This window comes from Topomyia yanbarensis, chromosome 3 (genome assembly GCF_030247195.1).
Source record: "Topomyia yanbarensis strain Yona2022 chromosome 3, ASM3024719v1, whole genome shotgun sequence".
NCBI lineage: Eukaryota > Metazoa > Arthropoda > Insecta > Diptera > Culicidae > Topomyia > Topomyia yanbarensis.
In genome coordinates, this window is record NC_080672.1 from 278198313 (window position 1) to 278270401 (window position 72089).

Here is a 72089-nt window from a genome sequence, read left to right on the forward strand (position 1 = left end):
CCTCCGGGCCTCGGTTAAAAAGTCGATTTTTACAGTGATTGCATAGCCTTTCTTTATATGAGAAAGGCAAAAAGATGGGTGGGTAATTTCAGAGACATAACCGGAGTGAAGTAGAATACACTTTAGACTGGTTATACAAATGCTACAATTTTGACTATCTTCTGATAGGTTGTATTAAAAGCATATATTTCGTTATTTCTAATGGAAATACCGAAATATCGATACACGTACATCGAAATCTAAAATATTCGAACATATTTATCTATATGATAATCCTAAAAAGAGCATTTAATGAATGTTATTGTAAATTGCAGTGAAGCCAATTTTCATCAAAATTGACACTCATCACCAAATCAAAACTGATAGTAATCCATGGTTTCGATGCATGAATATGTATACAGACGAAAACCTTCCATGGTAACCTATTTTCAAGTTGCAAACAAATCAGCATCGATGGAATGCGTAACCAAGTACGCTTGTTTGCATTCCCTCCATTCATTCATTCCGCTTGACCATTTTTCAATCTGAGTATGCTTCACTATGTTCGATTCTTATCAATTCAGAAGTGAGGCACGAGATCCATAATATTTTTCGAATTCAATCGAAGTGATTGAGACTGTTTTGGCGCTCTAATGCATAAAAAGGGCATTTGAAACCTATAGTTACTGGCCTTTATGGTACTAGAGCCTCGGATTGCCTATTGATGCCAAAACATCCTCCTTTTCATGCCCAAAAAAATTACAACGAATGCTATTTGATTCATTCATCAAGCATCGAAAATTATCGATTGCCATGAGAAAATATCCATATTGGCCCGATCTTCACTCAATGCTGAGTTGCCTCTGACAACACGTAGTACAGCATTTATTGACGAATGAAAAGTTCTATTTGGCGCGTTATGTATTTGGATTTGATCGCCTACTACAAATAGCCTGATAAGCAAGGACAATTGGTTCAGTATACAACATTCAACGTTGATATGCATCATTTTAGATCAACAATATTTTCATCAATCACCATCACTGGTAAATTGAGTCAATTCACGAAACTGTTAACAAATCACACAAATGATAACTTTTTATTTCGTGCCATTCTACAACAAATTTCGACGATATTGTTCACAAGGGGCTCACTTACTATCCAACGCTCTTTGGCAAGCCACTTTCTGATGCTTGTAATAACAAAACTTCAATTAAATTCTTTGTTGATAAATGATGGCCCTGAAAAGGGTCTTTTGTTTTGGCAGTATTCGGAATTTAGTTGCAGCTAGTGTTTTGTACCATCTGAGACGGCGTGCTTGGTGAACTTTTCTGACAGCTACAAACGGACGGCCGCTTCTTCTTGTATACTTTAACAATGTTCGGAAACATTTGGATCGACGTATATGGTACGACGATACAAACAAACTGATATTGAGCAGCAGCATGCTAAGTTTTTATACCTGACTACAGCACAATGTAAGCTCGTCCTTTTTTGTGTTGTCCTCAATATGTGTTCTTCGTAGCTCCTCCCCTTCGTTGGTCGATACATAAGCAAATTGCGTTGAACACGTCGGAGTGCCGTTTACTTAGTAGCTGCAATGGAACACCTTGCTGTTAGTGTTGAAATTGGAAGGAAATGCTGCCCGTGACAACAAAAAGACGAATTATCCCACGTCTTCGACAGCTGGCGATTCGTAACATCGAAAAGTTGAACAAACAAGTGACCATTGCTCAAGGTGGTGTGTTGCACAACATCCAATCAGTAGCGCTTCCCAAGAAGACCGAAAAGAAAGCATAAATCGAACGCTGAAACTCGCAAATGAAATGCATATTGCTGTAAAAACTGTCCTTTTCAGGACGATCACACATTTTTGATTATGTACAAAACTGAAATTGCGAATCTGAATGGGCCAATCGACGAACTGCATTTCTATCGAGTAAATTTACCCGCCAAAAAACCATTTCCCGACAGGAAATTCTGTGCTGGAACAGCAATTTCTTTGCGATTTTGTCGTCTTTTGCACATACATAGTTTATTTGGAGTATTTTTGAAATTAGTTGTCAATTTGCAACATTCTTTGAAAATATTGTTGAACTTTTATAAATGAAGCACGAAAACGAGCGTTTGACCGTCGTCCTACTACCAGCATCAGAGAAGTAGCAGATCAGCATTTTTCGCTACATGGCCCGTTCCAAACAAACCGCTCGTAAGTCCACCGGAGGAAAGCCTCCCCGCAAGCAGTAAGCAACGAAGGCCGTGCAAAAGTGCCCCAGTCACGGTTGGCGTTAAGAAGCCGCCCTGCGAGAAATTCACAGCTATCAGAAATCGAGCGGGCCTAAATTGTGACCCAAAATAAACCACAACCCAACAAGTTCTTTTCAGGACCGGCCAATTATATTCCAGTAAGATATAAATGAAATTTTCGTTTTTCATTGCCTTACAACCTCCCTCCCCTTTCTTCCCGGCTTGAATTACTATCAATCTTGACGATGCTGTGCGGGGGGGTACTAGTTTTAGGCACAGAGAACAGACATCCATGATCGAACAAAAATATTAAAAAAACGTGTGTAAACATTTGAATCAATATACGATAAACACTGGCGCCGCCGCACCAACCTATCCCAACTATCCGTCAAATCCATTCCGGAACCGGTTCGAAATTCTGAATGGATTCAGTATGGAATCTTGCTCAAAGAAAACAACCGATTCCGACTGTATCAGTTGATGCATTTGAGCTGGAATTCATGCCGAAAGTCCGAACCGGTTCCGGATTAGTTTGACTGGGTAGAGGAATAACCGCCGTCAATTCTGTCGAACATAGCCACAAAAAAACATGACGACAGTAGCGCATCTGGTTTGGATATCCCAACCTCCTTGGAAACCGTTAGAGATTTTACACAAGTTGAATGCTGAAGATGGACGTCTGTTCTCTGTGATTTAGGTTTGCGCGTTTTTCCCAAAAGTTTTTTAGCTGTGCTGTTTTCAAGGAAGTTGTAGTTGAATTCAAAATAAAATACTTTACTTCTATTGTCAGAGGTGGACCTTCCAACGAAAACTAGTCTGGCTCGCTTCACTCAAAAAAAGTAAACGTTATGCCTATTGATTTTACACATAGATTTTTGCAATTAACGGAGGCATATAGACACTATTTGCTGGCACATAAACCTAATGTGTGTATTTACAAGAAATATTAATCTTACATTCACATTTCATAACTATTGGGCACATAAAACCCCATTCTATAACAATATGCACATATAACTTATGTGTGTTCATACATACACTGAAAAAAATCCAAACGTTAATTCTATTTGCTTCAAACCGCTTAAAATTCATATGAAGAAGAAATGCTATTGTTATCTCGCGCACACATATCTTCTATGTGTCAACTGTATAAACTATGTATGAACACACATAAGTTATATGTGCATATTGTTATAGAATGAGGTTTTATGTGCCCAATAGTTATGAAATGTGAATGTAAGATTAATATTTCTTGTAAATACACACATTAGGTTTATGTGCCAGCAAATAGTGTCTATATGCCTCCGTTAATTGCAAAAATCTATGTGTAAAATCAATAGGCATAACGTTTACTTTTTTTTGAGTGTAGTTTATTGTCGCGCTTATAATAAAATCTCACATTGCGGGCGTCTGAAAGGTGCACCAAATATAGCCGCAGTTGCTCCGTAAACAGATTTCAGTGGAGCTTTATTTTTCTGCCAGCTGTGTGCTTTTCGAAAGCTTCAAGGAAAAAGCTGCCTATAAATTTATATAGACGGCTGTCACGCGCCTATCTCAATTGAGCTTTCATATAATCGCATATCGAGCGATTATCCTGCAAGGCACAATATACAGTTAACACATAGAAGATATGTGTGCGCGAAATAACAATAGCATTTCTTCTTCATATGAATTTTAAGCGGTTTGAAGCAAATAGAATTAACGTTTGGATTTTTTTCAGTGTTGGAATCGAATTGTACGGACCAACCACTGCTTTCACAAAATCCGTTATTTTCAGTAATTGTACATTCTACAGAATTAGTCACAACTATTTCCAATCAGCGCAAAAATCGAAGGTTTTCATTCAGTACAACAGCAGATTTTCACGTTTAAAAAAACAGGCAGCATTCTGGCCGAAAATTTTGAAACGGAGCACCTATATCGAAACGCTAGAAAACGTTCGATTTTTGTAAATTGAATCATTACACTAAACTGTCTACAAATCCCAAAAACCTTATGATTTTGTACCATTCTACGTGAAAGCGACGGTATTGTTCACAAGATGCTCTCTTACCATCCAACGCTCTTGACAAGCCACTTTCTGATGCTTCTAATAACAAAACACGATATTCCGATCAGATAGTGCAAAAATATTGCGATTTCGATCAGTAGAACGGAAGATATTCGCATTTCAAGCCTGGGAAAATTTCCCAACTGAAATTTTAGAAACGGGACCCCATATTGAAACGTTAGAAGTATTCTACTTCAAAAGGAAAGTAAAGTAAGAGAAACCCAGAAAATCTGAACTTAGAAAGAATGAGAAGAATTTAAAATTATTATTTAGTACAAGAAGATTCCTGATGAACTTTGAACCTTAATTTATCATCCACTTGAGGATGTTACTCCATAATACCACAGAGAACAGACATATAAGCTAGAACAAACTTTCCCGAAAAACCTGTGTAAAAATTTAAATGAATATACGTTGAAAATCACCACCGCATACAGGTTTGCATCTCCATTGTATCCAAGTTTGCACGCAAGTCTCGCATAGCAAGCTAATTTCTCACACAAGATGAACACTTTACTTGTATGTCAGTTCTCAGTAATAATACTGTTATAAATAAATTTTTACGCGAAATATATCCAGCTTTTTACGTGCCATAATGGCGGTCTAAATTGTTCAGTTCGTAATACGTTTAATGACATGTAATGTATAACGTAACGTAATTTTACTTCCTCCAGGGGACCAACAATGGTTGGTTACCTAGGGTAACCATACGTCCTGTTTTCCCAGGACATGTCCTGGTCTTTCGCTGATTGTCTTGGTGTCCTGGGAAGTCGAAGAAAACGCTTGATTTGTCCTGATTGTTAACCTTCTAAATCCCAATGGCCGGCAATGTTATTAGGGACCATCCATAAATGACGTAGCATTTTTTGAGTGATTTTTAACGCCCCCCTCCCCCATCGTAGCATTTCGTCACAAACCTCGTTTTTTTTGGTCAAGTCTCCCCACTTCGAAAAATCAGAACAAAAAATAATGGCATAAAGTATACTGTAATCCTTTTTTGACGTATTGTCGAGATCCTTAGGTTGCATTAAAAAATATAAAAGGGTTGCATTTCATAAACTTCGACTGTTTTTAATAATTTTGAGGATAAGCTGTACTGCTTACACTGCATGTTCACAAGTTACGAAATCAGCCATATTTCTGCTAACTTTGCTTACTAGTACTAAAAGATATAGACTTATGTTTGATGTGGGATTTTTTTGTGGCGTGATTAACATTAATAGTGGGTATCACATCATAGTAAATATCTGACAATTTTATCTTTCTTCAGCTTATTGCCACCTGGCCAAATCTCCCCATAAAATATTGGTCAAGTCTCCCTTACATTAGTTATTGCATTCAATGTCTTGCAAATTTTAGTAATAACTATTTCAAGGTTCTAATTTATGTAAAATCATTTTACTAACGAATAAAATAATGTATGAGTGCTTTAAAAGTAATTATTCGTCGAGTAGATATGTTCATACAAAGTTTGATAAAAAAAATCACTTAACGCAAATTTATTAATTACAGATTATTTCCTACAAGGAAAGAATTTTTCATTCCAAATTTTCAAATTTACCCTAAGGGATCAAAACAAGTATAAACATATTTTTGAAAAAAAATAAGAACCTAACAGAACACGTCATACCAATCAATAGAATTCTGCGCTTGGTCCAATCTCCCCATTTTCCCCTAACATGGAACAAAAAGCAATACATCCTATGTTCCAATCCAATTCCATCCGGGTAAGGGAATTCGGGAGGGACCATCAGAGTACACTTTTGAAGCGATTTGGACAGGGAGAGCCGAGAAGACAGCTCCCTGTTGTCAACATTTCGTGGAGATCGGGCGGAGCCTCCTAGTCAAAAAAGGGAAGTTGCTGGCTAACGGGGGGCAATTTGCTAACTCGAATGCGCTAATTGCCTTACAATTTACCAGCAATTTGCTGGCAATTAGGGAGCTATTTTAAATGCAACATTTGAGCGATTTGCCGCCGTCATTTTTTTGCCGCTCTACTCGCTCTGAAATCGTCCATAGAACACGCGATTTAATCACTCTTTATTGCCTGATATGAAAATCAAAAATAATAATAATTTTCGGATTCATTATCTACTCACATAAACTTATCAGTACACTAGGTAATCACCACCAAACTATAGGAAAAATCGATGGTGAAATTTGTATTGCACACAAAAACTTACCACAATCTGGCTTTCATTTAGACTTTAAGTCAGAGATCTTGTTCCACTATACTTACACACGATTCCACAATTTCCCACATTCGTTGGATAAATTAACTTTAAACTTAAGCCAAACATGAACTGCCATGTTTGAAAAGCGCAAAAAAAATAACTAAGTCCATTTCAGCCGCCAGAAAATTTCTCTAAGTGTTGAAATTGCCTTTAAATCTCATTCGCAAATTGCATTTGTTCCTATGGGCAATTAGCACAAACGAGTTGAGTCAAACGTCAAACTGTTTAAATCGCCTGACGATGTTCGTCCGCATTTTTTTGACCGGAACGCATTTTTTTAACCGGGCACCAACACAATGACGTAAATTAAAAGGTCTGGCAGATAAAGAGATTTGCCTGCGCTAGTTACGCAAAAAAACTAAAAGGTGAACAATCCCGAAGCAACCAGTGAAAACGTCATTGAGTTCCAAAATGGCAGCAGGCGAACATTAAGTAAAACACACGGAGTAACATCAGCACCTTCCATTTTTGGTATCGGTTGATGTTAACAAACGGAAAAATTACATACACTATTAAACATTTCTTCTGCGTATTCGTGATAGCTACAATCATCTGCCAGATCTTTTGCTTTTGGACATGGCTACCAACATATACTCTATAGAGTACTTGACAATCTGTAACTGTATTAGTGTGTTCAACGGTTTGTTTTCCTCCACCTGTCATAGATGGAGGAAAACAAATCGAAAATAACTTTTCGGTCATTTTCATGATGGAATATGGCCAACCGGACGTGTACGTCCCACGAATAAGTTTTACAGCGACATAGAGCGTTTCAACACCATTATAAATACTTTAGGAGAGCTAATTCAAATGTTTAAATTGGCTGACAGTTTCATATATGACAGCTGGAGGAAAATAAACCCCCAAGTAGTGTGAGTGAAATCATTTACATAGAACTATATAGGCTTTTCTACACTCAAAAAAAAGTAAACGTTATGCCTATTGATTTTACACATAGATTTCTGCAATTAACGGAGGCATATAGACACTATTTGCTGGCACATAAACCTAATGTGTGTATTTACAAGAAATATTAATCTTACATTCACATTTCATAACTATTAGACACATAAAACCCCATTCTATAACAATATGCACATATAACTTATGTGTGTGCATACATAGCTTATACAGTTGACACATAGAAGGTATGTGTGCGCGTGATAACAATAGCATTTTTTCTTCATATTAATTTTAAGCGGTTTGAAGCAAATAGAATTAACGTTTGGATTTTTTTCAGTGTACGGCTCATGTACGTACACGTGACATGTCACAAATACTACATCACTAGCTGGTGGAAAATAATAAACAAAGCCGGCAAAAGCAAATGGGATTGTTTTCAACCAAGAACCTGCATTAGTGTTCCCGAGACCGGCCGACAAGAACTCAATCGTAACTTTATTTTTCTTCATAACGTTCTTACTCTTTTTAATGTCTTGAACGAGAAATTCTCGTTTCATTCAATGAAAAGTTACCCTTGGTGCGCATTTTGTGTGAATCATGTGAAAATCGGCATGGTTTTTAAAGATTCAAATAAATTTTTTTAAACATTTCAAACAAAACTTCGAGAATGATAACACCTTTTCCTCTGTTTACGCCAATTGAGAGTTTCGCTGTTTTTAAAAATTATGCTTGAATTATTGTCAATTTTAAATGCCAGAAGAAAAGACAGCGAGAATCAATGTGTATATACAGGTATGACGAAGATGGTACTTTGGTATTCGTAAGATGAATCTTACATGAGTGGTGTGAGTGATCACAAAATACATCGACTTGCTTTCGTCATAAGCGGACCCTACACGAGACAGGAATATTGTCAATAAAATTATTGACAAGACTGCTTCAATACATCAATCCCATTTGAATTCTACAGAATCAATATTTTCAAAATGTGCTTACACGATCAATATATTGATCAATAATTGGTTTATTGTCAATATGTCTGCTCGTGTAGGGTCCGCTATACCATTCGTTCCGCTCCAGGTAACTGGCGCCGACTAGCGGCAAGTATCTACTTGCTGCTGTCATTTGAAAACGACAGTTATTTTTCTTACACACATTGAAAATTTGACTTGTATGTCAGTTATCAGTGCTTTAACTGATTTGATGTAAACTAAAGTGCTCCTCGTTCGTATTTAAAATTAATTTCGTTCATTTTGTTACAACCAAAGTTCTTATGTTGGCTACGAAAATATGACGTCACGTCACCCTCTTGTTCGCTCTCAATGAATCGTGTGAACGCTATGACAACGACACGACCTGAAACTTAATAAAATATTGTGAAGAAAAAGTGTTCAAGTCATTTACCGCCAGTTACCGGTATATTGAGTGACCCCTTGATTCGAACAAAAAAATATTTTTTCAGCAACACTTCTTTGTTTATTGAATTTTAGTTGCTATATAGCAACCATGTTATGTGTACAAAATCAACTGCCTAGTTACTGGAAAAAAAGTTGTCGGTATCGTAAGCGCTCTCGTTCTTCTTCGTACGAGGAACCTGCAACGACGATAATTGAGGTACACAATGGAGGAATTGTTCGAAGAAACCAAGTACCGGTTGGTAGGTTCAATCGGTCGAACCGTGGACGTCTGGCAGTCGTGCAATCTACAGACGAAGACTAATCTGAGATCCGCCAGGAAGAAGTTTGATACGTTTGGACTGGACTTGAAGCCGCTGGTAACCGCCGATACATGGCTGAACCCGATCTAAGCGATGGTTAATTTGTGTCGGCATTTTTTCACTACGACCGAAAGCTGAGCTTATATGGCGAAGAATGAGTCTCTTAAGCTGGACGTGAAAATTATGCTGAAGGAACTGTTCCTTACACAACATGGAATTAAACCGCAGCGAGTTATTGGTATTGATGTGAGTGTGAGATCAAGTATTTTCCTATTGTTTTAATAACATAATTTTTCAACTTGGCAGCTCAACTTGGTCACCAAAAACAAAGTCCACATAAGTGGCACTTCTCGCAATAGCGATTGCTCAATTAAAAAAAATCGCTGGCAAAACTGGATGTTCTATTGGAACTACAAAGACTGCTCAAGCCAAAGCCGCACAGAGTTTACGAAACGGATGTTCTCTAAAACGACGATAATCCTACAGTCTCCGTTATTCAATGTTGAGCGCAAGAAGGCAATGAGATGAAAGTTCTATATTGTATGCAAAAATTTAACAAATATAATTCTGATTCCATCTAAAGCAACAAAAGGAAGAAAGATACACATCGCTCACGCTCCACTGTGGAACAGTCCTGGTGCTTAGAGATCGTACTCCGGAAATCGGTGAGAGAGGTGGTTCTTCGTATCCAACGGTATTTAACGATGTGGCGTTATCAGGATCGGAGTTGGAATCTCAAAGGGCGGGTTGCCTGCCGCAACTGAACGAACAGTTGGACAAGAGACGGTCAACTTTCTCTCAGCGTGTCGCAGAAAACAGTGTCAAGTGCGAAATTGTGTCTACGAAGCACAGATGCGAAATATAAGCGCTTTAGGAACAGTGGATGTTGTGCCTAACATATTTTTTAAAATTTCGCAGTGTAAGCACTATTATTCTGATACGTAATATTTTTCGTGATTGGGACTTATTGGGAGTCCTAACCAGGAAACAATTTTCTTCCTCAATATCAGTTTCCCACCCTGTTCGCAAGGCGTTTATCTTTCTGTCGTTCTAAAATGGAAGACCATAATTAACATTGAATGCTCCAAGCTTGTATTTTACCGGAATTATGAAAACAAATTCAAGTTGAAAGGATAGAAAATATACCAAATTTAGCTTGAGCGGCAAGGTCTACCTCAATGGGTGCTGGGTTCACGGGGATATCTTCGCGGAACTTTTCCGACTTATACTTCTTTAGCGGTTCCGGAACCTGTAGAAATAAACAAATATCAGTTTCGGTGTGATACGTTTCGAGTATTGCTCTGAGACGAGGGAAAACGGGCAGAAACTAGTGAACTTCGACCATTGCAATGCTCACACATTGTTTCGTAATTTTTATTCTTCGTTCGGCGAAACTAAGATTTTTATGGAATTTAAACTGGAAGGTTACGGACTGAAATACCGCCGCTTCAAAAAAAAACCCCCTACGCAGTACTTGAAGTAAGAGATCCTCGTACTAAATGCGAAGGATCGTCGAATATGCAGAACGTTGTGAAATTTTTCATCGTGGGAATTCGTAAAAAGCAAAGAGCCTAGTAAAATTGCAGCTAGCTAGCCTTTGCCGTACTGAGTCAGAATTAGAGAACGATATTCTTGATCATACACACATCAGCATGGAAGGCCAGATTCAATTCAAGAAGAGAACGCATCATACATTCTGCACAAAATTTCGTTTAAGCCTCTTTTTTTCTTTTGTTTGATTTTAAGAAATTGAATTTTCATATCAATTATTATTTATTGTTCGTTTACAGTGCCATCTTATCGGTAGCGGTGCGTTTGTGTGTCATGGTCCACTACATTCACCACCACCTCCGGAGCGATCAGAGTGTTCTCTGAATCCAAATAGCTAGACTTATGTGTAGACTAGATCGACACATTGATCAAGGCTTCCACGGTAATCACCAACAATGTCGACACTACTGGTTGGGATAGCAACTATCTATCGACACCACCTCCGTAAACGCTAGTGAACAGTTCGGTAAATGTGGTACAGGATTTGCACCTCTATGTATTTTAAACAGAACCCGGGATTTCAAGTCCCGTAGCAGGAAACGAGTCTGTACAAAAACGACAGTTTTCCTGAAGTGTGAACCTAACCGCAGAAAACGTTATAGCTTTCTAAAACTCTTCACACTTCTGCAGGGAACAATTAACAACATTAACTGTTCCCGACGGGAAAAAGGGTGTTTTAATAGGTTTATAATTCGGTGCTATTTTGATATCGTAGGTAGTTTTAGTAGCACCAGCGCTTTTGTTTCGACAGTTTAAAGAGACTTCAGCGGAAAATTTTCCCCGGATCAAATCCCGGCGGTGGCTCACTGAACAAACAGCCGCTGGTCCCTTATGGCGATTTCGCCAAATTTCCAGAGTGGCGTGCATTCAGTTATGGAAGATTAAAATCTCAGGCTCCTTTCAAAATACACAGGGGCTCAAATTCCATGACAGGTTTCTCGACCTGTTAACTAGACTTTATGCTTAGAATTGTCCGCTCAGGATAAAATCGCTAACCGATCATTGTGTGTATTCGGCGGGCACTTAAAGACTTTTCGTTTCGAGGTGTACTCGTCACTTTTCGCTTGTGGATGGCAATCGGAGTTTATTTCTTGATGGACAGGCTCAGCGGCTGGAATAATACATTACGGCAAAATGCAATTGATTGAAGCAATAGATAAGTAAAGAATATTGCTTACCCAGAAGCTTAAATTGACGGTGGTGATCCGTCTGATGTTGTGTCCTTTACGAGTGCAATAGTCACGCAAATGTATATTATTATAAACGATGATCCGTTTGTTTTGTTAATCTTATATTTTTCTTTGAGTAACCAAGGGTTGCACCGGTAACTACATAAACATTGTTAGAAAAAAATAACAGACCTATCGGTGCTGCTAGTTTGATGATTTTTTTTACCCAAATACCAAATTTGACAGTTCCAGTTACCGAGTCACTGAGGGGTAGTTAGATTTGTGATACACTTTCGGAATGCAAGTGTCTAGTCGTGTCGTTGGCTATGACGTCGACCCGTTGTGCTTCTGGATTGTTTACATATTTTTGGTTACCAACACTAGCAAACCGTGTGTTCTGCCGCAGCTATATATACGGCATTGATCGAGAATGACAGCTTCAGTGACAGACGAAAAGTAAGACGACAGCAAAAAGTGAAGGCGATCGCCAGTGTCAGGACAGACTAGAAACGAAGCAGAAGTGTGAGATGTGAGAGTGCGAGTGTGTGGAAAGTAAAAAAATGTCTTGAAAAATAACTTTTTTGCTTGCGCCGATTAGGAAATGTGTAATGTTTTTTAAAATTGCTGTTCAAGGTGAAAAAAGTGCCTTATTTAATGTGCTCAATGATCAAGTGCTTGATGGAAAATATTAGCCTGCTGCAGGGTGGTTGGTATGGTTGGAAAAAATGTCTCAGATGATGAAAATCTTGCCTTGCTGACTACTTCAGCGAAAGGCCACAGGTGAAGGAGAAGAAAGAGCACCAAAAAGAGCAAAAAATTAATCAGGAAGAAGAAAAATCGTGAATGGTGCGTGTGTATGAAGAAAAAGTGAATCATGACTTCCGAAATCCGGGTGGAAAGTTGGCAGATTGACAAAGCAAGAATTTCCACTAAGGGAACAAAAAATTCCTGGAACAGTTGGTGATTGTGCCACCATCGACGGAAACAATGGAATTTTCAACAACCGAATCGTAATTGCATCTATGCAATGTACGAATGGTTGAAATATAAAAAAAATACTTGCCTAGCCGTCTCCTACAGAACTATGAATTTGAATAGTGCCCCCACAAAATAGTATAGCAAATGCAAGAAGGGAACGACTGAAAAAGGCGAGCTGACACGGTCATAGTAGTCGCCTTGCAGTGCTGTAAGATTGGCTGGTCTGGTTTACACGTATACAATTCTGTGGGGCAGGAAAATCTGACTGCGGACAACTTTGGACACAAAATTTGATTTAATCACATTGTCACTGTGGCACATCAATATGGGATACAAATGAAGGAGTTGGAACTGCGAAAATCTTGCACATTCCTTCGCGCACACGAAACAGCTAGTGTCAGCTAAATTTGAGCTACGTTGCTACGCAATACTAAACATATGCAATTCGGTCTTACAATCCGCAGTTATGGTGCAAATTTGGCTTGGCAGATTTTTGTAGATCAATTTACACAATAAGCACACCAAGTAGTACAAAAGCTGCTTTTTGAAACTTGCTCAAACACTGCCGTATGACCTTTTTTGCTATGAAACTTCATCGAACTAATATCGTTTTCCTTTTTACTTGGTGCTATAGCGGTAATGTGCAATTTCAAAAATGTCATCGCAGACTTATTGCTGTGAATTTTGGTTGCAAATGGAACTAAAACGTTTCTAACCCAATTTTGTTGCTATAAAATTGAAATAAAATTTGCTGATTCTTTCACTACATTGAATTTTTTTGTGGAATATGTCAAACGTAGTGTATATGAGCCCTTAATAATCTCATTAGTCAAAATGTCATACTATTTCGTTGATAACTCGGCCAACTGTCACTAGATTGCGCTTAACATCTTTGCTTCGTTCCTAAAAAAACAATACAATGACAAATCTTGGCTGGAAAATGTAAAATACTTGCGATTGAGCGAAGTGAGAAGTCGAGTACAATGCATCCTTATTCATCCTGCCATTTGAACTACGAACAGAATAAGCTGCCACTGCTCTAACTAATTATGGTTTGTAATTTAATGCACGATTTATCGTTTATTGTGGATGTCTGCAATATAAGAGTGGCCTGCATAGACCAAATCAATCGGTAAATATAGGCCCAATAAATGTCCTTTCAAATGAAATCCATTTGAGCTTAATCGGATTTTTTTTATAAAAAGATATATTCATTTGGATAACAATCCTAAATTCTATTTCACCTTTGAGATGCAGTAAAAAATCTAATTCTCTTTCTTAAGACTTAATATTTTGAGAAAATTCTAATCAACTTATTCACAAATGGCCTGTGTTAAGCCAAAGAGGACCAAGCGCCATTTTGAGGTACTTTATCTAAAATCGCTTTAACATTCAATGTAACACCAGGAACTCTAATATCTATTATGTTTTGGGAGCTCAAATAGCAAACGAAAGCAAGCAAGTGTTCTTTGACTTTGTACGTAAATGGTAAGTTATCGAAAAATGAATTTTGGTACGAAAAATACACGAAAAAAATGATGGCGCTTAGCTCGGTTTGGCTTAACGCAGGCCAAATATACAAAATTGATTTATTAAAAAGCCAAAATGAAATTTCGAGGTTTTATCCAGCGGGCGACACTGTGCGTAGTGACAAAATTCCTATTCAAACCGCTCACCTAACAAACCCCCTTGGTCTTTGGAAAGACTTTTCTGAAGTAGGTCACTTTTTAGATAAGCAGAATTTCGAGATACAGCATTCTGTATTTTCCGTTTTATGGTGATGCTATACTTTTTGAGGTATTGCAATACTTATAGAAGAGATTTCAAGCTTCGATAAAGTATTGTGATGAGTTATAGTTTGTGAAGTAGAATGGAAATCTAACGATTCGTTAACAGAAGTATCATTACAACTCGTGAAGCTGAATTACTATCTGTGATAGCTTTATGATGGATACATTCTCTGAAAGGCAATATTCCGATATTTTGATTAAAGTGCCAGCTTTTTGCATGCTAGGATAATGGGCTTATTTTTGAAAAAAAGCGTTCAAATGGGGGTGAATTACCCGGGGAGGGGCCCGAATTACTCCAAAAAAGGACGAAAAAAACTTTTGCAAATCTTCGGCAAGCGCTACCATGCGCATTCCATAAACCGGACCAATTTGTATATAACCTGTTAGAAAATCATCCAATATCGATGTTAACCTTTCGGCAGACGCCCTAGTATACTGAATGTGCACCATTCAGACAATCAAGCGAATGTCATTAGCCCCTACTCGTTCAGTGAGCCATTCACGTGACTTCAGGAGTGCCGGACATAAATATTCCAACTATGTATAACTTCTGAGCGGACAAACGGTTTTATCGTTGTTTTGTGGGTGAAACCCAACCCTATCAGAATAATTTATAACATAGCAAACCATTTTTGCCCATAGTCACGTCATACGAGTTCAAAAACAGGATAGGAATATAATCAAAATCAGCAATAACTGTTAACAATGTATTCACAGCTAGTTGATCTCTTCGGAAAGTTGCATGTTTCGTTCTGATAAAAATATCTTGAAAAATTGTTAACGCTTAAAATTAGAACCAAAAAAGTTATAAATAAAATAAGAATTTAAGAAGATCATCATAGAAAACGTATACATAATTCGATTACTGTGAATGACCGAGATAAAATGACTTCCGCAAAATTTATAAAAATACTCCTCCTCTACAACTTTGTCGAGAGTTAAATTTATTTTTTTTTGGTCTGCAATGATTTTTTTTTAAATAATGTTTCCAAACATAGTGTTTTGTACACACACACACACACGAACATTGTAAAATATGTAAAATCGCCAATATGCACAGTTTTGAGCCCAATGAATTAAGTACCTCATGCCAATTTTGGGATTATCGGGTTTGGGGTTCGGGCAAATTAAACCCAACCATTGCTTGCCGGTGTAGTCAAGAAAAATATGTCACTTGATTCTACTTTTCTTTATAGAATATGCATTTTGACATACATACGTCGAAACCGTTTCATTGATCGCTGGGGAAGTGAATTAATTAATGAACTCGTGCAGTAAATCGAAGAGAGTAGTGATCTACAAAAAGAAGATACATATTGAATTGCTATCTCCGAGTTATAAATACGTTTGCATTAAAACCATTGTATACAAAAGCCATGGTACGATCGGAGTTCCTTAGTGTAAGCATTTTAATCTCCACGATTTTAAAGAATTGACGAAAAAATACGAAGATTTTAACGCTAATGATGTTACATAAAGAACTCATCAGACAAACATTCGACACCAGTTTGACCATACTAAACTGTAACGCGGGTGGCGTCGTGAGAACTGTCCAGTAGAAGTTGGCTACAACTTAGGGCTTCAAATTTTTTTCGAGCTTACCTCAAATGTCGACGTTTCATGCATTTTAAAGAAATTTGGAATTGAAAATGCAAAATTTCTGAAATTTTCCTTTTTCTCAGTTCCTGCGGGATCAGGAATGATCGTTTGCTGTCAATGTGGTTAAAGTGACTTTGGTTAGCAGTTAGTGATCTAGACCTAAAAACCCAAGTAATGTTGCACCTGTTGTAATAAATTTTGCATTTAATTCTCTTAAGACAGATGTCTTCCATTTTTTTAAACTTGGATTATTGAGGTTTTAACCTTAAGTTTATTCGCCTCTTTTTTCGGTTTGGAAAAATACCTTAAGAAAAATTTGTAACCCTATGTAAGGTGTCGGGAATCGAACTCAGGTGAGGCAGGTACAAGGCAATCGATTTTCCAACTACGCTATGCGCGCCACTGTCTTCTATTTAAGTTCAATGATTATTATATGAGTGGAATCAAATGGACATTTGTCTTAAGAGGGTTAATTTTGATATTCTACTAAGTCCCTTAAAAAGTTTTACTTTTAAAAATTGTAGAAGTTTTACATCATTTTGATATCATCAGGTCTTACAGAAATTAACTGTGTGACCACGCGTAACTCCGGAGCCGGAAGTTGAATGGAAATTTACAAACTTGTTTCGACCATATCCGAGTAACCGGTGTCAGATTATTGGTCACATATGCACACACAGACATCTCTCCACACAAACCCACGTACATGGTTCAATCTCAACGAACTGAGTCAAATGGTTGAGATTAGGTTGTCGATTTTCAGAGCGATTGCGTAACCTTTCTACATGAGAAAGACAAACAGGTTTAAGAAATTTCATGTATGATCGCACTTTTCAACTCCTATTTTGGGAACCAGAACTCCAATCCAAATGAAACTTGATGGCAGTCTTAATATACCGTTCATTTGAGACTAAGCTTATGAAAGTCATCGAGGCGTCCGGTTCTGTCGGAATTAGTCAAAGAGGGTTTAATTTTTGCTTGTGGCATCAGCATAATGAATTTAAAAAATATTTTGTTATATTTTGCTTCATTTAGCTGATATCGGTTTATAGGAGAATTTCATGAATTTTAAAATTTCAAATTATCGACTCGTGAGGAAAGACATGTACCCTATGTATCCCTATGTAGCCAATATAGTTTTTAGCTTATTTGAAGTTCAAGTAATGACCTTTCGAGTGCAACTCAGCTCATCGCTCGACTATTTGACTGACGCACACTAATTTTTGATTGCCCATTATCAGCAACATTTTGCCGAGCCGAAATAGCACCAATACTTTCAGTAAAATATACTTCGGTAAAAACTCGGCAATGTTCTGTCCAAACTTATGCTTGATTTACTGAAACATAGTAAATGAATGTATAAATTGCCGATTTTCAACAAATATTTAATTTTACTGATGATCAGTAGAAAGTAAATTTGCAATGGTGTAGCATTGTCAATAGGGGCATTCCACGCATAATTTACTACTCCAATTGTTTTTAAATACATTTTTGTTCGGTTTAACTGTAAGAAATATTCGACACATCTTTTTTATTTTAGTGTAGTAGGCGGAATTCTCGAGATATTTTGTCTCGAATTTCAATGTGTATAGAAAACTCCCTCCCCTAGGTAGACGAATTTGACGGTATTGCAAACATTCTCAAGCATATTTGTACATCAGTTTTAAAAAACCTCTGACAGACAATTGCTTTAAGATGGTTATTGCATTACGCCTCGATAATGGCGCATCGGAGAGACCGAGAGGGCTTATGGGATTTTTCATGTTTTGTTTTTTTGTTTCATGTTTGAATCCACATAGCGGTGCAATTGTGCCTTTCTCAATCATGAACACTAGATTTTTTTCGTCAATTATATCCATTAAAAACTTTCACATGAATATTGAAATTTCATGGGGTCACTCATTGAAAAAAAATTTGAGTACCGGCTTATATGGGAATTTCATATGTGACCGGACGGTTGTCTATATTTCCGGAACCATATAAGCGATGTGCACGAAATTTTATAGACTTCTGTGGGGATAATATTGCTATTCTGTATTTGGAACTAAATTAGTGAAAATCAGCCGAACCATTTCCGGGAAACTGATGTAAGTTTGTTAATTTTGAAAGATGGCCACTTTTTCCGGAGACTTCCGGAACCGTCTATGGTGGTCAACGTAAGTTCGTTTGGTCGTCAATGACCTAGAACTGCAAATGTAAGTTTTTTGAGAGACATTTTAGCGACATTTTTACCTTTTTTACTTTCATCGGATTATCGGTTTGAATCGGAATTTGCTTTGTGACCATACGCCACAACCCGTAACATTTACCGGTATAAAGCACCTTTCATGTGAGACTAAGTTTGGTTGAATCGGAATTCCAAGCAGTTGTTGCAGTTAAAATCAACATTTTCTGCGTGATCGTACTCATCACCCTATAATTCCGGAACCAGAAATCGGATCCATTAGAAATTCAACAGCAACAGCGACGGGACCGTACCTTTGATTTGAGACTAAGTTTGTGAAAATCGGTTCAGCCATCTCTGAGAAAAGTGAGTGACATTTTTGGTCACAGACGCACATCCACGCACCACAAACACACCACAAACACAGACATTTGGCGTACTCGACGAACTGAATCGTATGGTATATGTCACTCGGCCCTCCGCTAAAAAGTCGGTTTTCAGGGAAATTACAATACCTTTCTATTGAGAAAGGCAAAAATATAAATAAATTGGGTTGATCTCACCAAATTTTCTCTGGATGTTCTTCATAAAGTTCAGGCTTCAAGCACCAGGTTCCGCCACATTCGCCGTGTACGCCGATGGTAATTTTTCGACCACTGCAGGCAGACATTCCTGGGGCTAGATAGAGCTATCTCTGACCGAGTGTCACATATGAAAGATCCACGGGGATATGAAGGCTGTCGAGAATTTGCACTTTCATTGGAACCGCACAGCTGCGCTGCTATGGCATTAACAGATGCCTTATTCATGTCGCTCACCCTGGTGACGTCCGATCTTCAAGGTACAGGACTACAGCCGAGTTTACATTACATGTAGCCTTTGTTGCCTTTACGAAGAAATCCTTCCCTTTTCAGCGAAAAGTTATCATCGAATATCCTTGTGCCATATCGTCGCTGTTGTGCTATCTTATGATAAGCGCCATTTTGCACATTACGAGAAAAACAATTTTTAAAGTTTGATAATGAATATCTCGAAACTTATAAATGGTATAAACAATTCAAAGAAGACAATTGATGCTTCTATCTATTCTGTATTAATTTCCCAAATATTACGAGGATCAGTTGATTGTGTTACGAGTTTTTACAATAAATGTAAACAAAAGTCGCACTTACACGTGTCATAGGTGTGTATTGATGACAAAATTTGTATGGCGTGCCATTATCGTGCATGGAAAATTTTGCATACAAATAAATCATCAATAATTAACTTTTATTTATATCTTTGGCTTCAGTTGGTCTATAAAGAATCGACGGGATGCATTTTGAAGGAAATGAGTCAGAGAATCTAGAAAAAATAGTTATTTTTGGTTACAGTGTTGCCAAATATGCTATATTTCCAGTTCAAAACATAAAATGCATTTTTCTCACAATTCGTATATTTTTGTTTTAAAAATGATTATGCCACTGTGTGTCTCAGATAGTTTTACATATAAAAACATCTTATACATCAAGATAATTTGAGCCAATCCCCAGACACAGTCATTTGAAACAAAAAATTAGAAAATTCTCAGCACGTTTCTCGCTGTATCTCAGTAACCAAGCAGAATGTCAAAATTCTGTAAACCCCACTTTGTAGAGATTTTTTAGTTAAGTAATGTGGCATATCTAACTCAGTTTACCCCAAAATGGCGTTTGTCATAAGATAGCACAACAGCGACGATATAGGATAGCTTGAACTCGGCTTATCCACGTACAAACTTTTCTAATCGGCAACTACCTTTTCAATTTTCTGGAGCGTATTAAATCCTGAATTTGTCAAAAAATAAAACTTACAAAAATGACGGCACCGAAAGATTGTTGCGTCCAATACGCATAGCTACTATGATCCAATTCACCACAATTAGTTCCATTTGTGTTCGCTACAAAATACTTTTATGTTAAAAAATCCTAATTTGTCCTGTTTGTTTCTGGAAACTATGGAAAACAATTGAATACAGGAATCAAACTCTCCATGTCCATACGGATTACTTCCAGTTTATTCAGAGTCTGGAACAATTTCCGCACGATCATGAACCGGTCACGTTAGGAAACCATTATCCTCCGTCCTAGCAACTTAGGTTCATACATTCAGTTGGACCAATTAAAAAAATTTAGCTAATATCCACTAGACAACATCTGACATGGCGAGATGAACGGGAACTCTAGTGATGTGGAAGATCTTATTTTCTCCTAGCATCTGAACCGTATACAGAAGAATAAATTTAAAAAACAAATTTCCATGTGTATGAAAAATTCTTTTTTCTATCACTAGCACTGTAATAACTAAAGAGGATGCAAAAAAGTATTGCTTAAAGTATATTAAAACGTAATGTTTATTTAATTAAAAATTACTTGATTACTTAAGGGGTTACATACCTTTTTAATGCGAAAAATGTCTAGAAAGTATGATTTTACGTAAAGGCATAAAGCAATGCTTTCATTACGTCAAGCTTATAGTAGTTTGGTAGTACATTTTTCAGTTAAATAAACAAGTATAAGTTTATAAAAATATACTGATATTTTTATAAACTTATACTTGTTTATTTCATACTTTTTTATGGTGGAGTTACGGCTTTTTCCCCGAAACCCTTTTTTATTTACGAGGTTTGCGGTGATCACGATTGAAAACCAATAGAACGGTGGGAACTTTGGTCGTAGGCTGACAGGGAAGGGGGGGGGGGGGTTTCTGCTGCAAGCCTGAGCGTCTGATCTCCAGGAGGAGTGGCTCAAAACAGCGCCTGTTCTCCACGTTAGGGGCGGCTGATTATCGTTCGAGTGCCATTGAAGGACTCTAAGCTCAACTGTGCACTATGGTCCTCCAGAAAGTTAAAGGGTTGGTGTCAGGCCCTGCGAGCGAGCCGTAAAAAACCAGCGCAGCGAAAAGCAAACAAGATAAGAATGCGAACCGATACTCATGGCGACGACCACTGCGACAAAAAGGGACTAGCGATTGGAAGCTCGGAACGTGGAACTGCTGATCTCTCAACTCCATCAGGAGCACCCGCGTGCTCACCGATGTTCTCAAGGACCGCGGGTTCGGAATCGTAGCCCTGCAAGAGGTATGTTGGACAGAATCTATGGTGCGAACGTTTAGAGGTAATCATACCGTCTACCAGAGCTGCGGCAACACACATGAGCTAGGGACAGCTTTTATTGTGATGGGTGATATGAAAAAAAAACAACAACATAGCTGAGGACATTGTCGGGTACGAGGAAAGGAGACGACGGAACGATTGGTTCAACGAGGAGTGCAGAGCGATTTTGGAGAAGAAGAATGCAGCTCGAGCGGTCATGCTGCAGCATGGAACCCGACAGAATGTAGAACGATACAAATAGAAGCGGAGGCAGCAGACGCCCCTCTTCCAGGAGAAAAAACGCCGCCTGGAAGAAGCGGAGTGCGAGGAAATGGAACTGCTGTGCCCTTCTCAAGATACCCGGAAGTTCTACCAGAAGCTCAACGCATCCCACAAAGGCTTCGTGTCGCAAGCCGAAATATGTAAGGACGAGAGCCTGCTGACGGACAACCGTGAGGTGATCGAAAGGTGGAAGCAGCACTTCGACGAGCACCTGAATGGCGAGGAGATGACCAAGGCAACGGAGGATTCAACTACGTCAGTGCAGTTGAGGACGGAAATGTACCAACTCCCACGTTGAGGGAAGTTAAGGATGCCATCCAACAGCTCAAGAACAATAAAGCAGCTGGCAAAGATGGTATCGCAGCAGAACTCATCAAGTTGGGCCCGGAAAAGTTGCCCACTTGTCTGCACCGGTTAGTAGTCAGGATCTAGGAAACCGAACATCTACCGGAGGAGTGGAAAGAAGGAGTGATCTGCCCCATTCACAAGAAAGACGACCATTTGGAGTGTGAGAACTTCCGAGCGATCACCATTTTGAATGCCGCCTACAAAGTGCTATCTCAGATCATCTTCCGTTGTCTATCACCTAAAGTAAATGAGTTCGTGGGAAGTTATCAAGCCGGCCTCATCGATGGCCGATCGACAACGGACCACACCTTCACCGTACGGCAAATGCTCCAGAAATGCCGTGAATACCAGGTCCCAACGCATCACCTGTTCATCGACTTTAAGGCGGCATACGACTGTAGCAACCGCGTAGAGCTATGGAAAATCGTGGACGAAAAAGCTTTCCCGGGAAGCTGACTCGACTGATCAAAGCAACGATGGACGGTGTACAAAACAGCGTAAGGATTTCGGGTGAACTTTCCAGTCCATTCGAATCTCGACGGGGACTGAGACAAGGTGATAGACTCTCGTGTCTACTATTCAACATCGCTCTGGAAGGTGTGATGCGACGAGCCGGGCTCAACAGCCGTGGCACGATCTTTACAAAATCCGGCCAATTTGTATGCTTCGCGGACGACATGGACATTATCGCCCGAACATTTGGAACGGTGACAGAGTTGTACACCCGCCTGAAACGCGAAGCAGCGAAGGTCGGACTGGTGGTAAATGCGTTCAAAACAAAGTATATGCTGTAGGCGGAACCAAAAACGACAGGATCCGGCTAGGAAGCAGTGTTACGATCGACAGGGACACCTTCGAGGTAGTGGAGAATTTTGTCTACCTAGGATCCTTATTAACGGCTGACAATAACGTGAGCCGTGAAATCCGAAGACGCATCATCAGTGGAAGTCGAGCCTACTATGGGCTCCAGAAGAAACAGCGGTCAAGAAAGATTCACCCCCGCACCAAATGCACCATGTACAAAACGCTTATAAGACCGGTGGTTCTCAACGGGCACGAGACTTGGACCATGCTCGAGGAGGACCTGCAAGCGCTAGGAGTTTTCGAGCGACGTGTGCTAAGGACGATCTTCAGCGGTGTGCAGAACGGTGTGTGGCGGCAAAGGATGAACCACGAGCTCGCTGCATTCTATGGCGAACCCAGTATCCAAAAGGTAGCCAAAACTGGAAGGATACGGTGGGCAGGACATGTGGCAAGAATGCCGGACAACAATCCTGCAAAGATGGCGTTCGCTAATGATCCGGTTGGTACAAGAAGGCGAGGAGCGCAGAGAGCACGATGTGCGGACCAGGTGGAACGTGATTTGGCGAGTTTTGGGCGTAACCGACGTTGGAGAGCTGAAGCTACAAATCGAGTATTGTGGAGGCAACTTGTTGATTCAGTGTTATCATGAAATTGATGTTGAACTAAATAAATGAATGAGATCAACTAAATTCCCAAATCTCAAAAAAAATCTATTAGTATATGAGTATTCCTCGTACCTTAATAATTAGTTGAATAAATATTAATTTTTTCCTGCATTCGGGAACGTTTTTCCTAAAAAAACGCTGTTTTGCGCTCTAAAAATTGTATTATAATTTCTCATCCACAAAACAAAAATTTATGCATAAAAAGGAATTGTTAAGGTACGAGAAAAAATAATTACGATTAATTGAAAAAAAAACTGAAGAAAATCGGCTGATTGTGGTTCGAGATAATCGAGTTTAAGATTTCAAGTTACCACTGTTCTTGGGAGACGAAACGCGCTTCGAAGCGCTGTAACTTTCGATCTATTTCTCGAATCCATAGAAAAATTTCGGAGAATATTCTCAAGGAGTTGTACTTTCAGATAAAAGTAATAAAAAAATCGATTTTTCGAAAAATAAAAAGGTATGTAACCACTTAATGCAATAAAAAACGAAAAGATTCATATCCAAGTTTGTAAAAAAAATTATCTGTTTAAATGTTTTTCATTAAATAAACAATACGATTAACTCATAATATACTTCATCCGAAAGCTGAAAAAAGGTGTACATTTCATATCCTGGACAATTTGTTATATCTTCTTAAGTTGTTGCAGTGCTAATGATTACAAAATGCAGTTTTATGCAAACGGAAATTTCAAGACAAAATATCTCGAGAATTTCGCCTAATATATTGAAATAAAAAAATGCGTGTCAAATATTGACTAGACCGTTAAGCAATTTCATATGGAAAAGAACATTTGGGCTGATAAATTTCGCGTGGAATGCATCATAGACATGTTGTGATGATTATAGTATGGAAGAGCACTTATTTATCAAAGCATTCAAAAATCCTCGCCCGTTCCTGTTTTTCTACATGCCCTGATTTGGTGTGTGGGTCAGATGGAATCCCTACCATATCATAGGATGTAATATGTATACCTTCAATGGGGATACGAATGGTCGTAAAGGAACACTTTCATCTCGATCCGAACAAAACAAATGCTGGACTCTTATGTTTCGTTCTTAGCCGTTGAAACCGCGTGGCAATCTGCTGATGGTGCCTGTTTGTTTGAGTGTTGAATGAAAGACCGGAGAAATGACATAGTTCTTCAGAAAAGTCTTCGTTGAGGAATTGCGCAATAAATGCTGTCAGGGTATATTATTTCAAAGGGAGTGGGCTATTGCAAAGTTAGATACGTTGTCAGCTACACTTTTCAACCAGCAGTTTTATAACTCATTCGCCTTCATAGCCATGGGCAAAACGAAGAGCAGAGAAATAATATGCCAAGCTACAGTAGACGCGTGTCCCATCAACAAGTCGCTCAATGTTGTGTTGTCGTTCCTCCGGTAAAAGTGGTACATAGAAAAAAGAGACAAAAAGTCACTTCACTAGCAGACAAACTGTAAGGTGAAAGTTTCTTTCTACGGTTGGGAGATTTTATACATAAATAGGCACAACTCGTTAGTCTAGCTGGTTTTCGCTACCTGAGACCTTCTCTAGGCCGAATGGAAATTTATTTAATCGAAAACGAAAAAACAACAACTTTGGTTTTATTTTTCGTAATAGCTTGTACCATTCGCTACTGTAGACCAGTCTTTTGAGAGTTTCAAATGCATTGTAGTTCTCCTGTTTTGATTACAGGGCACTGTGCGGTACCGATCATTACGTGAGCCGTCGTGTTGGTCTTGCTTATATCGGCTGTGCGTACTTTTATTGTTGCCAGCTGAACTCAGCGCCGTATATAGACGTGCATACGATAAATTATTGTATCGCAGCACTGTTCACAATGGCAAGTCAGTCCCATGTGACTCATCCGATTTTGCTAGTACTTAAGAGAAGTGGCAACATGCTTCTTGCTCTTTTTAATCTTCTTTACTAGACCCTGCCATAAAACTAAAGTGACAACAAGTGACCGTCGTTGCCAGATTCCTTTTGCATACTTTTTTTGCATTTTTTTCAAATTGGATGCAAATTTATTATACATTATCAGAGTGAAGAAAAGTATCCAGAATAGATCCAGATCAATATTGAGGTTAGGACTGGATCGGATTAGTTCGCGATTGTCTTTTCTCTTAGGCTAGTACTGAATCGCCTTGCTCGCTTAGGAGATCCGTCATTGGTACATGACTTGTATGTTCATGATTGACTGCTAAGTCTGATGAAACAGTTTCGTAGCGGAATCTAAGCAGGGTTTGCTTTTTGCAAGACACTATCTAAAATTGTAGATAAAAAATATACAAAACTCATTTGACTGTCGCCAGTGTTCCCAAATATGAGCGGCTCTTTACTGCGCAATAACTTATTATAACGATTATAACACCGTAAATATATCGAACACTAGCGCATACCGTGCCGCCAAACTGAAACATAAACTAGTAAATTTATCGTAAGGCAATTTCAGGTATAAGAAACAATTATTTCAAGTTAATGGATTAATTACTGATATCAACAATTTTATTTTCATCTGCCAAAAAAATCGGCTCGTGACAATGCAATTAACAGTTGTTATCTTTCACATGATAACTTCCTGCGAGCGCTATTCTGAGTGCTGTTCTGCAAACAGCTGATGGTCCTTTCATGTGTGTTTGTGTTATGTTTAACGGAGTGTATGTAAGAAGAGTGATGGTCTGTCCAATTAAGATTTCTGGCAGCTCATTTACAACCACAGATGCAAACTAAAGTCGAAGGATATTAGTTTGTTTTCATCACGAAATACTCAACCTCAACCGATTTTTGCAACGCTACGTTTTTAATGGTTTCGTAGGATTGTTTGAGGATTTGTTTTACTGGATCTTACATCGGCGAGCCACAGTCCGATTTTTACGTCAAAAGATCAGAAAAGATCGCTATACGTGCTTCACCCGCTTGATGGTTTGTTTGGAGAAGGGCGCGTCAAACTCAAATTTTAGCATTACAGTAACGACCAGTTTTTATCAGTCCCATGGTGTCTTTTGGGCTGACAAAATCGGGATATATTTTTTTTCTTTTTAATATACCGAAGCTCTTAAAATATTCTTCTTTGGTCGTTAAACAGAGCCTTATAACTTTTTCTTATTATTTAGCATAAATTTCCCTCGAGGGGTTCTTCCAGTGCTAAATTAAAAACCTGTTTTAATCCACCTATAGGTGCAATTGTGCCTTTCTCATTTCTCCAAACTATGATTTAATAACTGGTTCGTACAATATAATATTATGGAAATGTCTTTCATTCTTATTACACTTGGTAAGTATATATAAGAGCACCTTTTTGCATTCATCGAGGTATCGGTTTGAATCGGAGTTTTCTATGTGATCGCACTCCACAACCCGTAACTCCGGAGCTGGAAGTCGGATGGAGATGGAATTTAATATTAGTTTCCGGGGACGCAACACCTTTCATTTGAGACTAAATTGATCAAATCGTTCTAGCCATTTTCGAAAAACCAATATAACCATTATTCTGAATTTGGATGCTTCCGGATCCGTCGATGGTGGCCAGTGTGGCCAAAGAGACTTTGAATGACTGTTGGTGACCTAGATCTATTAATTCAACAGTTGTGTTTATATTTTGGAAAAAAAATCACCTCACCAATTCATCGCAGAATTCGTTAGAATCGGGATTTGCTGCGTGATCGTACGTATCACCCTGTAATTCAGGAACCAGAACTCGAATCCACACAAAATTCAACAGCAGCTGATGGACCTTTCATTTAAAGTCAAGTTTGTCAAAATCGGTTCGGAAAATTCCGAGAAACCGATGTGGACAAATCAACAAATTTTGTTTTGTAACCATACTCTTCAACTCGTAATCCGGAACAAGATGTCGGTTGAAAATGAAATTCAATAGCAACCTATGGGAATATTATACCTTTCATTTGAATCTTAGTTTGTAAAAATCGGTTCAACCATCTCCAAGAAACCGATGTGGACATTTTGTTTACAAATCCGCACATACACACATACATACATACATACATACATATGTACATACATACATACATACATACATACATACATACATACATACATACATACATACATACATACATACATACATACATACACATATACATACATACATACATACATACATACATACATACATACACATATACATACACATATACATACACATATACATACACACATACATACACACAGATATTTTGCGATCTCGGCGAACTGAGTCGAATGTTATATGAGATTCGGCCTTCCGGGCCTCGGTTAGGAAATCGGTTTTTGAAGCAATTGCATAACCTTTCTATATGAGAAAGGCAAAAGAATAATATTTAATTAGCTTAATAAGCATGAGTTCAATGTTATCTTCATGTGATTATAATTTGGAAAGGTTGGTGGAATGGCTTTGAACGTGTAGGGAATGGGGGGTTAGTAGAGTGGGAGTGGAGGATGCGTCAGAAATCCTTCATCTTATTTCGGTATACGGGATGGATGAAGGAAATGCGGGCGTGAGGGTGGTCCAAGGGGAGGGGAGTGATGAAGGAGGGAGGTGTAAGGGCAAGACGGGGGGGGGCGGTGACGCAATACTCAACTGCATATTTTGCCTTCCATTTGAGACTTGGTTTGAGAAAATCGGTTCAGTCATCACCGAAAAACCGATGTGACTTTAATTGTGGAATATGCCCGGAAATCCGGACTTCCGGAATCGTCGATAGTGAACAATATATTCAAAGAATGTTTGATTGGCAATCAGTGATCTAGATCTGCGATTAGAAGTTATTTGGTGACCATTTCAATAGTTTTTAGCCTCTGAGGTATTACGATTGTACCGATTTATATGCGAAATTCCACTGTATCCTTACTAACACCCCTGTAACTCCGGAAGCAAGAGTCAGAACCGAATGAAATTCAGCAGCAGTCAATGGCATTACTGTATCTTTCATTTGAAATTAAGTTTGTAAAAATCGGTAGAGAATTCGTTGGGGAATGGGTGTGATATTAGCTTAGGAACTTGGCGGGTTCCCCGGGGGCGTCATGAACCGTCATAGGTGGCCAATGTGGTCAAAGCTACTTTGATTGATCATTAGTGATCCAGACCCGCAAACTAGAGTAATGTTATATCAATTTTAATATGTTTTACATCATTTGAACATCATGGTGGTACCAGTTTATATGGGAATTTGCTGTGTGACCGCACTCTTCAACCCGTAACTCCGGAACCGGAAGTCGGATCAACTAAAAATTCAATAGCAGCTTATGGGAGCGTTATACCTTTCAGAACTAAGTTTGCGAAAATCGGTTCAGCCATCTCTGAGAAAATTGTGTGAGTTTAAATGACACACACACATACACACATACATACACACACAGACATTTGCCGATCTCGACGAACTGAATCGAATGGTGTATATGACACTCGGCCCTCCGGGCCTCGGTTAAAAAGTCGATTTTTACAGTGATTGCATAGCCTTTCTTTATATAAGAAAGGCAAAACCTGTTTTAATCCACCTAGTGATGCAATAGTGCCTTTCTCATTTATTTAAACTATGAAAATGTCTATTACATTCTTACTACATAAGATAAGCATATATAGTTGCACGACTGTCACGAACCTGATAAGAAACATGTTGACGCTGACACACATGAAACAATCAAAAATATAATATTCAAATAGCTTAATCAGCGTGAGTTCAATGTTGTCATATTTTGGAATGGTGAGGAAGAAACGAGGTATAATTAGTGGGAGCGCGAGGATGCATCGGAAACCACTTTTTTCGTTTACGGGGTGGATGAAGGAAATGTGAGGTTGGTTTGAGAGGGGGTGCGAGAGTGGGGGCTGGGTTGAGAGGACGGAGAGAAGGGGTTAAATGGGGGTCCAGCACCGAACTGTATATTATACCTCCCATTTGAGACTAGGTTAGAAAAAATTGGTTCAGTCATTACCGATGTGATTTCAGTTCTGGAATATGCCCGGCACCCGAACCTTCCGGAATTATCGATTGTGAACAATATATTCCAAGGATCTTTGATTTGTCATCAGTGATTTAGGCCTGCGAATAGAAGTAATTTGATGTTCATTCCAATAATTTTTTAAACTATGAGGTACTACGATTGCACCGGTTTATATGAATAAAATCCTATGTGACCGCAATAACCAACCTGTAATTCCGGAACCAAAAGTCAGAACTGAATAAAATTCAACAGCCGTCAAAGGGAGTAATATATCTTTCATTTGAAAACAAAAAAAAATCGGTCAAGTGTATGCTGGAAAATAGGTGTGACATTAGCTCGTGAACTTGGCGAGATTCCCGGAGGAATCAAGATCCATCAAAAGTGGCGAATGTGGTCAAGGTTACTTTGATTGGTCATTGGTGATCTAGAACCGCAGATCTTAGTATTGTTAAACGTGTTTGAATATGTATTACATCATTCAGACATCATAGGGTTATCAGTTTATATGAATATACAGAAATATACAGATCGGAAAACTAGAAGTGGCAGGGTCATTAGAAACAGGCTTACGAACTCATCTTTTATCTTCTACTGGGAGTCGAGCTTAGGCAGTGCTACCACGAATCGCTCGCGTCGCGTCGATTAGGAAAAATGTCGAGCTGTACCTAAATAAGTTTTGGCCAAATATTTTTCAAAAACGGCGCATTATCTCAAAACATTTGAGACCTATATAGTTTATCCTTTAAATCATGCCTTTTTAAAAATTAGTTATATCATACCTTGTTAAAAATTAGTTATAGCGCCTCTAGCTGCCGAGTTACGACATATATCCATGCAACCCTTGATACTAAGCATGAACTCTGCGGAAGGCACTATACTTTTATAACGTAACTACGACAAGTTATTAATTTATTCCATGTTTTGGCCTTTCTTTTATAAAGAAAGGCTATGCAATCACTCCAATAATCGACTTTCCACTCGAGAGCCGATTGTCATGTACCATTCGACTCAGTTCGTCGAGATCGCAAAATGTCTGTGTGTATGTATGTGTGTGTCAAATAAGGTCTCTCAGAGATGGCTGAGCCAATTTACACAAACTTAGTTTCAAATTAACGGTATAACGCTCCCATAAAGTGCTATTGAATTTTTAGTTGGTCCGACGTCCGGTTTCGAAGTTAAGAGTTGAATAGTGCGGTCACATAGCTAATTCCCATATAGACTGATAACACCATTATGAACAAATGATGTATCACATATTCAAATGGGTCGGTCAACATTACTTGGATTTGTGGGCCTTAATCACTAATGACCAACCAAAGTGATTTTTACAAACTTGATTTCAAATGAAAGATTGAATACTGCACAATTGCACCACTAGGTGGATTAAAATGACGCAGCAGTGGTATTTCATTTGCATCCTCGTGTGGAGTTTACGGGCGTGCGTTTTGGCAACACTGCTGACGTTCGTTCAGATTTTAGAAATTCACCTTACACGTTTTCAATCCGTATCGTTGCTTGGCCATTTGGAAACGTCGTTTTTTGCCAAGTTCTGCGTCGAAATATTCGGTTTACATTTGAAATGAGGAATCAGCACTCTCCTTATTTGTTTGCACGTTTTCAGGTTTTCGTCCAGCTCCTGGCTTGTGGTTCACTATCATCCTTTCCTGGAACCTTTGAAGAACCTATAAAACAATAGAAGTCTGTATATTTATCAGTTTTTTCAAGGCGCGATGTGACAGCCTTGAATTTTGCATGTGGGTGCTCAAAATCCTTTCCCGAACGGTTTGCTAATTTTTTTTCTATCTCGACTGAAATCCCGTTCACTACTGCAGGATCTAACACAAAACACTCTGAAGATAAACTGGGGAACTATCATGTAAACGGTCAAAGACATATTGAATCTTTGCGCAGGATTGGAAAAAAAATCCATGGAAAAGACTCAAACTTTTTTTATTTTATTATTATAGATACCCTTTTTTAATCGATTTTCGTGATATTGATATCAAATTAAAGGTAATTTTCGACTCTTCAATGTGAACCTAAAAACATTGCAATCTGAGACGCCAATTGAAAAAAAGCATGTCGACTTTGCGCGGTTACATCTCTCAAATAAGCATATATTAACGCATTTTTTTACATATTTATAATCAAGTCTTCAAAGAAAGAAAAGTTTAAGCCATTCGTATGGAAACTTTCTATTCGAACGACGCGCAAAGATTCAGTAAAATTTTGAACGTTTTAATGATAATGTCCCCTTAAGTGCGAATAGAATAAATATGTAATTGACAAATTATGTAATTACAATTGTGCATAGAGATTTTAAATAAAAATAATTTTTCATCAATAAATTATTGTCCTTTGTTCATAGCTCCGGTACTACTTAGTCTAGAAACAATTTGCGCAATCATTCGAAGGTATCTAGAAAACATACTAATTTTTAGTAGCGTTGTTGTCAAATATGCGATATACCCAGTTTAAAACTAAATATTATATTTTTTTGTCACAGCACACGTACATATTTTCATTTTGAAAATGTTAATGCCATTGTTTTACTCAGTTATGTACTACTATGAGTATGATGTCCCATGTATGTAGGGAATCTCAAAAAAGTGTAACGTAAAAACTCCCAAAACTCAAAAACATGTTTTTGTTAGGAGCTCGAAAGATTGTTTTCATCTAGACTGGTTGCAAAATACTAGAAATAAGATCATATTTCTGCATTAAATAAAGGGTCCGATCCTTTTGCTTTCAAATCACAAATTTCACGATTTCGAACGGAATTAAGTGCTCGATGCATATTAAAATACAGTCTTTTTATGTAATCCCTGCCTGTCCGCGATCTACAACCATATATTTGGTGCACATGAGCTGCGTTGCATTGGGTATGACGACCAATAGAAAAATAATGCAATCTATAGTGCTGCCCGTTCTCGCTTATCATTATCGCATGCCGCGTGAAGGCCTTTTTAAGAGCCAACCAATCAAGCGGAGGTGGATTTAAATTCACTTTCGGTACAGCTATGTGTTGGATAGATTACGTTGGCTAAGTGTTGTGCGCCAACGAACGATGCAATGGTGTTGTTTTTCCTTATCCGTGCCTTACCTGCCTGCCAATAGACCATCCAAGGGTACCCATAGCGGTTAGTGAAGGGGCACCTTTCAGGAATTGACTAACTTTTTCCGAACACATCTTGCCCGACTCAATAAACTGCATGTGTTTTTGAAATGTCGTCAGCTAGTTGAAATTGTACCGTTTCATGGTCTAATAAGCACATCGATCAGCGCCGACTGCACTCTCGTCCTAATCCACTACAACAGATCACGAATTTTGGAGGTTACTTCGCCGTTTTGTGAGTTTCCTCGCACTTTGATAAAATTGATGAGAAAAAAACCATAATCCGTCTGGCAAAAACGAAATGTTTCATTTCGAACCTAATTGGTAGCGTAAAAAAGGCCTTGCAAAGTATTGCGTGAGACGCGAACGAAAGAAACAATTTGTTACGATACCAAAGTTGTATAAACGTTAAATAGGACACCAAAACGAGCCCCGACTGTTCGGCGAACTGCTCACGGATGTGGGCCATAAGAAAGTGAAATGCTTGTGCCATGTCTGTTTGGGTTCCACTCTAATAAATTCGTGTCAGAATAGTTGAACTATATTTCGTTAGTCAATTCTAACGGTAGCAGTTTTGAACGACTGTTTATAGTTAGATAAAAATACTATTCGATATAGTCAAAATGTATACATCAATTATTTTGCGGCTAAAACATAAAGTTTTGCATTTTGGTTATTCCAGAAGTTTTTGGAGTCGTTTTCAGCAGTAGACAATCATGATCTAAAAAGAAGTGCGAAGAAATTTAATATAACTTTTAATTGGAAGCGGACAGACAGTTAGCCTTCAGCAAAGTTGTAGAAAATGTTATTTGTAGCAATTCGGCTGAAGATATACCGTTTTAATTTTTAAAATTAGGCGAAATATGTAGGTGAAATAGGATTATCTAGATAATAGGGGTAAGTGGGGTAAAGTGGGTGTCTTTTTTTAGGGCACCGTTAAGGGGGTCCTCTAATATAATATAAAGTACCTAATGTTTGATAATTTTTTTTTGAAGAAGTAAAATGACAGGCATGTGCGCTATTCTGCAAAAGGCTTATTAAGGCTTCATTTATAAAATAAATTTTTTCGAGTGTAAGGTGTCAAAAATAGTGTCCAAAATGGCGTCCAAAATTCTACTAGATTCTTAAAAAAAATTCAAAAATATGTTTATGCTTGTTTCGATCCCTTAAGGTAATTTTAAAAGTTTGGAATGAAAAGTCATTTCCTTATAGAAAATATTCCGTAATTAATAAATTTGAGTTAAATGATGTAATTTTTTATCAAACTTTGTATGGACATGCCTTTTCGACTAATAATTACTTTAGAAGGACTTATGTCACATTTTATTTCTTATGAAGTAGTGAAACGATTTTACAATAATTGGAACATTGGAATAGTTATTACTAAAATTTGCAGCACAATGAACGTAAGAACCAATGTTGGGGAGACCATGTGGCAATAAGCTGAAGAAAAATGCAAAATTTCTGATATTTACTATGCTGTGGTATACTGTTAATATTAATCACGTCACACAAAAATCACACCTAAAACATCAGTATATATCTTTTAGTATTAATAATCAAAGTTAGCAGTAATATGGCTGATTTCCTAAAGTGTGAACATGCAATGTAAACAGTACAGATAATCCTTAAAAGGAAATACTTTTAAAAAATCGAAATTTACGAAACGCCACCCTTTATATTTTTATACCTTAAAATCTCGACAATATGAAAAAAGGATTACAGTATGTTTTATGTCTTTATTTTTTGTCCTGATTTTCCAATACATATTCACTTGGTCAAATCTCCCCGCAGTGGAGAGACTTGACAAAAAAACGTTCACAGAATAACTTTTATAACTATTGCAAAAATAAATTAAAAATTCTGCAAAAAATCATGAACACGCACAATACCTTTGCACATCATATCCGAATGAGTTTTGAAGGATTGAAATTTTTTTATAGAGTGCCGCAGGTTTAGCTGAAAACCTGGTCGTCTCTCCATGTTCTCCTATACAACAAATCTTCATTGCAATTTTTGTACAGCATTGCATACAATGCTATACTGATACGCCACCTGCAAATATATTTTTGTGAAATCAGAATTTAATTTACATTTCTGTATGCACCAAAACCTTCTGCAAATTACTATCCCTACATTCCTAAATATCAATCCTCCTCACCCGGTGCTTGAACGCACAGGGCGAAAGTCTCTATGATTTACATCATCGCTTGACTGGATTGTCGTATGGCATGTCTGTATCATACCCAGACAAGTTGAACTACCATAAGATCAGCAGCCCGGATATGCCAACATGTTTTGTGGGGAGGTAGGAGGAAAAACAACAAGTCGAGCGCTCTGTGCTTTTCCTTTCATTTGTCGAACGTGGCACACTCGGCGCTCGGAAGAGAGTAAAAACTTAAGCAAGAAAAATATCCACGCTCAAATAAATCAGACCTCAACAGGCTGGTGCTAGTCGCACTTTCGTTATAGTGAAGTGGAGTTTGAGAAGCTTTTGCGGCACTGCGCGTTATATGGTTGTGTATAATATTGCCAATTTCTATGTATGAATGTTTCTAGTTTCACGATTCACTGCGACGACGATGACGTCTAATGCCAATGATGAATATGTGAGAAAGGGTGATGCTTGAGACGACTTGTTAACCACACATCGTCGAATTGCTTCTCTTGGGTTACTTTGCAATGTTATAGTCATCGGTTCAGCAACGAGTCACGTTGAGGTTGCCTTTTTAGACAAGAGCGAACGGTTTTCTACCAGCCAGTGCATATGTGAGGCCACGGAGTCTTCACTCTCAGTCAGTTCAAGAAATCACCACCATCATGGGAATTCCCTTACCGCAAGCTTCCACCTCTACCACTATTGAGGACTAGCCCCATTCGAATAGTTGTCAACGTGGCAACAGACGTAAATCGCAGACCGGTTGATTCATACTGCTCGAAATGTCGCTCCTACCTGTTGCCTTTCGCGAAGAAGCAGCGCATTCGTTCGGCCTTGAACGGCCTCGACGCTTTCAGTACTAATGTACATACATTAACCAACGAACCATCACAACCACCACCAGGCCACCATCGAGCAGAGGTGGATGCCTTGGAAACCAATGAACTTGTTTATTATTAGAACCTAAGCCCAGCCATGTCAGAATTTCTAATGCTCTTTATCATTGGCGCCTTCTACTGGACGCTCGGTCGATGCTGATGCCGCTTTTTGCCGTTCTAGAATGCCGATTCAGGCGCCCCAATGGACAGAGTTTCTCAGCTGTCCGGTTTGCTGCAACGAATTTGCGGCGAATCTACGTCCTCCAATCAGTCTAGGATGTGGCCATACCATATGCCGTACTTGCTTGGCGACCTTGCATAGGAAGCAGTGTCCCTTCGATCAGGTGAGTGTTCCAATATACTAGATATCAATTGCAATATGCTTAGATGGGATTTGTAAACAAAATTATGAGTAGGGTAATAAGTCTATTTTCGCACTATTTCTATTATGACCCTACTCATTTGAAGCCGTGAGTTAGAGCAGTGTCTGTCATCATTCTTCAACTCATTGGCTCAAATGGTAAGACAATATTTGGGGCACTCGATTCAAAGTTTTGTTGCACTCAAACACGAGCATTTCGCCGTTTTCATGTCATTTGTTGTATTATATTGGTTCTTAGGACAGCTCTTGATGTCAATTTATGTGCAATCCAGTAGGCCTAGTAATTCATGAAATAGTGAGCCAACTTCTCTAATACGGCCAATATAAGCACTTTACCCTACATCATATTATTACAAACAAACTTTGAGTGACATTTGGTCGATGTTAAGTCCGGTCTGACTAAGTTGCAAAACATAAAAAAATAAGATAATGATAGCACTGGATAAATAATTTTTTCTGCCACATTCTACTTTTGCCAGATTTGAAATATGTAACAATAAGCAAGAGTTATGGCGAAAATTAATTTCCTATTATAATGTAAAGGATGCTGCTGTTCAAAGTTTAAACTCGTTTTTCTCGAAATTAATAAATTGTCACTTAGTCCGGTCTGACTTAGCACCGACCATTTGTTCGTATTAACATAATTAATGATCTGTATGAGAAATCCATGTATTTTTTCCTGTTTTATAAAATTTACAATTTTTAACAATTCTTGAATTTAAAAAAAATGATATAGCCTGAGAACACGGCGCAAGGATTCAAAGGTATTGTTTCAAAGTTATTTTTAAAAATTTGTTTTTTTTTGAAAATAAATAGACCTCTGGATTTTTTCTTCATATTTTTACCTTTTTAGTTTTTATTGTTTCTGGCACCATGTACTCAAACTCTACCTAGATACAATATTTTTCAAGCATTTTAAAAAAAAGTATTAAAAAAATTTAAAAAATGCGTCGATTTTCCATACAAAACTGCAATCGATTTGTAGAACATGTTAACCTATTCCCCGCGCAAGACAAACAAAGAAAGCATGTTATTTACTCAGGATTTTTATTATTACGACATTATTGTTGAACGATTTATGAAACCGTAATCTATGACCTATTCATCAAATACACGAACCGGTGCGAATGTGTTCAAGTAAGCTATTATGATAAAATTCCACAAGCCATGGCTACTGCTGCCATATGGCATCACACGCGGAGAATGGGTAGGGGGAGGTTCTCATTCAAATGAGCAAAAAGTGAGCAAAATTTGGATTTTTTTAGTGGGTCAATGAAAAAATATTAAAGAAAACAGTTATATTTTCGTCTTTATTTGAAATTTTTTTCTAGACGAAAAAACAAAATGGCGCCCGTGGTGACGTTCTGTCTAAGGTTAGGTGCGCATGGAATTCCAAAACAGCGTCTTTTGCCTCAGGATCGCCTTTCGCGTAAACTAACTACTAGACCCTAAAGTAAACTAAATTTATTGGAGAAATGACCCAAGAACGGGTAAAAACGTCAGATTTGACGTAATGTCTGCGATCTAAACTTCGAGGTCGATTGTTAGCCCTTTTCCACTTTAAGGCTTTACTTAAAATCGTGAATACAATGAATTTGTAGGCCATTCAATAAACTCATAACGTTTAGAGAACACTTTCGGTGAATTCTTCGTGGTGGAATGTCAATATTGTGTAATAATTACATGGAATTATGGGTTTTGGACATCGCTAATTACAAATCGAACTTCAAAATGGCCGATCTAAGACAAAAAAATAATCGAGGTTTCAGCCAAAATCGATAAAAAAGGTTTTGTGATTTATAAACACGAATTTGAGTTAATATGTATCAAAATTAGAAAAAGGAAAATGGCAATTCCAACATGGCGGACTAAAATGTACCTTTAACATATAAAAAAAACTGTTTTAATCCTCCTAGCGGTGCAATTGTGCCTTTCTCATTTCTCTAAACTATGGCTCGGTGGCTGGTTATATTCAACATAATTGTGGAAATGTCTATTACATTCTTAGTACACTTTGTACTTATACACAATGGCTTGCCAGCCACGAACTTGATGAGCTACGTGTCGACGGTGAAACACTTGAAAGAAAAAAAAATATCATACTTCATTAGCCTAATCAGCATTAGGTCAATGTTATCTGCTTGCTAACTCATTGTCAAGCGGGGGTGGGTGTGTGAGGAGGGCGAAAGTCCCACGAACAAACGACTCCCAGCTTAATTTGGTATGCGTTGTGATATAGTGGTGGTTTAAAGATGATGGGGTAGAGAGTGTGGGGTATGAGGTCTGGAGGGGTTAGGTTCACGTTTTTCAGAGTGATTGCATAACCTTTCTATATGAGAAAGGCAAAAATGTGCCAAAATCCAAAAAAGTGAATTTTCGTCAAATTTTTTTTCGAGTCTGCATCAAATCTCGACGTTTCATGCACCTTAAAGACATTTAGCATCAAAAATAAAAGTTCTATTTTTAATTTTTCCTATAGTTTATATTGGAATTTTCTGTATGGCCGCACTCTTAAATCCGTTATTCCGGAACCAGAATTCCGATAAATCCAAAATTCAATAGCAGCCGATGGGAAGGTTGCACCTTTCATTTGAGACTAAGTTTGGGCAAATCGGTCCAGCCATCTCTGAGAAAAATGAGTGACATTATTTGCCACATACGCATATACATACACACACATACAGACTTTTTCCGATCTCGACGAACTGAGTCAAATGGGATATGACACTCGCCCTCCGGGCCGGGATTAGGTTGACGTTTTTCAGAGTGATTGCATAAAATTTTTATATGAGAAAGGCAAAAAGGATTTTTGGCACTTAATTCGATCTATCGAACTTTGAACAGCTATATCTTGTTTTAGAGATATTTAAGCATACTAACTATTCTAATACGCTACAACTAGACGCAATTCAGCTTCGGCAGCTGTGATGCCCTCTACAGATCAAGCCTGAATTATTCTGGGAACGTGCATAATACCATGAAAAGATTTCTTTCCGTCCCATTGCGGACAGGGCGCGAATTTGAACAATGCACAGTGGACCAGAATGCGAATTTAGCCGGAATTTTAAATTTTTTGCTAAAATTAAATTTTTTCTGTTTAAACAAATGCTAGGATGGTTCTAATTTTAGCAATATTTAAAATTGAATTTTTAATGAACGTGTTCATTGGAAAACAAACAGAGAAAGAATTACCGGAACGGTGAGAATGAAGAAACGGTGAAAATTCACCTTTTTATTGGAAACACCGAGAAAAGATATGTCCTCAAGCAGGAATCGAACTTGCGATCTCCCAGTCTCTAGCTGGGTGCGTTAACCACTCCGCCATCGAGGAACTGTGATGATGTCATCACAAATTCCCAATAGTATCGTGATTACCGCGGCAGCCTGCAATTCCTCCCAATTGACCTATCGACCCCCAATGTCTCCTATAAGCAAATCGTCACCTCTCTCTCATCGATCGGGCCAAATCTATCTCGTTATCTATTTTTAGGTCCAGTGGGCTGCGCTCAAGGCTTGATATATTTATTATCACTGTTTGCCCCCTACCTAACTCAGTAGCTGCCAGACTTTGGCAGTGGGTAGAAGCTATGGAGAGGGCATGTTGATGTCTGCCTCAAAGCCTATCGGCAGATGCTAACGACAAATCCAGTCGTTGATGGAATTTATACATTCCTTTGTTTTGATGTGTCTTTGTTTCTTCCTTAAGGAAGATTATGAACGTGTCCACTGAAAAACAGACAGAGGGAGAGGTGACGATCTGCTTATAGGAGACATTGGGGGTCGATAGGTCAATTGGGAGGAATTGGAGGCTGCCGCGGTAATCACGATACTATTGGGAATTTGTGATGACACAGTTCCTCGATGGCGGAGTGGATAACGCACTCAACTAGACTTTGGGAGATCGCAGGCTCGATTCCTGCTTGAGGACATATCTCTTCTCGGTGTTTCCAATAAAAGGTGAATTTTTACCGTTTCTTCGTTCTCACCGTTCCGGTCATTCTTTCTCTGTCTGTTTTACAGTGAACACGTTCATTAAAAATCCTTAAGAAAGGAGAAAAACAAAGACACATCAAAACCAAGGAATGTTTAAAATTGAACTTTTTAACGGTTCGAGATAGAGCTTGACTGTCTTGGATGAAGTTGTTGAGCAACACATTTTAGACTTTTTGCTGAAGACATGCAAGCTCTAGCTTTTATACTTTCCATAGCACGAGAAATCCCAATATAAGCTTTAGGGTGTTCCTTAAAAAATGGTTTTATTTCTATAACTTTTGTAGTTTTAATTTTACAGTAAAGTACCCTTTAGACAACTTGAAGATAATTTTAGGGCTCATAATTTGCTTTAAAACACCAACTACTAAACTTTTTTGGTTTCAAAGTTATGCGAACTTTTATATAAAAGGTATAAACTTTTCAAATAGCATTATCTTCGATAAGGGCACTTATCATTGACCTCTCTGGCGTCGGTAAGGTAAAGAAGAAGTAGATCCAACTTCTATACTCTTACTAAAAAAATATCCTCCTTCCGTGATACTTGTGGAGTGCGCACTGCGCAGTAGTATATACGGCCTCTAGCAAAAGAAAGTATCGGACTCCAGGGTTGTTAATCGATAATTAATCGTCATCGTCGATAACGTTAACCACCCGTCAACGTCATCGGAAACTCCGTTAACGATAATGTATCGACAGATTCATCGTCATCGTCGATAATTCATCGGTGGTTATCGCGATACATTTTGCGGGGTTCGACGATGTGTCAAAATGGAATTTTTTGTCAACTTTTCGGGAGTGTTTTATATTGAAGGGAAAGTTATTGGCAGTTGATAATCAATAGTTTTGGACATTTTCAATACACAGGGGGTTCGACGATGTGTCAAAATGGATTTTTTCAACTTTTAGAGAAAGTTTATTATATTGAAGAAGTTATTAATAAGTGAAAATCAATAGTTTTGGGCATGTACCGTCGGTGCGTCAAAATAGAATTTTTTTCAACTTTTCGCAAACTTTTTATATTGAAGGACAGGTTCTTGGCAGTTGAAAATCGATAGTATTGGACATTTTCAATTCACAGGAGAATCCACCAGTGCACAGTGTTTTCAAAATGGCAAAAAGGTGAAAGAAATTCTTTGAACCACGAAAAACATTTTTTAGCTATAGTGTCTTCAGCAAATTTTATTTATATTTTTTGCATTTAAAAAGTATTAGTTGGGTGATTAATCCCTCTAAAGTTGAGAAGCAAGTTTTTGTTTGGTCATTTATGAAAATAAAAAAAAAACTTTTTTTGGCAAAGTTGTTGAGAATATCTTTAGTATTAACTTCGCTGAAGAGACTATGTGTGTATCTGTCGATTTAATTATACGTTTGTGAAGATTTCTTTGATATACCTCCAAAATTGCTTATTTCAAAATACTTTTCCTGGTAATTATGTAGAATTTCAAAATGTTCCAAGATTTCGTTCAGCATAAGAAAATACAGAATTTTTGTAATGTTAGTTTATTTGTATCTCTTACAACTTAGAAGTTATCGAATGATTTAGTGTCCAAAAAGCAATGTTTTGGTATGGAAGCCACAAATTTCCGCAGGTATAGCTTCACCAAGACGAATCTGTAAAACAAACACTATCAAAACCGTTTGGTGGTTTCTAGTCTACGTTCAAGTCAAATTCGAGTAAATTCCTTCTTTAGCATATCTTTCTTATCTGAGAGATGCAAAATATACAAAAATAATACTACTGTACTGTAAGACCTCTTAAGGGAAATTTTTACTAAATAATCAGAACGGGTTATGAGGCTTTGTTGAGGGACTAAAGATTATTTTAACTACTGCGGTTTATTAAAAAGAAAGGAATAAATATATTAGTCTTGGTGTTTGCGTTTCGACATCGTCTCTTCAGAACCAGAAAAAATATGTGCGATTTTGTCAATGTCAATTCACCAAGGGGCTGATAAAAACGGGTCTTCACTGTATTCAAAAACGACTGAAACTCTATTATGATGCCGTTCATAAATTACACTACATATTTGAGGGTAAAAGAAGGAAGCATGAAGCATCTTGTTACATAGTGGAGAGAAGAAACGGAGGAGGGGATAAAAGCTTCCCAACTAGAAAAAAATATACATTGGAAATATGTATATTCTCCTTTTAAAAATTCAAAATCTTCTAGTTTAAATTAAAATTATAATAAAATCTGTTAATCACCACACCACTTAAATGTGTAGTATAATTTGTGAATGGCCTAATAATAGTGGTTTAGTAGTTTTTTCAATATATGTCTTTCCGTGATAAAAATTACTAATTACACAATAGCTCAAAATTTGTTTTCTTCATGGTCAAAACAATTTTGATCACCTTTTTGCCGCTCTGTGCACCTGGAACTCTTCTGTGCATCAACTTACTCGAAAAGTTAAAAAAAAATCCATTTTGACACATCGTCGGACCCTTCTGCGTATTGAAAATGTCCAAAATTATTGATTTTCAACTGCCAACAACTTTCCCTTCAGTATGATACACTTTCCCGAAAAGTTGAAAAAAAAATCTCCGCTGTGCATAGAAAAAGTCCAAAACTATTGATTTTCAACTCCCAACAACATGTCCTTCAATAAATATTTATTTCTAAACAACTGAAAGTTAACCGCATCAACTTCAACTCCAATAAACGGGAAAGTAACGCAAAATGTATCGCGATAACCGATGAACCGACGATGACGATGAATACGACGATACAATTATCGACGATGACGATGAAGGCGACGATACATTATCGTTAACGGAGTTTTCGATGACGATACATTATCGTTAACGAGTAACGCCGATAAATTATCGCGAAAAATGTATCGTATCAACAACCCTGGGACTAACCATTCCTTCCCTTTCCTTCCGCGATCTACGTTCGGGCCTGGCCGAAAAAAAAACACTAGGATTACCAGGAGTTGCACATTGAAACATGTTTCGCTACTCCCAAGCCTAACTATCTACTGATTCCCTTTGCAACTTCAGTTAGTTCCGATCGATAACGGAGTAGCAGTCAGGGGTGGTCGCACAAGCTCAAGTACAAGCCATGCCTCCGTAAGGGAGCAAGTTGAAAAACGCTATAACTTTGTCTCCACTACTCCGATCTCTATAAAAATTTGAGATAACATTCTTAAGAACCTGAACTTTACGAAAGAACAATTAAAAATTCGATTTTTGGCCGATCTCAACATATGTAACCCCTTAAGAGGGTCCTCTTATATAATTGTGCAAAAAGTACCTGATGCTTGATTTTTTTTTTTGAAGAAGTAAAATGACTTAGACATGTGCACTATTCTGCAAAACGTTTATCAAGGTTTCATCTATAAAATAAAAAAAAAATTGACACCTTACACTCGAAAACTTTGATTTTATAGATGAACCCTTAATAAACATTTTGCAGAATAGCGCACATATCTAAGTCATTCTACTACTTCAAAAAAATATCAAACATTAGGTACTTTTTGCCACAATTATATAAGAGGGCCCCCTTAATGCACTAACACTAATGTTCATTTTGGCGAAAGTGACTTCCGGAATTAACGCATTCCAAATAAATGCGTACTTTGTATAATGGGGATAACCCAGGATGCGCAAATTGAACAGTTACTTCGGATATTTCGTGCTGTTCAGGAATCAGAATATTTTGGCTCAAAAGGCACGTTCCTGGTATGCCGATAAAATACAATATTCTTACAGGATATGATTTTGAAAATCAAAACGCTAATGACAAAAAAAATCCAAAATGTAGTCGTTAGCAAGATATTTTAAATTTTGTATCATCAAAAAGAAGAAATTTGTAAAATGTCCTGTAACAGAGAATTTTGTAAATAAAACATCATCAAAATCTGAAATCATTTGAAATTGATGAAAACATTCAGGAAGTGTTTGTCAATGTAATGTTTCCTAGAGATGGACATTAGTTTTCGAACGAACTGGTTCTGAGAAGAGAACGAGTGAACGAATGTTCTCTTTAAAAGAACGGTAGTTCTCAATTCTCTTCAAAGCGAATGACCTGAATATCACCTTATCACCGTTCGTCAAATTCCTCGGACCGATTTGTAGGTGAACGAAGTGAACGAACGAAATTGGACTGACATGTCCTCCCATACCGTTCTCGATGTTCTCTCATAACGGAACTAGACGAAAAACGACACATGCAAAATAAAAATATTCCTCTCACTCTTTATTGCTGTCAGTTTATCATAACTTTTGCTCGAAAACTTTTTAGACTAAATTCCAGTGTACGCCATATGGAAACAAAACATCGAGTTGAAATTTCTCTTAATAGTATTTTATATTATTTATAATCTATCCAACCCACAACTCGAATTAGGTTTTTGGACGGCGATTTCTTTTAACCTGCGCTTGATTCGAAAAATTGGTAATCGTTTAGAACCTCCCAGCCCTTTTTTATTTCGTTTATTTGACATGGCTCACAGCGGTTGCTTAACGGAGCCGTGGATCTTTCATGTGTTTACAATATTTAAAAAATAAAAATAAAACCAAATATTATTGATTGTCCGTTGGATCTCGTGCACGCAACATTTTATTGCGAGCGGAGACCTTCTTTCGCGGCTCGCCTACTGCATCATGGGGACCATTTAATTCTCTCCTGTCCTCCATATCAAGGTCATCATCGTTAAAAGTGCCTTGGTGCTCTCGACCGGATGTTCTTTCCTGCTTCTTGCACTTACGGGTGACCAATGTAAATCCGTCGTCATTGTTATTATCTTCTTCACCGATGTTGCTTACTGTGGTTTTTGAAGTGCTGGGTGCTGCTTTGGCAGTTGTCAATATGAATTGAACAGCTGCCACAACTTTGGCAACCGTTTGTGGTTCAAGTGTTGGTATTGAAAACTCTTTTTTGGGTTGGTTTGCCGTGGATGTGTTGGCAATCGGTAGAGATGCATTCTCTTATGTATCTTCCGCGCAAGGTTGTCCGTGGTGCGTTGTTTGATTACAATACTTGCACGTAGGAGTTTGCCCCTCATGGGTGCATAACGTAGTTTGGTTAATAGTAGCTTCATGGGTTTTGAGTTTTATGGTCAAGTGGGAGGGGATAGGTCTTTTGATCCGCATCCTCACCACAAGAACACCGTTAGGTGTACCCGGGAAGAATATTCTCCACGTAGCACGTGTAACGGATTCTACTTCTCTGTAGTGTGACATGTATTTTGCGATTAGATCAGGAGGGATACGTGGTGATATGTCATGTAGCTTTACTTCTACATAGTCTTTATATATATACACGGGAATCTTAATTCCAACTTTATCACTTTCGGCCACGTGATTCAAGTTGTGCTGCAAAACGAAACGTTCGGCTAGGGCTAATGTGTTGATTGATATGAGTACTACATTGCGAAGATGATGATACTGTAGATACATAATCTCCTTGAGCCTCAGCTGTATCTTAACCTTCAGCAGGTATTTCTCTCACGAAAACTCAATCTTATTGAACAGAATTTAAAGTCAACAACCGCTGTGTTGGGCCTAAGCAGAGCTTTTTCGTCAACTTTACTCATGATGGCAAAAATAAATTAAAAGTTTCCTTGGTTCTCGAGACAATGCACACTAGATCGAGAGGTTGCTAGTTGTTGTTCACTTGGTTCGATTGTACGTCTGACTTGGGCAGAAGTAGAAAGTAGGAGGAAATATCACGCTCGCGAAGAACCTAGGTTTTGGATGGATCCTTCAAGCTGTTATTTTTCGAAAAAAAAAGACAGATAGACTGTATGAAAATGCCATTTGTATTGAAAAAGGAAAATCCTCCAAACGTACCACAAGCCTGCCAAATCGAAAATTATTGGAATGTTATCAAACATATGACAAGGTCTGGGAGGACAGTCTTTTTTTCGAAAAATAACAGCTTGAAGGATCCATCCAAAACATAGTTTCTTCGCGAGCGTGATATTTTTCGATGCATTGCTTCAAACAATAACATTCCAGATAGTTAAGAGATAACACCAAAAACAATATTTTTTATGTTATTTTCTATGTGATTATATTGTTTTGTTTGCATTACATTTCTAATTTAGTATATTGGGTATTCAGCCATAAGAGGTGATTTTTCATCACTATTGTTTACATGATTCGATTAATTATTATTAAGATATAATATGCCTTCGCAGTTAAGGGATTTTTGCAGTAGGAAGTTTTAAAACTACTTGTCATGTGAATACGGAGCTAAACAAATCCTATAAACTAACGTGTAAACTATAAAGAGAGCTAATCGTTGCAATTGGTGATTGTAACGATTTTTGTCGGAAATTTCTTATAATACTGTTCGTCATAATTTCTAATGTTTCTTTGTTTGCGAGTCTGTGCAACTTGTTTGTGCTAAACCAGGGAGGACGCTTCAAAATAATTTTTAGAATTTTATTCTGAATTCTTTGAAGCGTTTTCTTCCTAGTAGCACAACAACTTGCCCAGATTGGCACTGCATATAGCATTACCGATCTAAATATTTGTTAATAAATTAATACTTTGTTCTTTAGGCAGAGCCCAGAATTCCTGTTTATAAGAGGGTATTCCCCTAATTTTAAAGTGTAGATCTAAAAAGAGGATTTAAACAAGCCTCTTTTGCGGTTATATACATATTTGTCCCATGTTCTACGGGTTGCCCTTTATACATGGGACAATTATGCGTATAACGGCAGTATTATGCAAAGTTAAAGGGTAAGGACGGAGTTATTAACAGAAGAGAAAGTAAACAAAGAGAATATCTCAATACGTCCTATTCAAAGTATTCTCTAGAATATTGCCATAATCCCCAATAAAACTAAGGCATATTTTTATTTCGTTCCAGACAATTATAACCACAGAACTAGACAATCTACCGGTTAACAATGCCTTACTGCAGCTGGTCAGCACTAGCACCACCACTGGCAGCAGTGCCGGTAGCAGCGGCGGTAATGTCACAAACACCTCTTCGCCGGGCTCGTCCACCGGAGGCAGTGGGGTGTCCGGTGGGAGTACAATCGATCCGGATATCAATTCTCCCAGTGTGCAGAACCTGAATCCTGATGATTTGCTGTGCTACAAGTCTGCCCGAGGTTGCATTGAAGAGCTAGCGCTTTATCTGAAACCATACCCGAATGGGAACGCCGGTGGGCTTTTGTCGCGTCCAATGCAACGCAAACTAGTCACCCTGGTCAACTGTCAATTGATTGAGGATGAAGGGCGAGCGCGATCGTTACGTGCCGCTCGCTCGTTAGGCGAACGGACGGTTACCGAGCTGATCCTGCAGCATCAAAATCCTCAACAGCTTAGTACCAATTTGTGGGCAGCCGTTAGAGCACGAGGCTGTCAGTTTCTGGGACCAGCAATGCAGGAAGAAGTTCTGAAGCTTGTGTTGCTAGCATTGGAGGATGGGTCAGCACTATCCAGAAAGGTACTGGTAATGTTTGTTGTACAGCGGTTGGAGCCTCATTTTGCACAAGCATCAAAAACGAGCATTGGACACGTTGTACAGTTGCTCTACCGAGCAAGTTGTTTCAAAGTATCCAAACGAGAAGGAGATTCATCGTTGATGCAGTTGAAGGAAGAATTCCGTACTTATGAGGCACTGAGGCGGGAGCACGATGCACAAATAGTACAAATTGCAACCGAAGCTGGTCTCCGGATAGCTCCAGATCAGTGGTCATCTCTCCTGTACGGTGATACAGCTCACAAGTCACACATGCAAAGTATCATTGATAAGCTGCAAACGCCGCAATCATTCGTGCAATCTGTTCAGGAACTAATAATCGCCCTGCAACGAACGGGGGATCCGGCCAATTTATCTGGGCTGAGAGTTCATCTCAAACATCTGTCTGGTATTGATTCAAATGCCGAGAATCATGTGCCAACATGGCGTGAGTGCTCAACCGCACTGGAGGCGGTGAAACGGGTCGTTATAGGCCTGGTAGATTTTGTACAGCATCATGGTAACCGAAAGCTACAGGAACCAGGTTACTTGGCTCATAATAGTAAATATAAAATTAGTCTGTGTCGCGACCTGAATCTCCGGGGAACTTGTCCTCGTGGATCAAATTGTACATTTGCACATTCAGATGAAGAGGTAGAGAAATACCGTACTAAGCTGCGCAAGAGTAATATTCGTACTCCAAATGGGAAGGATCATGGTGAATATATGGGAGATCTTGGGATGCCATCTGGATCACATGGATACCAATCATCCGGCGAAGAAGCGTCACCAATGCGATACCCAAAACCTGCACCCCCAATGAGATACTTAGACAAATCACCAATGAGTAATCACAGTCATGCAAGCGGCAGTAGCAATAGTAACAGTAGTCAAAATAGCCACTTGGCGCCAATTCCACCACACCAACACCCTCCCTATGCTAATGTGCCGCCTCCGCCAACGGCTCTTCAACACGGTGCCAATGGAAGAAATTTCAATTTTAATCCAAACTATGCCACCGGAAGTAATAGTAATTTACCATTTGGAACACGTCCTCCGCCACCGCCAATGCCACCACCACCTGTTCATTCAACTGGGGGAGTTCGAGGAAACTTCGTTCGACCTCCTAATGGAAATTTCATTGGCCATCCACCACCACCTCCGCCCATGCAGCATAACCCTGGCAATGGACCTCCGATAGGTGTATTGCATGGTGCGAATCATCATACATATCCTGCCACACAGCCACCGCCGCTCGATCAGGTACATCCACCAATGATGAATGCACCTCCGCCATCTTACATAGCCAATCAAGGGTTTCCAGAGTATTCGGATAAAATGGATCAAAGGCGAACATTTACTCCGTGGGATAACCAATCAACACCGACGGTTAACAATCCAAGCAATCCTGTAGCTGGTACTCCTGGTCCACAGTTGCACTCAATAGCTACTCCAGTCAATCTCATGGCTCAACAACATGTCACTAAATCTGGAATTAATCCGCCGTACCCGTCGTCTTTGCATGGCAACAAGGGACATCTGCCCATACCACCACACTCGCAACATCCAATGCCCACACTGCCGTCTCATATACAACAGCAGCATCCGCAAACACAACAACATTCTGTACCAAATAATGGTGGCAAATACTACCAAGGAAATACCCAAATTCAACACAAATTACGCGATTATCGTGATAAACATCACAGCAATATCAACAATGGACGAATGCATTTGCCGCAAGCTCATTCACAAACGCCACAAGGTGTCCCCTCGATGCAACAGCCAACATCAACGTTTGGCAATGGTAGCAGAAGTAATTTACACACTCCACACTCACAAACTGCGCCAGGTATGAACAGCAATGGGGGTATGGCTACTGGCAATAATGGTGTAATGAATGGCTATCATGGTGGCACTTTGCCATTCAGTCGTAATGAAACATTGGAGCTGTTCAAAATGCTCAACTTGAGCAGTGGATCCGAGCTGGCTCATTACGTTGAAACAGCCAAGGACATGTTTGTACGTTCTGACTCACTTTTGGCTGATGACGATATAAATATTTCAGAGAGTGAATTTGCCAATGCTGCGAATAACAAGTATGGCCCTATTTCGCGAATGAGCAACCAGTCCGGCAAGCAACGAGCAGATTTCCCATTTGCTAGTAGTATACTGGAAAGCGAATGGCTATCAAACATGCCGCAGCAACTGTACAACGAGATCGCTGCTCTGGGAGACCAATCATCTTCTAATTGCTCATCAAATTCATCCTCGTTCTATCAACATACTCAGCAGCAGGGTACAATATCTCAAACGGCGGGGCCCAAATCCGAACCAAACAACAACACTTTGGAGCTGGATTTATTCCAGGTTGACCATAAGCTTCCTGATTACGGTGGTGGTTCACTCGCTGGTGCTAATCAAGTGAATACATCAACATCACAGCTTTTGCATCATCATCAAGTTGAGGCCCAATTGCTGCAGCAGCAGCAACAACAACAACAGCAGCATCATCATGCTTCATCTACGCCTCAGCACATGGCATCAGCAGCACAATTACCGGTACATCATTCGTCTGCCGCAGTGGCTGCAGCAGCACTTGGAATTTTGTCACATCACCAACAGCGAGCTGCCCATTCGCATCATTCGTCGCCACAGCCAAATCATCAACTGCAGCACCAACAGCAGTTGCACCACCATCAGCAGCAGCAAATGCAACAGCAACAACAACAACAACAGCAACATGCATTACACAAAATCACAACTCATACGGAAGCTGTACGTTTCAATGATCTGATGGGGAATGGCGGAGGAGCCGATTTGAAGATCCATAATTTCAAGGAGCTAAAGGATTTAAAGGTAAGTTCGTTTTCTGCAATGAGATTTCTAGGTACTAGGTACTTACAGGCAAAGCCACAATATGAGCATCGAATACTGTATTCACTAGTTCTGTGCTCGTGTTAAACGCAAATTTAGTGTACAAATACGACCAAGTAAACTCATTCAAGAACACGTGCACATTAGCCTTGCTCGTGGTTGCACTGAAAAAATTGAGCGCGTGGAAAAAAATAATTAGCCAACCCAGTACTTTTTGTGGTCCCAATCGATTGTGCAAATTTTGAAAACAATTGATTGCTCTCCTGATGTGCACATTGCGTTCAACGTTTGTATGGAAATTAGTATGCGAAAATGCACTTGCCTTTGCTCTTATAATAGTAACTTGCTAAGATAGTTTAGGAATATGTTATCATCAACTGAAAATAACTGAAAATGTATCATCAACATCTACGGATTAATGTTTTAACATGATTTTTTTTAACAACAAATGTAATTTGAGGATAAAAACCGATTTAATTCACCTGAAACTGTTTACGATTAAAATTTCCTTCTAACTATTTTTTAAGAAGGAACCTAAAACAACAGGCTAATCATTCTCATTTAAACTTTGCATGCATCTAACCGCGCTTCGAACAAATAATGGCTTATTTACGTGTCTTGTATCACCAGGCAATGGCGATTGATGGAGCAAATGCAAACGCGTGTGATAAATGATATCAGATTGTTAAATGAACTAATTCTATTCCGCTTCTCAACTACGTTCGTGTTATTCTGAAAAAATCTTTCAAAGACACAAAGTATCCAGGATGAACATGATCTGAGATATTAGGGATTGAAACGAAGATTTTGTTGGTACATTTGCAGTATTGACCAAAATTGCTCAAGTATGTGAATAATTTGACCCTGCAATTTGAAAACCTTTATAACATTTATATAAAAAATCCTAGCAAGACACAGTTTTCCGCGAAGCTGTTGACCACTTTCTGTACCAATATGTTATAGAATTTGTGCTTCAATTTGAGCGAAATAGCGATCTGCGCGGAGATGCAAAAAGTAGTTTTTACCATACCAATTTCCATACAAACTGTAAATGCAATGCGCAAATCCGGGGAGTCCTATTGCTCCCAAAATTTGCAGTCATTTGGAACCACAAAATGAACTTAAAAAGTTCTGTGCTGGAAAATGGCACATAACAAACCACTCTTGTACACATATTCGCCTGCACAACAAAACCCATGTACGCACCCGGTGTTCATATAAAGAAGTTCGTGGTACAAGCTTGCTCTTCCTCTTATCACTTGCGTTATCTCTTTTGCCCGTGTACGCACCCGATGTATGTACACGGAAGTTTAGTCTGAAGTTTTTACACCGTCCGCATGGTTCAGTAACTGATTCGAACCGGTACATCGAGGCAGAGCCTGTTTGATGTTGAACGCGTGTAGTTTTGTACACAGGTGCAAACGTGTAGTTATTCATGGGAAGGCTGGTCAAATCATTGATGCTAGGGAAGCCAAGATTGTTTAGCAAAATATAGCCATAATACTAAGTAAATCAACACTCTTTGTCCCGGTTATGATTAGTTTGTATATAAATATAATTTGAAATATACCATCTTCCTGACAGGCCCAGCATGCGATGACTGGTTTATCACCCGTATCGGGTGTATTGACCGTATCCACGTCGCCTTCATCTGTAGTATCACCGTTGTGGAATAATCTGCTGGATCTTTCCGGTTTAAAACCACCATCTGCAGACAATGAACTGGTTGTTGCGGGGCATGTAAACAGCGCCGGTTGCAGTGGCAATAGCAGCCATACTATCTTGAACAGTAGTACATCTAGCAGCAGTATAGGTAATATTAACAGCAGCAGCTGCAGTAACAACAACATCAGCAACAATAACAATAGCAACAATGAAGATTCCTACGAAGCAGGAATCGCCGATGATATGCGTGAGCTTGCTCTTCGTCTCGAGTCCGAATTGGAATTGGACGAGACCGGAACATAAGCCCAACGTGCTCATACACTCATTATGTAAAAACATACTTTGACTGATTGTGATCAATATCTCCTAACTAAATTGTAAGCGTAGCTAGAGCGTAAGCTGGAGAATAAAGCTTACATCCTCCTGAGTAGGTAAAATCTGACTAATCAACAGCAAAGTAATATTTCATTAAATGAAATGGAAGATCGATACCAATTTTAAAAATTATGCAGGAAAAAAATTATCCAGATTATCAGGATTACTGGAAGGACGCGATATCGTGTATTACACAGATAATAAAACACAAAAAATTAGATAAATAAATAAGCTGCAAGTGAACCTTCGCGCGCAACGATTAGAATGAGGAAACGCTTGGATCCAGGAGCGTTAACCTATTCAGTGCTTGTTTTAGAGATTTTTCTGTTTTGCAGAAAACAAGTGTTTTAGAGATATTTTTCGGATCGAAACAAAACTGCTATTTAGGGTGAGAACAAAGAAAGGACAGTATAGGCTTGTTTGTTGTAGTAGATCTTGCACTCTACCTACAAAAAACATTCAAGATGATTAGCTAATATACATTATAGTAGATTGTGCGTATCCGTAGCGGATAGGTTGATGGGAAGGTATGAGATATGAAAACGGTGTATGAAGAAATACTGAGATCTAGTGACAAAGAAAGTGTATAGATGAAGCCAAGCAACTGATAGCGTGATAGACCCGGAAAAGGTGATTCTTTATTATATTATTGATGGTTATATTGCAAATTAAAAATCTATTTATTAACGTTTATATCACTAATATCACTTATTCGCTATTCGTTCGTTGTAATTATTATTCCGATTCACAAAATGTTCTAATTCGAAACTATTTGCTAGGAGTGTTAGGGTTGGTATATTGAGAAGTGAATTAGAGCTCGTTTTAATTATTTGTTTTAGCTCATTTCTCGTTTTGAAACGAAAATATAATTATGAATTATATTTTTTCTAATAATCAAATGTTTACATATTAGCCAATTATTAACCTTTTTAAAATACGTTTCGTCGGTTTATAACAGTTGTTAGTGTAGCCGCCCCATCTTTTATGCAACATTTTATATGTAGTTCTTTTATATATAACGCTATTTTTACACGATGACCGAATGGTTTGTGTAAAAGCAAGAGTAAAACTATGTTTTTATTATATACATATTACGTAAATGCAAACGAGTTTAGTGGATAAAGTAACAAAATTACTTAGCGTCACCGTTTTCTGTAGTAATTGTTACTGCATATGGGTAGTTAGCTGTAATTTGTTTAAGGGCGAACTCAAATAGATTGTTTTTTTTTTCGTTTATATTTGCACAGAAAGGACGCTTTATTGATAAACTTAACTGGTTGATTTTTATTAAATCAAACAATAGGCTTTCTTCGCGAAAAAAGGTTTTATGCAACGCATGTTTAGTTTACCTGGTAGTAACCAATAAATCATCCGGAACACTGAAACGTCCAGCGAAATTACAGTGACTCTTGTAGCAAAACAAATCAATAAACAATAAAGAAAAGGTAGCAGTAAATTTTTGGCATTCATACCACTGGAAAATAATTAATAGGTGGTTCTAGCATGGCTTATTATATTTAAAATTCTTTCTGGTGTTTGACCAAACAAACAAGGAAGTATAATCAGAAATCGAAGGTTAACATGAAGAAGGGTAGAAATAAGTAAACATTGAGACGCGAATGAGATTGAAAAGTTTCTTGTTTTAGAAGAGATTGTATATTGAGAATGGTTCATGCAAATACACTTGTGTTGCCGCCAATTCGGTTAGAATCCCGTTATAGAAGAAGAAATTATAATAATAAAACAAACAATAATTTTTAAATATAAAAACAAGATTATATACTAATGGAAACGTACTATACACAAACATATTTGTTTCGTTTATTACTGTTACTAAAATGCGAAGGCAAATTTTATTCAATTAGGTGAAAGTTAGCAATATGCAGCAAGACAACGGAAGATCAACTAGCGAGCACATGGTCCGTTAGAGCGCAGAAAACTGAACTTAGCAAAGCAGAATGCTGCCCATCATAATCGCTACTCCACTGGAAATGGTAGTTCCATACTTGCTGGAACTCGTGTGTTCTCCTATTGGACAACAAGCATCGTGTGGCATAAGAAGAAAGTAATGCGAAAACATATTGATAAATATATCGCAAAATGACAAATTGTTTTGGCTGTTGAATCACGATGTTTTCCGTTATTGATGTTGGGAAAGATAGTGTTTGTGTGTATTTTTGCCATTATAATGCATGGAAATGTTTCTGAAATCTAAAACAAAATGTTGATGCAGCAGCAAGCAGTAGATATAATTTCTGCATCATGAATATTATTGTGCTTTAAACTCATAGATACTCAAAAGGGTGCCTCCCGAGCACCTTTGGTCAGTGAGGTTTGTTTACTGGTTTTCGAATAAATATTTGCGAGGGTAGTTTGATAGGTCCCTGGCACAAGTGCTAAAACAGCGTTGCCATGCTTCATTATGGCGGATTATATTGAACTTTTTTACGGCAACCTTTCTACGTTGATATATTCTGCTTTTCATCAACTATGAAACGTTTCCAGAATCGAGGCTGGCCTTCCAATATTTTACTGTGGCATAAAATCATTTGGTTTGAATTTTGACTTATATATATATATATATATATATATATATATATATATATATATATATATATATATATATATATATATATATATATATATATATATATATATATATATATATATATATATATATATATATATATATATATATATATATATATATTCTTTTTTTTTAATAGCCCGCCTCTTACCCCCATACCAAAAAGCTCACAAACGGAGCCCCCTGGTAGTGGACACATCAGTTCTCAGCGTACAAAAAAAAGATCAGCACAACAAAACAAAGTTACGAATCGCGGAAACGCTGAGAACAAAAAAACAATACGAGACCGACAAAACACAAAATTTGACAAGAAGCTACGGCGAGTACCCAGCGGAAAAGAATCCTTTTAAGGGTCCCATCGTAGCTTTGCAGGAAGCTCATAATAATTTAAATTTATTTATTACTTATTGCTAGAAAAAATGCATTTATCAATTGTTTTTATTAAAAAAAAATGTTAACCAATTATAGCTAAAGGAATAAGCTCGATTGGTGGTGAACGAAGTTTATATTAAAAATTCTCCTATTTTATTTTTTAAAATTAGTTTCAATTTTGCTTGGAAACGAGTGCGACATGTTATTTGCTTTAAATCAGTAGGAAGCTGGTTGAATAACTTAGGTCCGATGAAAGAAATGCGTCTTTGACCAAGGTTCGTGGATACTCTGGAGTATAATAAATGATTGGCTTGTCTAGTGCTGTGAACTCGAATGCCTGTTGTAAATTCTAGATTATTATGAGCAATAGTATTATGCAAAGCATTGTGGATGTATATTATTGTTTGGTAGTTAGTCAACCCAAGCAAAGGTAAAATGTTATGGGCATTATTATTGTATAACAAAATAGTAGGGTACAAAAATGGTTTTTTATAAATAATTTTGAGACATCTGTTTTGAAGCGTTTGTAGCTTTTTCAGATTCGAGATACTGGCACGGCCCCACACAGATACAAGGTAGTTCAGCAATGAGTGGATGTGCGCAAATTAAAATTTTAGAAGTACATGCTGGGGAACAAAAGAGCATACTTTACGCATAGCCCCACATAACGATGCAATTCTCTCTATAGATGTTATATGCTCAATCCAGGAGAGTGTGGGGTCTAAGTGAAGTCCGAAATATTTGAAGCAGTTAGTTTCCTGAATTACAGACTGTCCCATTCTTGGGTCTGGATGCACGCCTATAGCTCTTCTAGATGGACGAAACAGCATATATTTAGTTTTTGATAGGTTCAAGGAAAGAAGGTTTTCGTTGAAATACGTCGTTAGTGTTTTTAAATCCGATTCAATGTCGCGTACAATATCCAGGCAGTTGTTGTTCGGGTAGAACAACGCTGTGTCATCCGCGAAAAGACGAGGAGTCCCTTTTAACCCGAGTCTACCTAGGTCATTGATATACAATAAAAATAACAGTGGCCCAATATTACTGCCTTGGGGCACTCCTATTTCTATTGGTCTATAAGAGCTACACGAGTCTCCAATAGATACGAATTGGTTCCTATACGACAGATAGCTACGAATAACATGATTTGCTAATCCCCCGATACCATAGCACTCTAACTTCTTAAGCAGGATTGAGTGATCCAGAGTATCGAATGCTTTTTTTAGGTCCAGAAAAAGGGCACCAACAATTCTTTTGCTATCAATTTGACTAATGATGGAGTCAATTAGTTCGGTCATAGCAATTAAAGTGCTGCAGCCCTGTCTGAACCCATACTGGTAGTTGTAAATTACGTTGTGTTTGTTCAAAAACTCGAGTAGTCGAGTGATGAGCAATTTCTCAAGAATTTTATTGAAAACGCACAATGTTGAAATTGGTCTATAGTTGCAAGGTTGGTTTGGATCACCAGCTTTGAAAATTGGAATTACTCGGGCTATTTTTAAACAGTCTGGGTACCTGCCGGTTTGAATTATTAAATTAAAAGCTTTGGTTAGGATGTTTGCAAAAGTGGTACAGTTACTCTTAAGAATACTAGCGGGGATCTTATCAGGACCACAACTGTTATTTTTTTTCGAGGTCTTTAATCAAAAGGATCACTTCGTTTATGGTTGCAGGACGCAAGAAGATTGTTTCTTGGACGTGTTGTATATTTGTAAAAGGATTTGAGTTGGGACTCGTGGGAATATTGTCAGCCAAATTTTTGCCAATACTAGAGAAATATTCGTTGAAAACATTACATACTTCTTTAGTCTCAGTGACACTGATATCATTGCATATTAGGCTGATGGGAACATCCGACTTTGAACGACCAAAAATGGTATTAATATTTTTCCAAAGTTTTGAATGAGTTGTGTTGGATAGAAGGTTTTCAAAGTAGGCCTTTTTGCATCGCTTTTTCATTACATTAAATTTTTTTATTTATGTGTTGCAGAAGAGCTTTGAGGTTTTCATCATTGGGGTTATTTTTTACTCGTTTCAGATGAATATATATATATATATATATATATATATATATATATATATATATATATATATATATATATATATATATATATATATATATATATATATATATATATATATATATATATATATATATATATATATATATATATATATATATATATATATATATATATATATATATATATATATATATATATATATATATATATATATATATATATATATATATATATATATATATATATATATATATATATATATATATATATATATATATATATATATATATATATATATATATATATATATATATATATATATATATATATATATATATATATATATATATATATATATATATTAGACTGCCCAGAAAAATAATGAATTTTTGAAAACACAATCGGCCCACCCCTGAGTCGATTCCTAGTCCCACCAGGAGTACTTGCTTCAAATTTGAAGCAAATCGAACAAGTCTAGCTACCGGACCAACGTGCTTGAAGTTTGTATGGGATTTTTCGACAATTTGCATGGAGAAAACCCTCTTGCTCAGATTTTCGCCGCTAGGTGGCACTGTATACATCAGATTATCACCAAAAGTGAGACTTAAGAAGATAATTCTATTGTCTACAACTTTGTTGAAGACTACAAAGCGATTTGACTCGAATAGGAAAAGTTATTAAACTTTTAACGAAGTGATGTCTGACTCAGTTTTGCATGGGGCCTAGCAGTGCATGATAGTGTATCAGTACTAGGTTCTAACAAACTAAACATTTTTGTGGATTAATGGTTAGATTTAGCTGAATAGTATGTTCGGAAGAATTGCAGTACATAATACGAGCTATGTTTTGGTTAGAAAATTTTAGTTCAATCTGTGACCGCATAGATGGCGCCATCACTAACTTTTCAACGGAGAGAGATAGAATATCGAAATGTTTGGAAGAATTACTGCAATATTCTTGTTCTACAACTTTGTAGAAGACACCTAATTTCTATCTGTCTTCGTTGAAAAGTTAGTGTTGGCGCCATCTATGCGGTCAGATGTAGAACTACAATTTTCTAACCAAAACATAACTCGTATTATGTACTACAATTCTTCCGAACATACTATGCAGCTAGATCTAACCATTATTCCATAAAAATGTTTAGTTTGTTAGAACCTAGTACTGATACACTACCATGCACTGCTAGGCCCCATGCAAAACTGACTCAGACATCACTTCGTTAAAAGTTTAATAACTTTTTCTATTGGAGTCGGATCGCTTTGCAGTCTTCAACAAAGTTGTAGATAATAAAATTATCTTCTTTAGTTTCACTTTTGGTGATAATCTGATGTATACAGTGCCACCTAGCGGCGAAAATGTGAGCAAGAGGGTTTCCTCCATGTAAATTGTCGAAAAATCCCATACAAACTTCAAGCACGTTGGTCCGGTAGCTAGACTTGTTCGATTTGGCTCAAATTTGGAGTAGACACTCCTGGTGGGACTAGGAATCGACTCAGGGGTGGGCCGATGGGGGTCATTTTTTTCTGTCACTCTAATATATATATATATATATATATATATATATATATATATATATATATATATATATATATATATATATATATATATATATATATATATATATATATATATATATATATATATATATATATATATATATATATATATATATATATATATATATATATATATAATATATATATATATATATATATATATATATATATATAATATATATATATATATATATATATATATATATATATATATATATATATATATATATATATATATATATATATATATATATATATATATATATATATAGTTGGCTTAAAACCCTATAAATAGAAAAACCTAAAATTAAACACCTCGATACACGAAATGGGCCATAGAGAAACTTGCTCGTAAAAATACGAAAAAAAAATGTCAACAACATTAAAATGTGCAACCTAATTAGCCTTATCTAATTATTTTTGTGACTCTGTTTTATCACTTATACCAGGGACATATTAGATCACCCTCGTATTCACTTCGATAGAATCAAATCAAAAGTTATGGAGTACACGATATCTCACTGATAAATTCTAGAAATGTGGTTCAGCTTGCACCGAGTCAGGCAAAAAAAATTATAAAAATCGAGTTAATTTTTCCGTGATGGTTCAGAACTCATTGTACACAGCCCCAAAAACATTAAAGGTTTTGTATTGTTTAACAAATACCTTTAATAAGCGGATGGAAAATCAAAAAATAACATGTCATTAAAGTAAGTAATGTTAATGATTTCTGTTCACTTTAATTTCCGGAAATTTTTAATGCCTATGAATTTTAAATGGTGGTATCTCAAGGCACTATACATTGGAAAAAGAAAACGTATTAAGCCATGCATGCAAACTTTTCTCCAGAAATAATGTTTGTTCTGCGTTAAGGAAAGGCAATTGAGACATTAAATGAAATATCAGTAATTCATATAATGAAACATAGGCAAAAGAAGCAATAAATTCAGTAAAAAATGCCAGTATCATCTTGTGCATCCCATAATCTGCAGATATATTGCTTAAGGTGTAAGGATCAACATTGACGAAGACTGCAAATTAATCCGATTTTGCAGTAAAAAGATATTCTCATATAAAGTTATGTGCTGCCTCTCTTTCTCGCATATGCTTAGAATAGGAAATTTATAAAAAAAAATCGGCTTGTCTTCAAAGTTAAATAACTTTGTAGTTAAATAACTTTGTCGGGAAACCTCCAATCAATCTGCAACCTTCTACCAAGCTATTCGTTATCAAATAATCCAATTAGCTAGAGATTACTGGGTAGGGAAAGTTATGAAAATTAGAGCCATAGCACTCAAGCAAGAGCAAGGATGTGAAGTAAACAGACCAGAAAACTAGAAGTGGCAGGGTCATTAGAACATGCATAATGCTAGTGAACCCGGGTGATTCGTAGTTATGCTGCCTAAGCTCGACCCTCATTAGCAGAAGACAAAAATTAAGCCCGTACGATATTAAGCCTGTTCTAATGACCCTGCCACTTCTAGTTTTCCGATCTGTTTACTTCACATCCTTGCTCTCACTTGAGTACTATGGCTCTAATTTTCATAACTTTCCCTACCCAGTAATCTCTAGCTAATTGAATGTCCTTAAAATGTAAAAAAAAAGAAAATGTGACTAATATAGTCGAAATAAAAAAGGAAAAAAGTTACAAAATAAGCTATGCGATCATAAGTTTTGAGGTAAGCAGAGTTACTGCGGATTTTTTACCTGATTTTAAGTTTTTATCCCCGAGTTTCCATTTGTATATTACTATAGAAACTTGAAACCTCGCGTGGGTGAACTAGAGTTATCGGAAAAAGCTCATATTTTGCATATGATTTGTGCATCCAATTACCTTTTGCCCGCCCTAGCAGAGAGTTAGAGTAAGGGAGTTTAACGAAGTATGATCTGCCCTGAGACGGGACGTGCAAAGTGAAATAAAGTAACTGTCACCGCCAACCGGCAATGGCCTGTCACTGCGAACCGGGCCTTTCTTGATGATTTTCATTTTCTTGTAATAAACAGTGTATGGGTAGTATCGTAATATTCTGGCTATATACAAGCTGTTTTTATAAAATAGAATTTTACATGTTCCTTAGATGCATATACATGCACAGAAACAACTATGAAAAATGCAACGACGGCAAGTGCAATTTTATTATTCTGCTCAACAGTTATGGTTAATGTTGTTTTACATAGCACAGAGAAACGATAACATAATTCATGTCATGTATGAACTCTATTATTTTCAACACAAATCTGTACCTCATGGGCAGAAATCTATGCCGCATCGGCACAGCACTGTCATCGACATTTGCTTGAAATTATTTTGCAAGCTGATTTTTCCCTGCAAAATAACATCAATATCGGGAAGAAAAGAGAAGACCGTCTTCGCATGTCCCGTCCCAGGATCTGCCCATTTTAGTTTCATTTTTGGCTACCTGTTTGGCCTAACCATTATTGTAGTCAACTGTTCCAAAATTCACACTCCAATATTTTTAGCGAAAGTTTTAGTGACAAACGAACCAAACATTTCATTCATCGCGCCGAGCATGAATTGAATTTCGTTTTCCTTCAAGTCCACGCAGGGATGTCAATTTTTTGGAGCTCTGATCTTTTCGACATTTCGACTAATGCAGTTAAAACATATTGTAGGTAAACAAAATTGAAATCTGTGCACAAGACACCACAAGAAAGTTTCTCCAGGATCAAATTCCAGCAGTAGCACTGACAGAAACTTAATCACAATGATAGTTTCTGAAATACAAAAAAATACAGTTCTGTTCTAGGCGATTTTGGATAATTACCAATAACAATTTTTTTGAAAGCCCCATTTTCAATAAAATGATACTCTGGAGAAAAAGCTTCGGCTTTTTATTTTATTTTTTTCCGGGAGGATAGGTTTTCGGGAAAAGTCAAAAAATTGATTTTTTTCCTCCTATCATTTCACATTCGTTAATTTAAAAAAAATGACAAAGTCATATTTCCGTCATAGCCGTAGCGACCAAATGATAAGCTCATATTGTGACTTGTTCATCAAATGTGTCAAATTACACCTAATATTCTTATATTAAGAATGTTTCCTAAATGTTGATTTACCTTTAAATTGCATCGAATGGCAAACACACATACACGGTCAAACACATCCCAAATCCAACGGACAAACATCATCGTGGTACAGTTTTCCTTAAACCCAATGGGTTCATCGTGAATGAATTACATTCATTATTATTTATGTTTATTATAAAGCAAAAAGCGAAAAAAATATATGTACCAACAACAACATACGAAAACGATGGGACGTAAAACTATCAACAAGGGAAATCATGCGGCGGAAATCACTGCACTCGTGGCACAGCAACAGAGATGCATTGATTGTGCAGCGAATCAAAGAAACGATACAGATATCATGCTTACTCTTAAGAAAGTAACAAATGGAAATCCAATCAGTACCTACCTACCATAGAGGGTGAGAATACCGAGAAGTACTAAGGTGGGGGCTGTGAGAGGAACATTTCAAAACAGAAAATTCTTACATATTATAATTCTATGAATATAACATAAAAGTATCTATTGAAACATGGAAACATAACTACGGAATGCGATAACATAACTAAAAAATTTTGATCTTTACATTAAAAACCTAAAATAAAGCTAAATTCGACAGTTAAACAAAATGTTAAAAAATATAGAAATAAAAAAGCAAAATTAAAAAAAAGGTTAAGGTTTATACATTAATAAAACGCCTGTGTGTGAGCATTTTTGATCGTTTGGAACATCATAAGCAAACCAAGAACAAATACAAGAAAGATAAGAACCTATATACATTTGATTATATACTAGGATTATTAAAATGAAAAGAAAACAGTTAACATTTGATATATAGTATGATGAGGACAAAAACATGCATAGCAGATTTAAACTTTATCAGATTAAATATATGAATCATTTTAAGCATACCAGAGAAAACCCAAAACACGCAAAATTACATCTTTTCAAAACAAAACAAAATGACAAGCTAGCGATGGACCGAAAAACAAAATTTCCTACTCACACATCAGTACAAAACTGAACAAAAAACACACAGACCGACAGACGGACCGATACAATCTCACACACTACACATTCAACGAGCTACTCTCAATGTTCTGTTGGTTCGATTAAATTTATATATCGCCTTTCGCCTGAATTTTATTTGATTGATAAAAGCGAACTTTTCGGAGCGTGCATTATAGAGATAACTATACCAGTTCCGCATATTGTATGATTTCTTTCTATTTTCGATCAGATTCGCTTAAAGGTAAAAAGTAAAACAAAGCGGAAACGGTAGAATGATAAATTGTGAAATTTCTAAGTTATGTAGACTAAATTGTTTTCCATACTGTAACGCTGCAATACTATTAAGAAATTTAGAGCAGTTTTTACAACTACTGGAACTAATTTGATTTATCGGATATTATTTTAATTTATTGCCTGCCGCCTTTTTATGTTGATCATTAAAATGAACGTGAGATATCGCAATCAAAACATACGACTAGCGAAAATATAAGATTATTTCAATACAACTTCCTTTTGTCTTTTCTGTGCTGCGCTACTATCATTATTATTATTATTATTATGTTTATGACTAATAATATATTTTCTATTTGTTGGAATGTTTCCGTTGTCGTTTTTTTTTCATTGTCGCTACCCGTCCATATTCTGCTCCTGATCTTAAGTTATCCGAAATGTCCTTCAGTTTAGAATAACATGATTTTTATTTCTTTGTTATGGTGAGTATAATGGTATACAGTTGATTTTCCCCCATAACTCTCGAACGATACTACCGGACATTGAAAAGATGTAAAGATAACTAAGATGAATGCTACTATCGTAGCTAAATTTATTTTTGAAAAAGGTATGAAATGCATTTTCGCATGTTCGCTAACCACATAAAAAGTATCATACATAGATCTTTACCTATATAAATGTAGCTATAAAATTAGCAACACATAAAACACATACTAAACTAAAAGTCATTAGGACAATGTGGTAGAACCAGATCCTTCTATTGGAGCATAAATAATATAATAAAAATAAAGGGAAGTGTGCATAATCTATAGCTTAATTGTAATTGTTGTTTGTTAACATTTTGCTAATCACACATATAAAAAGGAAGATAAACATAAACATGGACAATGGTAAAGAATGGGATGTAGATATCTTTCTGGTCTGTTTAAAAAGAAACGTTATTGATGCCTAAACACTTTAACAAAACTCATTTTTATACATGGACTGCTTTTAACTGAAATGTGGAACAAAATGCAAAAATTTAACAGATAAAAACATGTACACAAAAGAAAATTATATTTCATGTTACCTTTTTCTATATTGTTGAATCGCCATAAGAGCAAAATTGTTACACTGTATTTCGATTGGCAACCTGTAACTAAACACTAATAACACAACCAGTATCATTCGCTGAAATACGCTTTACTATTGAATAACTAACGTTGTTAAACGCCCGAATCCTTCCTTCTTCGTTACTAAGAATCGTACAATGTTTCTATCCTCAAAATTTTATTTATTCTTAACCTCTTGTTCCCATTGAATTTAATGAAAATCACTTTCCTCCAGTTCAAATGTTCCACCGTTGTTCTCAAAACTTTTCCTCTTGGTGTACCTAGACTTGAAAAGAACACTATCTGTTAGACAATAATAATTCTGTACGTAATATTTTGAGTTACCTGCTGTGGCCTATGGCGATTCATGGTAGAGTTTACGGTAGAGTATTCAATTCATGGGCACTCCACGTTTGTACGAACGTAATCCTATTTTTTGCAAGAACCTTGCTTTTCTCGTCTTCTTGTACCTATTTGAGTCCACCAGCATTTTGATTGTATAAAACACTTCCCGAGTAACAAAGTTAGATTTGTGGTACACTCGAAGATATCTTCAAGACTAGTTTCTAGTCAGTTAAAATCGAACTTAAAAACCAATTACGCTTCAAAACTACTTCAAGACAGCCGTAAACCCTTCTTAAGACGAAGGAGACCCATAATTGAAAAGGTATTTAAGAGTATTTTCCAAGGTTCTCTTAAAACTTTTAGGTTTTATCGATACATTCTTATAACAGTGTTCAAGAGTTGCTTAAGTCTATGATAAGACTACCGGAAGTCTTCATAGTTTTTTGATTTTATATTCCAGAGCCAAGTAACCTTAAGACGGCATGCACAAGAAAGTGCTGTTTGTTTCAGATACATATATAGTGGTTTTATGTTTAAGAGCAAGGCTGCAAAATGTCTACCTTTTCTGCGGCTGTAATTTTTCTGCCTACATTGTCATTTCTCATACGACGCTGCTGTCGTTCGCTAGTGCAGGACGCCCAGCGCTGTACGGCAGTCTGTAAGCAAAGCGGTAACATGACAAACAAATACTGCCCCCAGTACAGCCACCAGACGCGAGCGGTACAGCTTCTCTTTCCTTATTTTACACTTCTTAATATTTTTAATCTATTCAATATTTTTAATCACAAACGACGACAATGAATGCGGTTCGTTTACGCCACGACCGGCATTAACGCTTTCGTGTGCGGGCCTCTCCATTTGAATATGCAGAGAAAAATGTACAAAGCGAGAGAACAAACTTTACTACGCCACACTCTCACCGAGCAGTCGGAGTACAGCACCAAACAAAAATGTATTCTACTGCTGTTTGGAAAGATGTACTCGGCTTGGCTACCGTTCTGACAAGAGCTGTAGTGATGCGTCGCTGTAGCGGGTTATACGGCTTGTGCAAATGTAAATATACCGAAAAAAAATGTGGTTTACCGGTACCGTTGGCATCCCTGTTTAAGAGTGCATCCAGAGCAGCAGAAGGTGTTGTCGAGAACGCACCAGTCATCGTCATCAAGACCACCCTCTGGAGATGGTTTAACTTTGATTGGATTGTCATAACATCTTCCTTCTGCCATCAAACAAAGCACTCCTATGCCAGTATTGGTCTAGCAATTGTTGTGTAGATCCACTGAATGTACTTGGGTTTGAGTCCCCAAGATTTGCCGAAAGCCCGTCTACATTGGCCGAAGGGCATTGCAAGCTTTCTTAATTCTGAAATCAATGTGAACTGTCCAATTAAATTTTGAGTTAAGAATTACCCCAACGTATTTTACTTGATTTAGTACCACAATTTCAGAGTCAAAGAACTGCAACGGACGAGCTCCGGTTGTAATCTTTTTTTCTGCGTTGGTGCTTTATTGATGTTTTATTTGAATTAACTGAAAGTCCAACATGAAGTCACCATTGCTCAACAACACATAAGGCTTGTTGCATAATATCAAAAAGCTTGTTAATGCAAATACCGGTGATCATTATACGATAATCATCGGCAAAACCATATGAATGGTTGACGTCCAAAAGGGGCTAACCTAATTTTTTCCCGAAATTGACATTTTTCCATTTTTTAATAGTTCTAAGTAATCCAGGTGGACTGTCATTTAAGAAATTTGAAAATAATTTTTAGATTTTTATTGCATTGCGTGTATCCAGGTATATGAAGGTACTCCATGACCTCGTGCTGCTTCCAAAATGGATTCGAAAGACACATTGTCAAAAGCACCTTCAATATCGAGAAAACTTCTAAACTTAATTGTGAAGTTTTTTCAGTGTTGTAAACATCATTGTGTAATAGGGTGATAGCGGACTTCCCCCGCTGATATGCATGTTGCATCGCATGCAGCGGGTGCTCGCCCGAGCTAACATCCCGAATGTAGTGGTCGATTAAACGTTCCACTGATTTTAAAAGGAAGGAGGTCAGCCTTATCGGTCCAAAGCTTTTTGCTTATTCATAAGTGACGCGGCCACCTTTGGAAATGAATTTTACAGTTATTTTCCGCCACGCTAATGGAATGTATCCTGTTGCAAGACTACAAGTAAGAACATTTTTCAAAATATGCTTGATGTGTTCATATCCTTCGTGTAGTAGAACTCGAATGGTTCCATCTTTTCCTGGAAAATTATACGGAGCAAAATTATACGGAGAGTTTAATACTACATCTACGTCAGACGAGTATTCACCATTAGCAGTTCTAATCGAACTGACTTGAAAGTCTTTCGATTTCGAAAGTAACCTATTTAAACTGCTTGTCTCCTTTAGACTTGAAACGTTTGTGCAGAGGCTTTTCCAACCACCTCGCTCAGAGCATCGAAGGGCATTTCTGTATGCTTTGCGACCCAACTTAAATGCCTTCGACTGCTCCTGCGTCTGCGATTCCAAGCTCTTCTACATAACTTTTTCAGTCGTACAAGTTCGGTATTCCACTAAGGTGGATCTCTAGAAGCACGCATAACTCGAAGCGGGCAATCCTCTTGGTATGCTGCTACTATTTTATTTTCTCCACGACCTCTTCCAAGTCACTTGGAGATTCGATCGTCGGAAAATACCTCTTTAACCAACCCCTCTTCGTAGAGTCCCAGTTACGATATGTGACGATATCTAGTGAGACGTTTAAATGATCAAAGACGATGTACTTATGATCAGATAACGACGGTTCGAGTTCGTTTAGTATAAGCCAATTTGCGAACTCATGCGTAATACTGTCTGAGCAAAGAGTTACATCTAACACCTCTTCTCTGCCAGCTCGTGCAAATGTTGGGCGATTTCCTACATTAAGTATGTACAGATTTGTACTGCTTAAGTATTCCATCTATTCGGTACTTCTCAAATTGATGTCTGAGCTGCCCCAAATTATGTGGTGGGCATTTGCATCACCGCCGATTACACTAGTTTACAGCATTTCTGAACTAAATAAGCTAGTGGTCATTTTCAATGTAAAATCGTGTGCTGAATCTGAAAATGAGGTCCAAAAAATTTACAGTAGAACAGTTTTCGAGTTACAGTGAAAAAATGAATTTTACCTTTAAAATTAAAAGTACGTTCAGTAAAATTTAAATATCTTCGGTTGTAGTGCATCGATATGAAGTATTATTATGTTGAATTAAAGGTAACTTAATGCACTTTCGATCGTTAGAACATTTTGTTTTAGTACGACTACTGGTTCTGACGTTATTTACGAATCTATTGAACTTTTTCTTAATTTTTCGTCGTTTTTTGAACAAAAATGAGCGCGTGGTCATTATTTTTGTTTCATACTATGTTGCGTTTCGGCTTCGCCTCTTCAGAAACCGACACTAACGTATTGTCGGAATAGATTAGCGCCGGCTTGACGCAAATCCCTTAAAACTAAAACACACTATGTGTTTCAATCAAACGACTGATCAAACGTGATGTCCCGTTCGAGCAGAAGTTCTGTTTATGCCGATGAGACACAAGTGAAGCCGAAACTTGTCTTGGCTTAGCAGGCCTATGCGAAAGCACTATGCTATATTTCACCCTAAGGAGGAAAATTTGGTAAAAACCAAAATTTCTCACTAGGGTGAAAATTTGTTGGTAAAAACCAGTCTTTGTACAGGAGGGCACAAATCCTTATTTCATACTATGTTGCGTTTCGGCTTCGCCTCTTCAGAAACCGACACTAACGTATTGTCGGAATAGATTAGCGCCGGCTTCTATTCCGGCGCTAATCTATTCCGACAATACGTTAGTGTCGGTTTCTGAAGAGGCGAAGCCGAAACGCAACATAGTATGAAATAAGGATTTGTGCCCTCCTGTACAAAGACTGGTTTTTACCAACAAATTTTCACCCTAGTGAGAAATTTTGGTTTTTACCAAATTTTCCTCCTTAGGGTGAAATATAGCATAGTGCTTTCGCATAGGCCTGCTAAGCCAAGACAAGTTTCGGCTTCACTTGTGTCTCATCGGCATAAACAGAACTTCTGCTCGAACGGGACATCACGTTTGATCAGTCGTTTGATTGAAACACATAGTGTGTTTTAGTTTTAAGGGATTTGCGTCAAGCCGGCGCTAATCTATTCCGACAATACGTTAGTGTCGGTTTCTGAAGAGGCGAAGCCGAAACGCAACATAGTATGAAATAAGGATTTGTGCCCTCCTGTACAAAGACTGGTTTTTACCAACAAATTTTCACCCTAGTGAGAAATTTTGGTTTTTACCAAATTTTCCTCCTTAGGGTGAAATATAGCATAGTGCATTATTTTTGGCAAGATAAAGCAATCCCAAAAATATTTTTATGGGTAATTGAAGCCTGCTAATAACCAATGAAAATAAGCACTTGTTAGTTTAAATCCGATGAAAATTGCGAAAGTTTTTTTTTTTTTTTTTTATTCAAATCGTTTATTTGATAAGGCACGTTGCGTTAGCTTAAAGGTGCCAATTTTGTTTTGTTTTACATTTTAAATTGCTTAAAACTAGGGGATTACATATTGATTTTTTAAAAATGAAACTAATGCGATTTTATAGCTATCTTATATATCTACACAAGGGGATAATATTGTTTTCGTAAGATTAGGGGGGTCATTTAGTTTTTGTGGCAATATGGTTTGACATTTTTATCAGTGAGATTATTGGAGCAAATAATGTTTAATTAAGGGGGACAATTTTTTACGACTAACTTAAAACTAGGAATAACTAGAGGGCATGATTGAATTTTGTAAAGATTCGTAATTATAGTTATTTTTGTGGGTAGTAGAGTTGGGCAATTTCAACGAGATTATATAATATAATAGTTAAAACTAGAAGAGACAAGAAGAGCTAAATGCTTCGCGATGATATTGGGGGGGGGGGGGGGGGGTAGGGGTGTTACTTCTGGGTATAAGAGTCAGGGGAGGGAGGGTAGACAAAGATGGCAGGGAGAGAAAATTATTTCAGTTTCAGGCATCGTGAGATCAACGGATGGATTACAAACTCGGGTGGCCTTCATCAGGGGAATCATGTACTGGGACGCCGGGTGGTCCTCCTCAAGATGGCAGGGGTTTTTCCAGACGATTTCGTAGTACGGCTCAGATGTGGATCGGCTACATTTCGAGTTAAGCGTGTTATGTTCGTGCCGTAGGTCCCGTGTTTGTTGGCTCATTCGATACAGATGGTTTGATACAGGTGGAAGAGCGTTCTGAGAATGATAAGGAGATAACAAGGGGCAGTTAGACTTGTATATTGATGGTTTTCACAAAGGTGTATATAAGGGACATATAGAGAACATCGCGGCTTGCCAGCACATCTCGAACCGGGACGTTGGTTGGTCTTCCTCGGGCCCGCAGGGTATCCATTAGCCGAGACCTAGCGGAACTGTACTCGGTGCACGCCCAGACAATGTGCTCGATGTCGTGATAGCCGTTGCCACAAGCGCAGATACCACTATCCACGAGCCCAATACGCCGGAGATGTGCATCCAGCGTGTAATGGTTTGCCATGAGTCGGGACATCACACGAATGAAGTCACGACCCACATCCATCCCCTTGAACCAAGGTTTCGTCGATACCTTAGGGATTATCGAATGTAGCCACCTTCCCAGCTCTCCACTGCTCCACGAAGTTTGCCAACTTTCGAGGGTTCTCTGATGAGTAATACTGAAAAATTCGCTGAAGCAAATTGGTCTTTCGTAAACGTCTCCTTCTAAGGCACCCACCTTAGCTAAGGAGTCTGCCTTCTCATTGCCCGGAATGGAGCAATGAGAAGGGACCCATACCAAGGTAATCTGGAAAGAGTTGTCAGATAAAGCACTCAGTAGCTCCCGTATTTTCCCCAAAAAATACGAGGAGTGCTTGCCTTGTTTCATCGAGCGAATAGCGTCAATGGAACTGAGGCTATCCGAAACGATGAAGTAATGGTCTGCGGGTAATGTTTCAATGACTCCAAGGGTATACTTAATGGCAGCTAGTTCTGCGGCGTAAACTGAAGCAGGGTCACTGAGTTTGTAGGAGGCGGTGAACTTTTGATTGAAAATACCGAAGCCAGTGGATCCTTCGAGGTTTGATCCGTCAGTATAAAACATCTTAGAACAGTCGACTTCTCGGAATTTATTATAAAAAATGTTTGGAACCACTTGTGGGCGTATGTGGTCCGGAATTCCACTAATCTCGTCTTTCATGGATGTGTCGAAGAAAACAGTAGATTCAGAAGTATTTATGAAATGCACACGGTTGGGATTGTAAGAAGAAGGGTTAATATTCTGCGCCATGTAGTCAAAGTACAGGGACATGAAACGGGTCTGAGAATTGAGCTCAACAAGCCTTTCGAAATTTTCAATCACGACCGGGTTCAAGATATCGCATCGAATGAGCAATCGATATGAGAGTTCCCAAAATCGATTTTTCAACGGGAGAACGCCCGACAGCACTTCGAGACTCATCGTATGGGTCGACTGCATGCACCCTAAGGCGATACGCAAACAACGATACTGAATTCTTTCGAGTTTGATGAAATGTATGTTCGCGGCGGAGCGAAAGCAGAAGCATCCGTATTCCATTACCGACAGTATCGTTGTTTGATACAACCTAATTAGGTCTCCTGGGTGGGCACCCCACCATGTTCCGGTTATTGTACGAAGAAAGTTGATCCTTTGTTGGCATTTCTGTTTCAGATACCGAATATGGCATCCCCAAGTACCTTTCGAGTCGAACCAGACCCCTAGATATTTTACTGTGAAGACCTGAGCGATAGTTTGACCCATTAATAGAAGCTGTAGTTGTGCTGGTTCACGCTTCCTTGAAAATACAACTAGCTCAGTTTTCTCCGTGGAGAATTCGATACCCAGCTTAATAGCCCAAGCAGACAAATTGTCCAGGGTATTCTGTAATGGTCCTTGTAGATCGACAGCTTTGGGTCCCGTAACAGACACCACGCCATCGTCTGCAAGTTGCCTTAACGTGCAGGAATTGTCAAGACATTCATCAATGTCGTTGACATAGAAATTGTATAAAAGGGGGCTTAGACATGAGCCCTGGGGAAGGCCCATGTAGCTAAATCGTGATGTCGATAAGTCACCATGCGAAAAATGCATGTGCTTTTCCGACAACAAGTTTAGTAAAAAGTTGTTTAAAGTCGCTGAAAGACCATGCTGGTGCAGCTTCTCTGAAAGAATGTTGATCGAAACTGAATCAAAAGCCCCCTTAATATCTAGGAACACTGATGCCATCTGCTCTTTGCTAGCATAGGCCATTTGAATTTCAGTTGAGAGCAACGCAAGACAATCGTTCGTCCCTTTGCCTTTGCGAAAGCCAAATTGTGTATCTGACAGTAAGCCATTTGCTTCGACCCAATTGTCGAGGCGGGATAGGATCATTTTCTC

At 37.8% G+C, this 72089-nt stretch overlaps 1 protein-coding gene across 1 annotated transcript; it reads left to right on the forward strand.

Moving 5' to 3' along the window:
- Positions 1-12311: 12311 nt before the first annotated feature.
- Positions 12312-54953, forward strand: LOC131688934 (roquin-1). Its single transcript, XM_058973569.1, has 4 exons — positions 12312-12483; positions 35851-36013; positions 46868-50326; positions 51929-54953. The coding sequence occupies exons 2-4, from the start codon at positions 35852-35854 to the stop codon at positions 52310-52312; spliced, it is 4005 nt and encodes a 1334-aa protein (XP_058829552.1). The 5' UTR covers positions 12312-12483; position 35851; the 3' UTR covers positions 52313-54953.
- The last annotated feature ends 17136 nt before the right edge of the window (positions 54954-72089 follow it).

Coding starts and splice junctions, on each gene's coding strand:
- LOC131688934 (XM_058973569.1), top strand. CDS start 35,852: ATGCCGATTCAGGCGCCCCAATGGACAGAGTTTCTCAGCTGTCCGGTT. Junction 36,014..46,867: donor AGCAGTGTCCCTTCGATCAG/GTGAGTGTTCCA, acceptor ATTTCGTTCCAG/ACAATTATAACCACAGAACT. Junction 50,327..51,928: donor AGGAGCTAAAGGATTTAAAG/GTAAGTTCGTTT, acceptor TCTTCCTGACAG/GCCCAGCATGCGATGACTGG.